General features: G+C 49.5%; 3 protein-coding genes and 1 non-coding gene across 16 annotated transcripts; 3 read left to right on the top strand and 1 right to left on the bottom strand.

Moving 5' to 3' along the window:
- Nucleotides 1-16,580: 16,580 nt before the first annotated feature.
- Nucleotides 16,581-32,550, top strand: TPD52L2 (TPD52 like 2). 13 transcript variants are annotated; one of them, XM_064729654.1, is made up of 11 exons: nucleotides 16,581-16,706; nucleotides 17,132-17,271; nucleotides 18,364-18,512; nucleotides 19,359-19,418; nucleotides 20,900-20,959; nucleotides 24,935-25,036; nucleotides 28,897-28,923; nucleotides 29,289-29,330; nucleotides 30,551-30,599; nucleotides 30,681-30,729; nucleotides 30,813-30,951. In XM_064729654.1, exons 1-10 carry the CDS (start codon nucleotides 16,688-16,690, stop codon nucleotides 30,714-30,716), a joined length of 684 nt encoding a protein of 227 aa, XP_064585724.1. In that variant the 5' UTR covers nucleotides 16,581-16,687; the 3' UTR covers nucleotides 30,717-30,729; nucleotides 30,813-30,951. The 13 variants fall into 13 exon arrangements, with proteins under 13 accessions (XP_064585724.1, XP_064585720.1, XP_064585723.1 ...); XM_064729650.1 differs by lacking the exon at nucleotides 30,681-30,729 and having other exon boundaries at nucleotides 30,813-32,550; XM_064729651.1 differs by lacking the exon at nucleotides 30,681-30,729 and having other exon boundaries at nucleotides 16,582-16,706; nucleotides 17,159-17,271; nucleotides 30,813-32,550.
- Nucleotides 32,551-34,663: 2,113 nt separating this feature from the next.
- TRNAE-CUC (transfer RNA glutamic acid (anticodon CUC)) lies at nucleotides 34,664-34,735 on the top strand. The gene has a single exon. It is a non-coding gene; the product is annotated as a tRNA-Glu (tRNA).
- Nucleotides 34,736-34,952: 217 nt separating this feature from the next.
- On the top strand, nucleotides 34,953-65,697 carry DNAJC5 (DnaJ heat shock protein family (Hsp40) member C5). Its single transcript, XM_064729608.1, has 6 exons — nucleotides 34,953-35,093; nucleotides 49,562-49,629; nucleotides 54,392-54,528; nucleotides 56,746-56,959; nucleotides 57,997-58,168; nucleotides 58,870-65,697. The coding sequence occupies exons 3-6, from the start codon at nucleotides 54,422-54,424 to the stop codon at nucleotides 58,971-58,973; spliced, it is 597 nt and encodes a 198-aa protein (XP_064585678.1). The 5' UTR covers nucleotides 34,953-35,093; nucleotides 49,562-49,629; nucleotides 54,392-54,421; the 3' UTR covers nucleotides 58,974-65,697.
- Nucleotides 65,698-67,300: 1,603 nt separating this feature from the next.
- Nucleotides 67,301-68,378, bottom strand: LOC135456034 (corticoliberin-like). Its single transcript, XM_064729609.1, has 2 exons — nucleotides 68,332-68,378; nucleotides 67,301-67,905 (listed from the first exon to the last, which is right to left on the bottom strand). Exon 2 carries the CDS (start codon nucleotides 67,879-67,881, stop codon nucleotides 67,489-67,491), a length of 393 nt encoding a protein of 130 aa, XP_064585679.1. The 5' UTR covers nucleotides 67,882-67,905; nucleotides 68,332-68,378; the 3' UTR covers nucleotides 67,301-67,488.
- Between the last annotated feature and the right edge of the window lie 418 nt (nucleotides 68,379-68,796).

Raw genomic sequence — 68,796 nt, 5'->3', positions numbered from 1 at the left:
GCCAAGCACCCCGCAGCCCCCAGCCCTCGCCCTGCTGCAGGAAACTCTGCCGGGAGCGCGGGGTGGAGTGGGGGAAAGGAGGGGAGAGGAGGAAAATGGGGAGTCACAGGGGGAGCCGCCAGATAAGGCTGGGCTGGAAACGCCGGGCGGATGCAGCTCCGGGCTGGGGCTCGGACCTGCGCCCCGGTCACTTCCCCCGTGCCGCCCAGCCAGGGCTGTCACAGGAGCCCAGGGGTGGAATTACAGCCAGGGAGATCCAGCACCTGAGCTGGCTCCAGCAGCACGTGGCCAACAGGCAGCGGAAAATCCCTGCCGGAGCCAGCTGCCCTCGGGAAGATGTTTCCTCCTCTCCGGTCAGGCGGGGCAGGGCTCAGCATCGCCCGGGGCCGGGGCCGGGGGGATCGGCCCGGAGGGTGCGGGGGTCCGGGGCAGGCAGGGCCCCCGTGCATCCCGTGTCTGGTGAGCCCTGGCAGCTGGAGCTGTTCAGAAGGTTCAGGGGTGCCCCCAGGCAGAGGCAGAGCCACCGCTGGCCCCAAAGCCCAGGAGAGCCCCTGATCTCTGGGAAGCAGCACAGGGATGTGGGCAAGGGAAAAGAAGACAGATGCTTTCTTTATTTTCTTTCCCCCTGGATTTAGTAGTTCCAACCCCCTCCAAAAATATGTCTGTGCTCTCTTCTCAGCTCTTTTCTAAACCCAACCCACTCATTTTTATTATCCCTCTAGGAGTTTGTTCCCTGTAATACATTATCTGCTCCCTCATTGTCACACCAGCCCTGAACTCCACATCCTGCTGGACCCAGCATCAGTTTGAGCAGCCCTGTTGTGCCTCCCCTCTGCCTTGCTCACATCCCACTCCATCCTTGCTTTTCCCAGAGAAGGCAGTGCTGGAGCTGCCTATGTAACCTCCCTTAGCACTTGTAGCCACATCCTAGCACCACACTGCTTCACTTCCAACCCCCAAGGGGTGAGGGGAGCAGAGCTGCCCTCAGACGTGTTCTTGGCCCCATCAGTGTCACACAAACCCCAGGTAGTGTGGTTACAGTGTGTTCCTGAAAACCCCTGACACCTCACAGACAGGGCTGAGGACTGTGGGGAGTTGGGGGACCTAAAGGAGTCCTGTCTGTGTCACACTGGAACCCCAAACCCCAATCCTGCTCTTTTCCTAGCCCAGGCTTGGCTCAGTGAGCACCAGACCAGTGTGGGTTTGGTTTAATCTGCAGGGAGATCTTCACACTTCCTTTGCTCTTTTCCTCGCCAGCCCCTCCGCCTGCCAGTGCAGCACCTTGGCGGGGGCAGTGCCCATCTGCTGGCAACTGCGGGCTTTTTGAAATGTTTTCCCTCCCTCCCTCCCCCTCCTCCATCCTCTGCTCCTCCTCTTCTCACCCTTTGCTTTCTCCATGTGTTTCTCGCTGGTGCAGCACGGATACAGCTCAGTGGGATGAGGGAGGATGGGGAGATGCTGTGCCCGGTGCCAGCTGGGAATTGACCCCTGCCGACCTGCAGTGAGTGCAGGTCACAGCAAGAGCAGGTCCCAGCCTTGAAGAGGCGTGTGCAATCCCTGCTGTGCTGCCTGGGGCTGGAGCTGTCCCTGCCAAGGACGGGGTTAGGGCAGCAGAGGCTGCCTGGGCTCTGCGGGGTTAGCGGGGGTACAGCCTGCATCCGTGCAGATGCAGCGTGTTTATTCTCACCAGATAGTTTGATGGCTTTATCTGATCACAGGTTTTCCTGAGGAAGGAAGGGTGAGTCTGAGTCACTTGAAAATGGGGGCCCTTCATCTCTGGGTATGACTGGTGGGGCCGTGGATGTCAGCAGAGCCCCAGGGCAAGATGTGCTCCCAGCGCTGGCCTCGCTCCAGGTTTGCTCTGTGGCTCTGCTGGGTGGGCAATGCCACGGTCAGTAATGGGTGTAAATCCAGTGTGAGCAGCCATGGGTGTCAGAGAAAGCACCCAGGACTCGATGACACCGAGGGAAGAGCGAGATCATTTGCTGTGTCTGTGGCGAGAGAGGAGGGAGCTGCTGACATGGTGCCCCTGGTGCAGAAAACACCATCACAAGCAAATTGAAAGCAAGAGATAAAATCTGGCAGCAATTGATAAATTCAAGGGAGAGACAGGTTCATGCCCTCCTGGAAGAAAACCCAGATAATTAAACTCCCTTGTTCTGTTAATGCCTTCTGTGAGGGGCTGGAGGAATCAGGCATGGGAGAGCTGTGGCTGATGCTGGAGAGCTGGGAGGTGCTGGGGGTGTGCTGGGAGATGGGGGAGCAGAGTGGGTGGAAACAGCTCCAGCTCCTTAAAACCAGAGAGTTGGGCTGGGGGCTGCAGCAAGCTGGAGCTGTCCTCTGCTCCCCGACCCACCCACACACCAGCATCCTTCCCAGCTGCCTCTGTGCCTGAGAAAACAAATGGATTTTCCATGAAGTGCCCTCAGAGCCGTCACACTCGGCATTCTGTGGAAACTGGGGGTTTCGAGCCTTCCTGAGCTCAGCCAGGCTCCGGAGAGGAGAGCGGAGCAGGCAGTGCTGAGCTGCTGAATGCACACAGAGCCAGGCCCCTGGGGTCCAGAATTAATAGGACAGAGCAGGGGCTGTTCCCTGCATGTTTTATTTATGGGAATCAGGCCAGTGAAGTTCCCTCAGCTCACCGAAATAGTCACATCGCCTCTGCCGTGCGCTGCCCACAGCCGTGACCTTGATAAATGGGTCAGTGCCCGGCCCCCTCTGCGTGCCTGGGGGGTGTTTGCTGCTTGAGGGGAGGTTGGGCTCCCTCCTCAGACCCCAAAACTCAGCTTTGATGTGCCCAAGGGTGCTCCTGCTATGGACAGGATGTCTGTGCTGCCTGCAGTGCTGCCTCTGCCTGCAGCAGGAGCAACCCGTGAGAAAGGACCCACGGGAACTCCACCGAAAATCCCCCGAACACCAAGTGAGCTCTGGGCACCCCCCTTCTGAGAACGGTGCATGCCCAGAGCCGTGTCCCCAGCACCGGGGTGACATCAGCCTCTTGCACCAAACTGGAGCCCCAGGGCAGTGCCTGGTAGCAGAGATGGAGACCCCAAAACAGGAAGCAAAAGTGGGGCTCTGCTTGGTTTCTGTATTTTTTCTTAACTTGAGTTTTTTAGACGTTTCCTGATGCCAGATCACAGCTGTCGCCTCACCACGTTCCCCACCACGATGACATCTCTGCCAGTCCCATTGGGCAGCCCCGAGGCCACCGGAGCATCCCTGAAGTGGTACCCGGGAGGGAGGGATGCTGATCCCGGGATCACATTGCCCGGGTGTGATGGCCAAAGGGCGTTATCGGTGTCAGTGTTTGGTAACCATGGAGCAGGGTGCCTTTCCCAGGGCTGCCGGTGAGTCAGTGGCGGAGCCGGGAGCAGCCCGGTTCCTCTCCCCACCCTCGGCCCCAGCACAGCATCTCCCTCCCCACTTCCTTCCCCTGCCGATAATTAGCCCTCAGCTCTGCGGTTCCCGGTGATTTCTCCCAGCGTGGCATTTCCCCATTTGGGTGCTGCGAGGGAGACGTGAGCCCCACACCCACTCTGGTTCCCACCACGGGAAATGACCATGGGTGGCCCCAGGAGTGGGGAACTCGGGAGGCGTTTCCCGAAAATCCCATGGCAGGAACAGTCCAGGCCAAGGGACAGCGGTGCCCTTTGCTGGCAGGAAATCCTCCCCAGTGCTTAAAGCTCGAGGGGTCCGTGGAGCATCTCAGCAGCTCCAGGCTCAGCCCAGGGCAGCAATGGTGGGTGCAGGCAGGGAATCCTATGCCACATCCTGCTCCAGCGGGATCAGCAGTCGGGGGAGGCTGCACACCCACCCCATGTTTGCTCTGAAAGGAGGGCAGCTGCCAGCACAGCCGGTCCCTGGGGAGGGCATGTGGGGACAGGGCCGTGTAGAGCCTGTCAAGGACCTTTGTGTGGCTGCCACCATCCAAGGCTGATAAAAGGCTCTGGACGTTCTTCCTGCTGCCTCCAAAGCCATGGCCCCACCCTGACCCTGACCTCTGCTGCTCCAGGTCCTTCATGACTCAAGATCCCTTGTGGCACCAGGACCCTGGGGCTCAGCTGAAGCTGGGGCAGGGTGGCAGGATGACAATTTGTTAGTGGCTGACCCAGATCACTTGCCCCAGCCCTGAAATGGGGGTTTGCCATACAACCCCTTCTCCATCCCAAGGAGAGCTTTGCTTTCCTGCTGTGTGTGTGGGGTTTGCTCTTGGAAGGGCACAAACCTGGAAGCATTTTGGAGATGTTTGCCCATAGGGGAGGGATTTCTCCTTCTCTGCATAGTCTTCCTCACTACCTCCCCAAGGATTTGAGAGGCTTCACCCAGAGGTCCGTGTCCTCCAGCAGCATCTCAGGGGCTGGCAGTGAAATCAATAATAAAAATGATGCTCAGCGCCTGTACAGAGCATTACATCTTCAAAGCCCTTTGCTGGCATAAACTCATTAACGGCGAGGAATCGAATTCCTCCTCACACAGGTCCCAGGGATGCAGATCCGGGGGGCGATGGACCGGAACATATTTGTAATAAGAAATCGCTGCTGTCGGTGGCCCCGTGCAGGAGGGCCCTGAGGAGCCGGCAGGAGCAGATGGAGAAGGGAGGGCTGAGATGGAAACAGTGCCCAGGGCGGGCTGGCAGCATCCTGGCACAGGAGCTGCTTCCCCTCCTCACGGCAGCCGGTGGGCCAGGGGCAGGGAGTTGGTCTCCTGTGCTCCCCACAGCCCCCCTGGGCCTCCCAATGCAAGGGGAAATGAGTCTGGCATCATCTCTGCTCCCTTTGGGAGGATCCCACCCCTGCTGAGCCCCTTTGTGCCATTCCCAGTGGAGCATCCCAGTCTTCTCCAGCCCTGGCTGCCTACCCTGAAAGACTCGTTTAACATAAGCCAGGATTAAAGGAAAATTGGGGATGTTCATCCTGGTTGGACTGCAGGGATGGGGTGGGGAGGGGGAAGCTGGGGAGCTGAGAGGGGGTTGCAGTGTCTGTCTGTGCTGAATGGCTCAGAGTTGCTGTACTGGCCTGGGGCACAGTGGGGGTTGGAGGGACAGAGTGACCCCCTGGAATATGTCCAAAGTGGCTTTTTTTGAGGCACTCCCAGCCTGGCCAGCATGTCCCAACTGGGACAGTACCCACATGTGTCTCACCCCACCCCCTTACGGACCCCCAGGGACCCCTGCACCCACTGCACCGCCTGCTCAGCCCATCCCATGGATGTCTGGGGACAGACTCCATCCAGGGCATCCCGTGGGACTCGGGGCGCGCTCCCACCCGCGGCCATGGCCTCTTGCCCAGGGCAGGGTGGGGAACCACAGATTCTATTTCTGGTTTTCTCCCTGGGAGGTGCTGCAGGAGGGAGGACGGGAACACCCTGACCTGGTCCCCGAGGTCCTTGAGGTCCTGTCTTTGGAACAGGTCATACACACCCATGCCCAGGGGATGGCTGTGCTGGGAACGGGGAGGGGAGGGATGTCCTGTACCTCTCCACTTCCCTATCCCTCCTCCCTGCGGTTCCCTCCCCATCCCGTCCCTGGAGGGACCAAGCCCCTGCCGCACTGAGCGGGAGACTCCTCGGTGCGGGGGATTGCGGGATGCAGGGGCTCAGAGGGATGCGGGGACATGGAGAGATGCGGAGGCCGAGCTCATCCAGGGTTACCTTGGAAACGGCGCCCGAGCCACACATCCCTGTCACCACGGAGGGACTGAGCCACTGCGGTGGCGAGGCCAAGCCCCACTCGCCGGCTCAGGGTGACAGCAGGAGTGTTGGGAAGCGCGTCCCCCATCCCGCTCGATGGCTGGAGCCAGGCAGGGGCAGAGGTGGCTGCAAAGGGGGCTGTGTCCCCTCCCGGGGCAGGGGACATCGCCCAGCCATGGGCAGGGAGAAAAGCCCCTGCAAGGGTGGCTGTTGGCCAGCGCTCCTCCTGGCAGCTGGATCCCTCCCCGGCAGCCGGATCCCTCCCTGGCAGCCGGATCCGTCCCTGGCAGCCGGATCCCTGCTGCAGGACAGGCACTCCCCGCAAAGATGGAGCTTTAAATAAATAACGAGCTGCCGACATCTCCCGGCTCCGCTGGCAGCGCCACGCTGGGAGCCCTCGCTGGCAGCCCCCGCACTCCGGAACACGGCGGGAATGGGGACAGCGCTGCTGGGAGCTCGGCCCGGCGGGGGAATGATCCAGGGAAAAGGAGCCCTGGATGCCCCAGGCGGGGTCAGCGCTGGCTGATGGCGCTGCCAACCCTCCCCTTAAAGCTCTCTGTAATAGAGCATCACAGCCTTGCGCTGGGAATGGGATTTAATCGCTGAGGGTCGGCTGGGAGAGAAGCGCTTGGCGCTTCCTGGGGGGCTGTGATGGATGCGGGGATGTGGCGATGCGGGAAGGATGCAGGAATGCGGGCAGGGTGTGGGGATGAGGGAGGGATGCGGGAGCGCAGGCAGGGCGCGGGCGGGGCAGCGGGGATGTGACCCATCGGTTTTTCCCCGCTGGAAGATGCAAACCGGTTTGCAGGGTGGAGCGTTCCAGAAGGCGCTGGCGGCCGGGGGAGGCAGGCCGGGCCGGGCAGAGCCCGCAGGCAGGGTTCAGGCAGAGGCCAGGCAGCGCAGGCAGAGCGGGGAGGGAGCGGGGCGAGCCAGGGAGCCTGGCAGGGCAGCGCAGGCTGCAATTAGCCGAGGAGCCACGGCAGGATCCTGCCTCAATTAGAGCCTCCATCCCCGGCAGGCGGGCAGGGAGCTGTGCCCGTGGGCAGCACGGCCTGGCACCCCGCGCTGCCCATGGGCACCGGGCATCGCCCGCCGGGCCCCTCGGGAGGTGGGGTGGCCGGGCTGGGGGCTGCCAGAGGGGAGAGGGGACAGAATCTGCTCCTAAAGCAGCTGAGAGGAAGGAAGAAGCAGCTAAAATAAGCAGGTGGGTGGACAGGGAGGAAATGATAGTGAGGCTGATAAGGAATGGGCTGGGGAAGGGGGACAAGAACCAAAAGGTCCCCAGGAAACGGGAACTGGTCCCTCTGGGAAGCAAAGGGAGGTCACGGCACAGGAGGGAGTTTTGAGCTCCCAGAGAGTGGGTGTGCAAGAGAGGGATGGACAGAATGCTGCAGCAAAGTGGGGAGTGCCAGTCAGGAGTGGGGGCAGCTCCATCCCCTCATCTGCTTTGGGCAGGGGGACAACGGGAGGCAGACGCACACAGAGGCACCCTGAGCATCCTCGGAGGGTGGGAGGGAACCCCTGGAGGGAGATGCCGGGAGGAGGAGAGCAGCACAGAGCTCCGTGTGGTTTGTATGCACACAGCTGCCACCTCCACTCCAGGCATGGCCATGAAGGGTCATGGAGGGGGACAGAGACCAAAGCAAGTGCCAACACTCCAGGAGAGGTTTGGGATGGACCCAAGGGGAACGGGGCAGGGAGCGGAGCAAGCAAAGTCCTCCCTCAGCGTGGCACTTCCCTGCACTCTCTGCCTGTTGGCTGCCAGCATCTCTGGGGACTTCCACAGCATCCCACCTGCCCTCTGTATGTCACAGATGGGAAGGATGGTGTCAGGAAGGGTGTGGGGACATGGGGCTGGGGTTAGGACAAACCCAGGGATTTGGGCAGGGCGACTGGGGTGCTGGGGACAATCTGGAGGGGCTGTAGCCCTGCTGTGTAATCATGGAATGGTTTGGGTTGGAATGGACCATAAAGCTCATCTCGTTCCAACCCTCTGCCATGGGCAGGGACACCTTCCACTGGGCCAGGTTGTTCCCAGCCTTGTCCGACCTTGGCCGTGGGGAGCAGCCGGAGGCAGCTGGCCAGAGCTCAGGATGCTCAGGGCCAGAGCCGTGGCTGCTGTCCTGGGAGTTTCCACATGAACCACACACTGTTCACATCTGAGCCTTCTCCCCGTCCAGGGCAGCCGCTGCCGGGGGTTATTTCCTGCCCTCCGCGCTCTCCCCCCGCCGCCCCTGCCTGCCCCAGCCCGGCTGCTTCCTCTCGGCCGCCCCGGGGGCTTCCCATGCTGCCAGAAAATAAATCTCAGGCTATTTTTAACAGAGGGGAAAACGCCAAGGTCTCCTCCAGGCTGGGCTGCTGCGGAGCCGAGCACGGACGGGCACCCCCGGAGAGATGAAGGAGGGAGAGGAATGTGCGGGAAGGATGTGGGTAGGCAGGGCAGCGTGACCCCGCTTTCATCTCCCTGCCTTCGGGCGGATTTTGGGGAAAGCAGAGAGAAGGGCTCCGGGTAGGGGGCACCAGCTGGGTGCTGTGGCACCCCCTTGCCACCCTTTGCAGCAGACAAACGGCCACCCCACCCCCAGCACCCATTAATGTCACCCATCTCTCCCCCTAAGGCAGGGACAGAGTGATAGCAGGGGTGTGCTCCCACCGCCCCAGCTGGCATGGGGGGACCGGGAGGTGTCCTGGAATGGGGAGGGTCCCCCCCCACACACACACAGTGCCCACCCCGCACTGGGTCAGTGCCAGCCCCAAGGGAGCTGGGGACTCGGAGGGTCCCCTGGGGTCAGGGCTGGGCCAGTTGCTGTTTTTAACCCCCGTAAGTGCCTTAGGGAGGCTGCGGGCGGGATCAGCTGGATAATGCTGGCGGGGGCAGAGGGGGGCTGGTGAGAACGGGGGGGCACGGACAGGCCACCCCACCCGCTGCTCCCCGAGGGGGCTGTCCCCCTGCAGCCTGGGACACTGCCGTTCCCTGCCAGCTGTCCCCACCGTCGCTCCGCACGCATCTTTCTGGCTGCAGCGACACGATCCAAGGACTCGCCCTTTCCTGGGACTCCAGGGACCGAGGATTTATTCCTTACAAGGCTCCTGCTGAAATCTCTCCACCTGAGAGACTCCCACCAGCCCCAGCACTGCCAGCGCTCCCATCGGAGTGGGAGGAGGTCTCTGCTCTCCTTCTCCTAGCGGGAGATGTTGTGCAAAGCCCACAGGCAGCGGAAATGCGGGAAGAAAAGCAGGGAGAGAAAGAGGAGCTGTTTCCAAGGGCTCGGTGGGAGGAGAGCAGAAAACAGGAGGTGGAGGTGAAAATGTCAAACCTCCCAGGACTGGCTGTGCGGGGACAGAGTGCACACTGGTGCCTTTTGGTCTTTGTTCCTCAAGGAATCACTGAGACCACATTTGCCTCTGGTCGCCAACCTCGTGGTGATACTGCAGCCAGTGCTGTGGCACCCAGGGCTCAGCCTGTGCTGGAGTTTTCAGGGAAAATCTGAGCTCCACATTCCCAGCCCAGGAACTGCTGGCCACCTTTGATGACACTTTCCTGTGACACAGGGAAAAACCCCCCGGGGCTGGCTGGAGTTTGGGGTGCCTGGCCATGCCCCAGCATCACCCCAGGCTGGGGGTTTCCAGTGCCAGGGGTGTGGGGCAGTCCCCATGTCATGGGACGCCCACAGAACTCTAAGCTGGACTTCACCTGCCCCAGCCCCATTCAAGCCACAGGGAAAACCCTGCTCTCTTCCCTGAGACAGCCTAAAACATCCCTGGGGACTTCACAGAATGGGCTGGATTAAAAAGGACATTGAAGCTCATCTTGTTCCAACCTCTTGCCACAGGGAGGGACAACTTCCACTGTCCCAGATTGCTCCAAGCCCCATCCAACCTGATCTTGGACACTCACAAGTATGGGGCAGCCCCATCACTGGGTAGCCAGGGTCAATGCCTCACCACCCTCACAGGGAAGAATTTTTTCCCAATATCTCATCTATCCCTGCCCTCTGTCAGGTTGAAGCCATTGCCCCTTGTCCTGTCACTCCAGGCACTTGTCCCAAGGCCCCAGCTCTCTTGGAGCCCCTTTAGCACTGGAAGTGGCTCTAAGGTCTCCCCATGCCTTCTCTTTTTTAGGCTGAATGCCCACAGTTCTCTCAACCTGTCTCCAGAGCAGAGGTGCTCCAGCTTTTGGAGCATCTCCATAGACTCCTTTGGGCAGCACAAGCTCCTTCTCAGCCTGTCCAGGTTTCTCTGGACACCGCCCCTCCCCTCCAGCATGTCAGCTGCACCACATGGCTTGCCTGGAAAGGGCAGGATTTGGGGACCATCCCCACCACAGGGCTCACGGGATCACCTGGAGGGGCCTGACCCAGCTGCAGGGACGGTGCCGAGGGGCTCTGCCTGTGACCAGATGGCTCCGAGCAGCCCTAAGCTCTCCATAATGCCCCTAATTGTCCCCCGGCGCGGGAGCGGGTGGCCCGGCCCAGCTGGTGCCTGTGTCCCCCCGCAGCCACGGCTCCGGGACCTCTGGCTATTTTTAATCCCAGGAAGCTATTTTTGAAGGGAGAGGCTATTTTCCCTGCCCGCGGCTAATCCTGTCTTGCCGTTCAACCTTACCCAGCTATTTGCCGGGGCCGCACAGTGGGCAGCTCCCTGCCCCTGGGCAGCCGCATCCAGAGGGATTCGGGGCAGGAGGGATGAGCTGGGAAGTGCCGGCCGGCATGGGGATGGGGTGGTCCTGCGCTCCCTGTCCTGCTCTGCCGGGCCCGGGGCTGCTGAACGGCCGGGCTTGATCTGGGCAAGGGCACCGCGGTGCCACGGAGGGGAAGCGCCCCATTTGCGGCCACCACTGATCGTCCCCCGCCCGCCCCCGGGAGCCGGGAAGGCCATCGGAGGATGGGGATGCCAAAGGTGACGGGACCGCGTGTCCCCTGGGCGTGGCGGGGTCCTGGGAGCGCCGGCGAGCTGGGGCTGAGCTGGAAGCAGGTGTTGGGCACGTCCCGGCGGGAGGAAGGCGGGGGGTGCGGCCCGGGGGGAGCGGGGTGCACATCTGGCAGCGGAGGGGTGGCAGGAAGCGCCGCGCTGGCCCGGCCCCCCCGGGCTCGGCTGCTCGGGGTCCCGGGGGGCCGCGCCGCTGCCAGATGTTGTGCAGCTGTCTCCGGCGCTTCCTCTCCCTCCGTGCCCCGCATCCTTCGGGAAGCTCTTCCCTGCGTTTCCTCGGCGGGGAGAGCGAGGGAGATCTCCCCAGCCCCCCGCTCCTGCGGCCCCGGCTTCCTGAGCCGGCTCTGTCCGCTCCGGGGTTCAGCTCCTTCACCCTCGGGCTCACCGCCCCCCACCCTCCTCCCACCTCTCCGCGGCCCCTCGCTCCTTTTCTTCTCCTGCCAGCTCCTGATCCCGAGGGATCTCTCCCCTCTCTCGCCTCCCGATGCCGGGGCTGCCTCCTGCGCTCCTGGCTCGGGGCTCGCTCCCAAGGCAAAGGAAGCAGCAGCGTCGAGCATCACTTATTGCTTTCCTTCTCTCGCCTCTCCCAGCATTTTCCATTTTCCCGCAGAGCCCGAGCAGCCCATCACGGGCAGGGAAAAGCCGGGAGAGCCGCAGGGAGCGGGGCCGGGGGCTGCGGGAGCGTGGGCTGCGGAAGCCGGGGAGATGCTGCCGGCAGCTCACACCGACTGCGGGGCGCAGATAGGATTCAGGGATTAGAGCAGCTTAGGGAACAGGGCTCTTCCAAGCGGCAGATGGTGCTGGATGGATCCCAGGGCAGGGTTAGAGGGGTGGGAAACAGGTCCCAGAGCAACCCTGGGCAGGGCAGGGGAAATCAGGCAGAAGCAGGGAGGAGGAGGAGGAGGAGGAGGAAGGTTTTTGCCCAGCTCGTTTCCGGAGCTGCAGGGACGGATCCTTGCCCCAGCTCCCAGGAATGGCAGCTGACGCCCAGAGCCGGTCACAGCCGCAGTGACAGCAGCGTGGCTCTTGTCCCTGTACCCCAGCCCGGCTGCGGGGTTCAAGGTCCTGGTTTTGGGACGTGGCTCCATCACCCACCGGGTCCTCGAGATGCACATGTCCCTTGTCCCCACGTGTGTGGGTGTGTCCCCACAGGAGTGCACGTTCCCGGGTGTGCTCATCCTTCTGGGGCTGCGTGGGAAGCCCCAAGACCGGAGGTTTCATCCCATGTCCCTCCATGTCCCCTGCATCCCCCTGAAGTGGTCTTGGCCACAGGGATGCCTTTTTGGGCTACCTAAAAACAGAGACCAGACAAAATTAAGGAATAAAAAGAGGTTATATTTATTGAAGGACCTTCATTTTGGGCAGACAAAGCCCCCCAGGGGCTACATGAAAAATGGATGACAGATTACAGGTTTTCACTCTTTTATAAGTTTGGTCCTTTTGCATATTGGAGGTTAATCTTCCAATTACCCCTTCAGGTAATGAAGTAATTTACCTCAAGTTTGCCCCTCCCAAACTCCCTTTTGTTTACATTTCTTGGGGCCTGAGACAGTGAGGTGTCCTTGATTCCCAGGCCTGGAGAGGAATTGTTTTGTCTGACCAAAATGGGAAAGCAGTAGCTAAGACTTCCTATGGAGTTTAGAGTTATACACTAAAGAATTGAAGGATTACAAATATATTAAAAATATAAAAGCTAAAATCCTAAGGCATCGAGAGGAGTACATGCTCCCAAGTGTGCATGGGAAGCCCTAGATGTCCCTCCATGTCCCCTGCATGCCCCTGAGATGTTCTTGGGCACAGGGATGGGTTTGTGGGCAGCAGGGTGCTGCTGTGGGGCTGGAATGGGACAGCCCCTCCTGCCCCACGGCGCTGGTGACTCCCTGGACTCTGCTGTGACTGCAGAGATGAGCAACTTCACCCCAAATTCTGCTGGGGGAATTCCCAGTGACGAGGGTGGAAACAAGAGATGACGAGGTGGGGCCCAGAGAGAAACCCCACAGCCAGGGCAGCACTGGTGGCTGACACGGAGTGCCCTGGTGCCCCCAGGAGCTGTTTGGGAGCTGAGAGCAGCCAAACCAGCCAGGATAACAAAGCAGAAATTAAGGGACCCATTTCCAGCAGAGGGATGTGATCATCAAAAGTGGCCTCAGAGGAGAAGGGTCTGAGTTGCTCCAGCTGAGATTGTCCCCATGGCTCCTGAGAGCATTTGTGGTGGGAACAGGCGCACTCCTGCTGACAGTGGGAAATCCCAGACACCAGTCAGGGAGTCACTGACATTTTCTGGGAAAGAGCAGGACGTGAATGGGAACCCCTGGGGCAGCCCGTGGGTGCAGCTTTCTGCTTGGGGTGGAGAGGTGGGCATGGTGAACCCTTGGGGATGGTGAGACCCCAGCCCACCCCAGACTGCCCCATGGGATGCAGCCACATGGCCCAGGTGCTCCCACCAACCCCTGACACCGGCAGGGAGGTGGCAAAGGGAGGGATGTGGGGGTGGTCCTGAGCACCCAGATGATGCTCTGGATCCATGCCTGATGTCAGCCCCAGCAGCTGCACCCACGTCCCCTCGGCTCATCCCCACTTGAGAGTCCCTGTACCTTCCCCAGCAGCCACGGTGGTGTCTCAGAAAGAGGAAGTGTCACCCCCAGCATCCCCCTGCCGTGTCCGGGGCTATTTTGGGTCTGGAGAAAAGCGGAAGGCAGCACCGGGTGGGTGATGCCCTGCAGCACGCAGGGGCCAGGGGTGGGTGGGGAAAGAGGAACCCCAACACTGCCCCACACCCCCCTCCCACCTGTGGAATGAGGAAAGAGGATCTGTCTCACCTGAAACATTAAAGGTTCTTGGGGGCTTTGGTGGCTCCCAGGGTGATTGCAGGGGATCCTCCCATGTGTCCAGCTCCCCATCCTGCCTTTGTGAACCAGGGGCAGGGTGCTGGTGCACACCCCATTTTTAAATGCTGGATTTTGCTCTTAAATGTGTGCTTTGCCATCAGTGCCCTGGTAAATGGTAAATGTTAGCCCATGTGGCTGCGTGTGTGGGTGACCCAAGGGAAGGCCAGGGATATAACCACGAGTGGGGGCTGATACTGATGGGGAGAGATGGATGGAGGGATGGAGGGATGGAGGGATGGAGGGATGGAGGGATGGAGGAAGGAAGGAAGGAAGGAAGGAAGGAAGGAAGGAAGGAAGGAAGGAAGGAAGGAAGGAAGGAAGGAAGGAAGGAAGGAAGGAAGGAAGGAAGGAAGGAAGGATAGATAAAGGGATGGATGGATGGATGAGGAAGGATGGATGGATGGATGGATGGATGGGCAGATGGATGATGGATGGATGGACAAATGGAGGGGCAGATGGACAGAGGGATGGACAGACAGGGTCCTGTTGCACCCACACTCTGCAGGAGGCCATCCAGCTGTGCTCCCTCCCCGTTGCACCCCTCGGGCTGATGCTGTCCCCAGCGTCAGCCCGAGGGGTGGGACATGCCTGGGGCGCAGTGGGAACGGGGGCACTGCCGTGGGGGGAGGACAAGAGGAGCCAAAGGCTGGCCATGGGCCATCACCGCCGCCTCTGGACGCTGATATCTCTGCCGAGCAGAGACAGCCCCACCGGCCGCCCTCCTGCTCGGGGGATGCTCCATCAGCACCTGGCGCCTGGGGATGGCTCCGGGCCGGGCGATAGCGGCTGTATCAGCCGGCACAGGCTCCCTGCTCCGCCGAGGCGAGTGCCACTGGCACAAGGAGCCGGAGCCGGCTCCGCTGGGCCCCTTCCAGCCGCGGGGAGGAGCGGCGGGAGAGCCGAGCCCGGCGGCTGTGCACGGGCAGGGAGGGAATCTAGGTCAGGGCTTGCTTTAAAAGGGGGCACGGAGCCCAGAACGCGGCGGCTTCCAGCGAAGCCACGGAGCAGCAGCGCCTGCCCGAGCCCGGCGCAGACACCGGGAGCTGGAGCTGAGCAATGTCCGTGCTCACCCACCGGAGCATCCCCATCCCGGGAACGCCCACGGGTGCCGCTCCTCGTGTGCGGGGCCGTTCACGCAATCCCTTGCTTTGCTGGGGAACGGTGGTTTGTGGCTCAGGGCTGGAAACCAGCGTGGTGCCCGGGGACGTGTGCTTTCCAGAGACATGGACACAGGGAGATGCTGCTCACCCCCAAAACGAGAGGGTCAAATGGCTCCCTCCGTCCCCTCCGCCTCCACACGGCTGGAAGGGCGTCAGCCAAGGGAACTCGCCCCATGCCTGACATTTCTGCATTCGCCAGCAAACGGCCAAAAAAAAAAAGCCCCAACCGAGCAAAAATCCCGGTGGCAGCAAAAAGGGAACCGGGGAGAGGTGGAGGGTGCAGAGCTGTGGCTGCCAGGGTGAAAAAACGCCTCCACATTTTGTCCCCCAAATAACTGCCCAGCTCTGGCAGAGCCCCAGCTAGATCTGAAAATACAAAAGGGATTTTATTTTTCTCCTCTCCCTAAATTTAGGATTGCTCTGCACTTCCCAACACCTTTCAAGGTCTTGGGATTGGGGGATGATTAAGTTGGCACCAGGATGCATTTAATTAAAAGCCAGCGCCTGAAGGTGGAGGGAAATCAGCTGCTGGAGCAGGGGATTTTTGGAGGGCAATCCCGTGAGGCACAGCCCGATCCCTGGCTGCTCAGGGAGGCTGGACTTGGCAGGGCTCTGTGCCTGGCAGAGCTGGCAGAGGCCACAGCAGTCCCTGGAGCCGCAGCCCCCCCGGCCCCTCCTGCTGCTGCCACCTCAGGGCCAAATTTTCAGGAACTCAGGCTCCGGTGAGCTTGGAAAAATCCAGATTTTTCTCATGGGCTCAGCATTCGGCCACTCCCTGGGTTTCCACTGAGCTCAGCTTGGAAATGAGGTGTGCACCAAGGCTCCAAAATTCACAATAACCCCTCAAAAATTCCCCCAATAAAAAGTTAAGCTGTTCAAGTGCTCCCTGTCCTTGCCAGGCCAAGCAGGCGGATGGGTGTCATGTGCTGTGCTCCAGGAAGGGCATTTCCAGGAGCTCTTGTGGGTGCTAACCCTCTGCTCGGGCGGCCAAGGTGCTGATGGAAAGGCTCTGACAAATTCCATTTCCCCTTCTATATTCACTTCCCTTTTCACGCCTCATCCTGGGGAACCCGAAGAGACAGGGGAAAAGGGCTCTGAAAACGAAACGAGGACCCAACCCAGTGGGATTTTCAAGGAAGGGATTGCAGAATAGTTGGGAGCAGAGCAGCCTAGGGCTTCCCTGTGCTCTGGCGCAGGTCTCAGACCCAGGTGGGAGTGCGGGCTGTGCTGCCATCCACGCCCAGCCCCTGCAAAGGGAACAGCAGATTGTCCAGAGCCGAGCTCTGCCCGCAGCAGGCACGGGCCCGGCCTCCCCGTCCTGCCGCTGCTTCCCCTCCGATGTCACTGCAGGCGGCACCGCGGCGATCCCGTTTTTGAGGCACATTTGGAGCCTGATCCCTGCAGCTGCACACCGGGAGCGGGCGGGGGTCCCTGTGACCGGGCACCCGGGGCGGGCCGGGGGTGCCGGGAAGGCTCCGGGCACCGCAGCCACGGCCGGACCCAACGGGAGCCCCGAACGAGCGGTGCGGGGACAGGCGGGGCGGCTCGTCACCGTGCTGAGTGATCAGCGCTAATTAACGAGCCCGGTGCGAGGCTGGGGCGGGGAACGGAGCTCGGGGATCGTACAGGGCACGGCAGAGAATTCCCTGGAGTCCCGTGCCGGTGCCGCCCGGTGTGTCGGGCTGTCCCAGTGCCCCGTGCCGGTATGTCAGGCCGTGCCCGCTGTCCCGGTGCCGCCCGGTGTGCCGGGCCGTGCCCGCTGTCCCGGTGCCCCGTGCCGGTGCTGCCCCCTGCCCTCCGGCCGCGCTCACGGCACCGCCCGGCCCCGCCCGGCCGCGCTGCCCCCTGCATGACGTCACGCCGGTGTCCGGTGCGGGGGGCAGTGACACGCGTGTCACCGTCACCGTGGCGACGCGGCGCTGACGCGCTGTGCCCGCGACCCTCCCCGGAACGGGCGGGCGGCGCGCGCTGAGCGCGTCACCGGGGGCGGCGGCGGCGGCTGGACGGGCCCGGGGCGCCGCCATGGAGAGCGCGAACCAGGGTACGGCCCGGGGGCTGCTCCGGCAATGGGGCGGGGGGTGCCGGGCACGGGGGGAGCCCGGGTATGGCGGGGCGGGAGCTGCCGCTGCCGTGATGGGGGAGAGGCCCCGGGGACGGGGAGCGGCCCCGTGGGTGGGGAGCGGCCCCGGGCATGGGCAGCGGCCCCGGGGGTCTCTCCGTGGCTCCGCTTCCCTCGCCGCGCCCCGTCCGCACGCACGGAGCCGGGCCCAGGGGCCGTGAGGCCGCGGAATGCCCGGCGCTGCTGCCCCCGGTTCCGATGGATGCTCGCGGAGGAAACTCCGGCCGAGGTTTCTGTTCCCGTTCCCGTCCCCTTCCCGCAGCTCCGCCGCCCCCAGCCCTGCTTTGCATAACGCGCCTCGCCCGCCGCTTGCTTATTCCGTGCCCTCTGCTCCTTGTCTGCGACAGATATCAACCTTAACTCTCCCAACAAAGGTCTGCTGGCCGATGCCATGACAGATGTTCCCGTGGATAACGCGGCCCGGGGCGCTGCGCCCGAGGGATTGACTCTGGCCGAGGAGGAGGAGCTGAGAGCCGAGCTCGCCAAGGTACGGGGGGCTCGCCTGGGCGGCCTGTGCCTGGCTTCTGTTCTGCTGGGAAGGAACAAACAGGAGCCACGGGGACAGGACTGGGTGTTTTGTTGTTGGGGTTTTTTTTTTTTTTTTTGGTTTTTAATTTTGCAGTGTTACCTTTGGGTCTCGGAGGTAATTGTTGAAATGCACAAAGCTGGCAGATACTTCAAACGCGGCGATGTGTTGTTTGCTCTTTCCCAGAGCAGCCTAATTTAGAGCTCTAAGGAAACAAGTGGCTTTTGATGCCAGGAGCTCAGTGTACGATTTTAGTTCCATGTGAAGCCAGAAAACACTACAGACAAATGCTAAGTGAAATAAAACCATTTTTCCTTAGGAAACTGAAACATTGGAGCACTTAATGGGCTTTTCTTCCTACCTTTTACTTTTAAATATTTATTACGCTTTACAGGCAACTATTTTTGCTGCCTGTGCTCTTGCAAAGAGCTGAGGGTTTACAATGTAGCATCCTAAAGTCTGAGCACCTTTGGTTATCATTTCTGTCTGAAACGTGGCTGAAGATAATTGCAGCTGTTTCTCCATGGTCCTTTCCTTCATGTGAGAATCCTGTGGTAATTATTTGACCTGCAGGTTGTGGCAGGGGAGGGCTTTGCTGCTCTGGGGGCTCATGCAGGGCTTGCTGAGCTGCAGCTAAGGTAGAAATGAACCCACTCTGCATGGAAACAGCTCCAGAGTGCTTTGAAATTGTTGTAAAAAAGATCTCTGAGAAAAAACTCTCTGCTTTAAAGACATCAGAGGAAAAGAAACATAAGATAAAATCTTAGTTAATAAGGTTTGGCGGCTGAATGGTGTTTACTGTTGAAATTACAATACAAGGAGTGAGTTCTGTTTATCTCAGTGTCACTAAGTCACAGTGACTTGTATGGAGGTGAAGTCTGAGTGGCCTCCCATCCAGTTCATGTTGAGTTGAATAATTCATCTGATGTTCTTCCCAATTTTTAAAATTAATGTTAATGAAATGTTGCTAGTTTTGAGGGAGGTAAAAATCTGTTTTAATTTACAGTTTTTAGCTAAACTGTGATTTGAGACAAACCTCTGCCCTTCTCTAAGGTTGAAGAAGAAATTGGTACTCTCAGACAAGTTCTGGCTGCCAAAGAGAGGCACTGTGGGGAGCTGAAGAGGAAGCTGGGTCTGACTCCCTTGGATGGGCTGAAGCAGAACCTGTCCAAAAGCTGGCACGATGTGCAAGTCTCCAACGCGTGAGTGTTTCTTGTGACACACCTGGGTTTAACCAGGGCTCTGTGGGACCATTCCCAGCTGGGTATTCCAGAGCTCTGTTCAGTGCCTGGAGGTTTCTCTTCGGATGGGCTTATGGAGTAAAAGACACCTTAAAAAATCCTTTTTGTTTCTGCATAAGCTGGATTTCCTTATCCATGATTGGGATAAATTGTTGCTGGCTGCTCTTTGTCATGGTGTTAAAAATCTGGATCACACTTGGTGTTAAAAATCTGGATCACATTTACTGGTTCAGTTTGCCCATTTCTGCCCATTCTTTGAGGCACAGGCAGCTGCTGCCTTATTCTGAACTCAGGCTCAAAGAGAAGTGCAAGCAGTTTCACAGCTTGTGCCAGTTCAGAAGCATTCCCTGGGTCATATAGCCTGAATTAAAAGCCTGCACTTCCTAGGAAAAAAATCTGTGATATTGGTGTGCTTTACCAGAGTCATCTTGTCCTAAATATGTGGAGTGAGACTGTTCCTGAGCAGGCATTAAGGGTATGGTCCCTGCTGTGCCTGACAGTGCCAAAAGGAGGGTCCCTGAGGTGAGTTTGTCCCTGCACTGGTTGTCAGGGACTCTGGGTGCCCATGGACATCATTCAGGCTAAAAAGTCTCTTGTAACTTAACGGGGGTTTGGAGTTAATGACAGTGATACTGCAGAGCAGATTGTTGAGCTGTTCATCTTGCTGTTTATTCTTTTCCCTTTTTCCTCATCCTCCCTCCTCTGTCCCTGCCCTATTTCTGTTTTTCCTTTGTCACTGGAATCTGTGTCATTGTCTTCTAAAAAATGAATATTACAGTTATATTCATTAACACTTTCTGTTTCTAGTTATGTGAAAACATCTGAGAAACTTGGAGAGTGGAATGACAAAGTGACACAGTCTGACTTGTGAGTGCCTCGGGCTCCTCAGCATCACCTCCTTGTTCCTTGCTGCCTTCCCTCATTTGTGCTGCTCCTTGTTCTCCCAGGCATCAGGGCTTGCATGGGAGCTGGAGGCAGGGTGAAGCAGGATTGTTACTTCCAGCATGCCTGGCTTCCAGCTAGAAACATCCCTCAGTTGCAGAGGAGATGAGTAAATGTTACTGCCATCATCTCTGTCATGGTCTTGCAATTGCAAGAGAAAAATTCCAATCAGTTACCAGACCACATTTTGAATAAAAAAACAAAAAATAGAAGGGGACAGAAGGGGACAAAAATGTAGCCACAATTTCCCTTCTGCTGGTAATTAATAGGTTAGTCTGTTGTTTCAGGTGCCTTATTAGTGAACCTCTACCTTTTCTGTGAAACTGTTTTTCTTCTCATCATGAGTGTGGTAGGAATCAGTTTGACTGCTGCCTTTCTGTATGGCCACGTGGGAGAGACGTGGCTGGAGGGGCTTCCCCATAGCTGGAATTTGGGGCTGTGCAACTGCCAGTGTGTTCATGGGCTTCTCAATCTGCTGCATTGGTGTGTGACCCTTTACCAGTGTCAGCACTAGAAATCCATGAATTTTAATCTTGGCTGTGTATCCAAGCAGGTGACAAATGCAGACAAAGAGCATCTGGCTACTTTGGCTTCTGGAATAAATTCTTTAATTATATTAGAGCTCCACTGATATTAGACATGAATCATTGATTCCTGCTGCATAGCTGAACTTAAGGAGCCCTTGAGTGCTTTCTGTGCTGAAGTTTCTTTCCCTTTGTCTTGTATTGAAGGAGATGATTTAGCTAAGAGGAAAACATGAATTGGGAGCATCACATCATTAGGCAAGGTGGCACTGATCTAACTGGGGCAAGTGAATTCTGGGTGATAAGTCCCCTCCTTTGAGCACTCTGTGTTCTGTCTGAGGTGGGAGCAGCCACCTCCTGTAGTGTGTGTGTGTTCTGTACCTCCAGAGTTAGTTGTCACAGCCCTTAAGGTACTGTTTTTGTATAGAGAAACATGATTTTTAAATATTGGAAAAACAAAAGTTTAATTGTTTTGTTCCTGCTGTATTGGTAAAATACAACTTTGGGTGTGGCAATTTGATTTTTTGGCTTTAAGATCAGTTCACTGCTCTGTGCTTTTAATACAGACCAGCAACAGAACGTGTAGGAAGGGAGCAGAAGATGCAAAGCTTTTCATTTCCTGACACCTTTTAAACTGCAGGCTTTGTTTCTTTGTGCTCAGTGTTTGAACATGCTTAAACAAAAGAAACTGGGGCTTAGGTGTCTCCCTGCCTCTCAAACAGTTCATTTCCCTCTGGCTGTACCAGAGAGGCTGAAGCTGTTGTCAGAGCAATAAAGCCTCTGATACTGTAAGTGTAAAGAGTCACTAATAATGTGGAAAGTATCAGAACAAGCATCTGTAGTGAATCTTGGAGCTGTCTCTAACCTCAGTTGTGTTTGTAGATATCTTTCAGCCAGCAGCACACTGGAGGACTGGAATGAAAAATTAACTCAATCAGAAGCGTGAGTGTCTTAACCTTCAGCCTTAACAAATGCTTTCCTCTGCCAGTCTGCTGCCACTAACTGTGCTGTGCCTCTGCTCCCAGTCCTCTGCTTTCACCAGATCTACCTGGACATTTATCTTTCCTAGCTTTTAACTTTTTTAACCCAATAAATGCCTCTGCTGGGAGAGGGAGCTTTTCCTCAGGTCAGTATCCAAGGGATACTCTATAAATGCCTGCCTGGGCTCAGGAACTGGCTGGAACCCCTGGCTAGCTGAGACCTGTGTGCCACATGTTACACCCTCAGCTGAGAAGCTGTGGAATAGCCAGGCTGCCTTTCTTGTTACCCCAACATGCTCTGCAGGGAGCAGGAGCTTTGCTTTCTGCTGTGGTACCTGATGAGAATAGAGCTGTAGTGTCCAGGGCAGCTTCCTGTCATGTTGGGGCCACAAATAGACTCAACCAGCTTAAACCTCACAACTGTTCTACTCCAGTTGTTGAATGCAAATCTCTCTTAGATGTGCCCTTACTAAATGCTTGAAATTAAATTCTCATCTGGACTAAATTATGGAGGGATATTGTGGAAGTTGGCCTTTGTCCTTCTCACTGTGCATTTCCCACAGCATGTAGGGCGATCCCTTGCAGTGCTGGAGTAGGTGCAGGTAGGTTTTGTCATTATTTTCTGAGCTGATTTAACTGGGGAGGTAGGTCTTAGATATGAGCCAGCTTTTCCTGTTCCCTGGGGTGGGTATAAAGTGCAGTCCTTGGAGCTGCCTGGTTATCAGCAGCCTGTGTGCATGCAGGGTTTTCTTCCTAACACGGGTGAAAGAGGAGCAGAGATAAAGTGTAGGAGTAGCAAAAAGAACTTTGAAGTATGCAGGTCTACTTTCAACTGTGTTTTCTAGATTAAGAGGATGTAAACTGTCACCATTTCACTTGCCAAGCAGAGTGACCTTGGTTTTTGTGCTCGCTGTCAGTGGCTGACTCCAGCAGAGTTCAGAGTCCCTCCCTGGGTGTGCCTGCAAGAGCAGAAAGCTTCTGGTTAGATCTGTTTCCTTGTACTTCATAAGCACAGAAATGTGGAGGAAATGTGCTTTTGTGGAGCACTTGGGAGCTGAAGAGCTGTGGCACCTTTGCTTTCCTGCTTGCTTTGGCACTGGACACAGTGACAATTGTGCTGGCAAGGCAGAGACTGAAACAGGGACATGAGGGGGATTGAAACAGCAACATTTCAGAAATCAATCTGAGTTTCTACTTCTTCAAAGTTTAGTGAGTGCAAAAAGTCAAGTTCAAGAAGTCCAAGGGTGAGGTTTCATTCATGTTTTGGGTTTTTTTATGCAAATAATTCATCTTTCCTGTTTCAATGTTGCTCTGCTCTGTAACTAACAAGGCTCTTGAGTGAGCTGGGAATGGACCTGACTCCTGACCTTATGGTGCTTTTGCTTGCTGTGGAATTTCCTGGTGTTTGCCATTCCTGGCCACAGACTTTCCCTCTGCAAGCAGTACATAAACAGGGGAAAACCCACCCCAGTCTGTTCCTAGAGCCAGTTTCACTGTAAGCAGAATGTGAGGTGACTTACACAGTTTGTGTCTTTAGCCAGACAGCTCAAATGGTGATTGCTGGGTGAAAGCAAGCGAGAGGAAGCTGGTGTTAATGGATAAAGGAGGATTTGAGGGTGCAGATTTCACTCCTTCCTGTCAGGGTTTATAGGGGAGGGGTGCAGTGAAATGTTTGAATACCACAGGATGAACAGCACAGGGCAGAGATCATCTCTGCAGCTTCTGCTGCAGCCAATTGCCTGTGAGTAAAGTGGGGTATTAGCCAGAGCTTGTATTTATTACTCCCAGATTTGGATTATTCCTTTGTGCTTTGTGCTGGGGCTAAGAGAAGAGAGTGCTTGTGAATTTACACCCATGGAAAACCAGGCTGTGGCACTTGCAGGAGAAGAGTTGCAGCTTCTAGGTCAGGGCTGGGTGTAGTTAAGTTGCATTAAAGCCTTGTATAAGCTGATCCCTTGCTGTCACAGCTGCAGCTGTGCATGTGTGTGGTGGCAGTTCTGGGTTACAGAGCTGCTCATCTCCCTGTGCTTCCCTGGCTCTGCCTGGCAGCACTGAGGTGTGTACGTGTGTGTGGGAGCTGTGGGTGCAGGACTAGGCTGGCCACCTGATCCAGCTGCTGCTTTTTTGTGCTTCCAAGTTTATATTTCATCCAGATTGTTGCCTTGATCTAGATTGCTGTGCCAGCACAAGCAGTTGTGCTGGAAGGAGCACACTGAGGCAGAAGCAGCAGCACCCAAGTGCTTGTTCTTTGGTTATATTAAAAATTCTGCTGTCAGGTGTGGAAAACATGATTAAAAAACTGTCTGGCCTGCTGAAGCTGGAATGGTACCTGGAATTGTACCTGGAATTTTGCAGTGTGAATGGCATGATGGTGTCTTTTAAGGCTGTAAATCATTCCTCAGTGCTGAGCTCTGAGTGCCAAGCAGAACTAGAGTCAGCACTGCATACTTTGGTGAGCACGAGGTCTTCAATACTTGTTAGGCAGCTGTAAATCAAACCCCATGACAGGGCTCAGCCAGGGAGGAGCCTGGCTGCTGAGGGCAGGGCTTGAGATCCTCCTCAAACACACTGGTTGCCATAGGAAGGCAATCCTTGTATGAGATCAAGCAGCCTTGGTGCTGATCAGTTCACTCCTGAATTGTGCTGAGGTGCAGAAAATTGTGCTGTGCAGAGGCAGTGTTGAGGCCTTGCTGTTGGGCTATGCTCAGGTTCTTCTGGAGCTCTTGACTTCAAGAAGAATTGGTCTGAAAAAGGGAATTACAGGAATTATAGGAGTTACAGGAATTCTCTCTGAGAAGCAGGAAGAAGGAAGGAAAAGTTGATGCAGTTTTGCCCTGTTCTGCCTAAGTCTCATGTGTATTCGTGATTCAGAAATACTTGGCTGTGGTATTAAAAAAAATAACAAAACCCCACATGTTGTAATTGGAATTGCTCAAATCCAGTTCTGGTGCTGTGGTGCTGTCCATGCACTTCTGCCTGGAGAGAAGGAGATGTGAGTAAGTCATCTGTCACCATGGTGTTTGTAGCCAGGGCAGCTCAGGCATGAGAGAACATTAGGCTGTTTATAAAGCCCTCCTCCTAAATGTTCTCACCAGGCAAAAAAATAATCTCAAACTGAAATATTTGGAATAAGAAAAGTGTAAAATGTTGTTTTCCAGCTTGAGTCTTTTCTTTGTAGTCTGAAGAATGACATAAATCTAGATGTTAATCATCAACTGTAGAATAGTTTAGAGAGAATGAATTAATGAAAGTGACACAGAGAATCTTTGTTCCTGAGATTAGTCTCATCTGCAGGAAACAAAGGTTCTCAAGTGTCTCCAGCTCAGGTATAAACTCAAATAATCAGCTGAAAAATAAAAGCTGTCAGACTTTTTACCTATTGTGGTTAATGGTAACTGATAGGAAACTTCTCTACTAATTTATTTCTAAACTGCTGCTGTAGAGCTAATGCTGATTCCTGCATTTCTTTTCTATACGATGATAATGGTCTTGCTTCTTGCCTCTGTCCTCCAAAACATAACTCCACATCAAGTGCTATGGCTCCCTCAAGGCTGAAAGGATAGTTTGGAATAGGTTCCTAGATTTATTTATCCAGAACATGAAAAGATGTTTGCAGAGCAATTAGGCTGCAGTGCTGAGGTGTTAGAGCTTCCATGTGGAAAATTGGTTTTGCTTTGGTTTTTAGCAAATATTTGTTAGATTTAAGAATATGTGGTCAAAAGTAAAAGGTGAGGAAAGGTTAATGAAAGGTTAATTCTACGCTTGCTGCTTTTGTAAAACTTCAAGTATTTGAATGTATGGAAGTGGCTCTTTCAGTGGAGTCAGTGCAGCTCACTAACCCAGCTTCTTTCCTTTAATATGGGGTCCTTTTACAATATGGGGGGACACTTTTGGATCCAGCTTGTTAGTTCAATTTGTGATTCTTTTTTCCATGTAGTTATAAGAAGACCCAGGAAACCCTTTCCCAGGCAGGACAGAAGACTTCAGCAGCCCTTTCCAATGTAGGTTCTGTTATCAGCAGGAAGCTTGGTGACATGAGGTAAGATTTCTGCTTTGCACTCCAGGGCTTTGATCTTGGTTTCAAACAGGAATGGGAATTCAGACAATAACTAGGCTTTCTTCCATTTTTCTGCTTAGTTGGCAGCACGTTGCTGTTGATGGACTGCCACCTTCTGTGTGGCCCTGTGCATTGTAGCTCAGGACAGATTGAACTCTTTTTGAAGACTTACTGAGGGGATAAGCCTGTTCTAAGGCATTTAAGTTTGGTAGGGTTTAGGAGAGCTGACCAAACTTTTTCAGCAGCTTTTCCCCTTTTACCATCATGTGGATTCACTGCAGCTTTTATGTCATATGTAAGAAATTAGAATTAAAATTTCCCTTTTAGATTATGGGGGTATGTTTTCTCAGTGTAGCTGCTTTGGATTAGAGAGGGGTCATCCCTCCTGTGCTCTGTTATGATTAAAAACAAAAAGGGAAAACTCTGTTTGCTGCATTCCATGTGGTTTCAAGCCCTGGGTGTTGACATTCCATGGAGAAGGGCAGCATGTCTTCCAGGCACAGTTATTTAATGTTGGTTGGAAAATATCAATTGATTCAGAAGATTATGACAACATTAACATATTTTTCTGTGGTTGGGGTTATCTCCATTCCCTAAGTAGATGACCACTGAAATAATTGCAAGTTTAAACCTCTCCAAACTGGTAAGGGGGACAAGTTCTCCTGGCTGAGGTTCTTGCCCTGAGAGATTCTCAGCTGTGCAAAGCCCAAGGTTAGAATTGGTGATTTACCTGCTCCTCAGGCAAACTTAAAGCTAAAGATTAAAGATTTAAACTAAAGATTTCTACAGAACTTTAAGCTAAAGATTTCTTCCCCACTGATGGTAACATCCACATTTTTCATGCAGAATCCCTTGACCATGTTTTTCTTGGATTTGAGAGCTAATTCTAGGTTACTGAGAGCCTGTCTGGGTTACTAAGGAAGGATTTTTAGAGCTTGTATTTAACCTGCTGTCTCAGACCTTGGATTGAATGGGTAGCTGTCATTCTTTGTAGGGAATTTCCTATTCCACTGTGGCCGGGAGTATCTGAGTGGTAAGAACGTGTTGGCCTCTGATCACATAGTCCTGATTTATTCTGGTTCTGTCCTCAGTGAGTTAGTTACTGTGTTCCTGGAGGGTGTTTTTTGGTGTTTTCAGAAGCTCACATCACAATTTGGCAGAGGACTAGCTGGCTTCCTACCCTTTCCAGCATTCAAGTTGTAACTTTTCTTTCCTGGAAACTCCCTAGTCTGATGGAAAAAGAGACTTTCATGTAATGACAGGAGATTACAGATACTGGCACAAGATGTGGTGGGAATACATTATGCCAAACTGATAAATGAACTTGAGGCCTGGTTTCTGCAGTCTGACTGGGCTATTGCAGCAAAGGAATGGGAACTGTGCTTTTTTTGGGACCACAGGGGGAACTCCTGAACTGGGGTTGCCTCAGGCAGAAGCTGTTGGGACAGGCTTGGTCCTGCCTGTTGTTTTTGAGCTGGGAGAATGCAGGTCATGCAGCTGCTGAAGTGCTTGTGCCATGCCAGGAGCAGGTGATGGAGGGAGGGGATGCTGGGGTGCTTTCCTGATGGCAGAGCTGGCCTGGCACAGTCACTGTCACAGCTGGCCCAGGCGCGTGCCAGGCCTTGGCAGCAATGGTTTTTCTCAGCTTCAACATCTGCATTCCTTTTTATAGCTAATACCTTGGGTGAGGTGTTATGAAATATAGGCAGCCTCTGTTTTTATCATTTGGGAATCCCTGCCAAAGTTATTTCAGCAGAATTTGTATATGTGGCCCTGCAGGGGAACACAGTAATAATTTTTTTCTGTAAGACTTTCAGTTTTTCTCTGCATATATAAACAGACTTCTATCTCCTGTGCTGCATCCAAGTGTTCCTTTTTCTGATACCGAAGAAGGTTTAACTCTGAGCATAAGGTTTTGCAGGAGCTGTCCCACTTTTCACCCTTGCCAGGTGAACTCTGGTGTTCTGGGATGTGATCAGAGCTGACAAGGAGTGAAGTCTGTTGTATTGCTGTGATCACTGCTCTGAACCAGTGGGATGATCTCTGTTCCCAGAGAATCTCTCTTACAGGGCTCGTAGCCTACGCTGACCTCCATTACTGTACTCTGGTTTTTTCCTTCTTACACTACAAATTCACTTGTAAAGCGAGTTTATTTTCCAGCACTGGAAGTGTTGAGATAACAGAGGGGATTTCCTTGTTTAGTCAGCCTTCACTGGCTGATAAATACAAGGAAGGCCTGATGGATGGGACAGAGCCTCCAATACACCCAGGGTGTGGGCCTAATTCCATTAAAAATGCTTGGGCCAAATTGTTTTTAAATACAAGTAATATGTTAAATCTTTAGACATGCTGTATTCTGATCAAAATAATTTTGATGTGTGGATTGTAACCTTGGGAAGTTAATGCTGTAACTGTGTGCTCACTGCATTAATGCTCGACTGGATTGCTCTGAGGAGAGGAAATGTATTTAGTGGGTGGGATTTTTTCAAATCTTGGCCTGTTCAGATGTCTCTGTTATCTCCACCTACAGTTAAAAAGTAAATTGGCTTTTAGACATTCTGTTCCTGCATTTTACTGATGCCAGTAAACTGCAAAATTGGAAGTGTTTCCTTTTTGTTGCTTTGTGGGTTTGTGTCCACCTGTGCACTTGGTGGTGTCTGGTGAAGTTTGCTGCTGTACATAATGCTACGAGCAAATTCATTGTGAAACGTTAGCCTGAACCCAAAGTGCCTGCAGATTCTGGAATTTATGTAAACTTTCAATCCTTATGGAAGGAGGAGAAGGGTTACTGCTAGGTCCAGGCCAAGATACTGAACAAGGAACCAGTGCTTGTGGTATTCTGTATGGAGCAGCATGGTGCATGGATGTGTTGTCTGTGTTGTTCTCCTTTAAGCAAGAGTAAGTAGAAGGTTAATTTATTTCACATGCAAAGGCAGCATTTCAAGGCATCTGCCCTGCCAAAAAGAGCTGACTGGGATATATGGGGAAATGAAACCACAGAGCCCAACATCTTCACTCTGGCTGTCAGGAAAAGCCCTTGTACTCATTGCCAAGTACTTCACATCCAGCTTGCCATGACTGCTTCCTACTGCAGAAGAATTATATTTAAGTGGAATAAAACACGGCTCTGGCAGGAGAAGCTCCTTTAGAGCATCTTAGTAATCTTCCTAATAGAAGTAGGAAACCTCAGTCTGTTGTTTCAGACTGCTGAGATGCTACTGCACTGCAAAGTCCCATCCTGAAAATGGGCAACCAAGTTACAGGGTAAACATGATACCTTTAATCTTCTCTTTTAATAACCTGCAGTGCATTTGTTCTCTGAACTGTAACTTTGAGATTTGCAGGCTTGGCAAGATGAAGTGCAGGTATCCATTGCAGGTTGCCCTTACTCAAGTCCTCACCAGAAGTCTGAGCAATGCTGTCTTTGTATGAGGGATCACAGGGGGAAATGGGGAAGGAGGTATCTCTACCAGTATAGCTGGTGCTTGGTAATACCTTCAGTTTAGAAAAAAATGCTTAAAAAAACATGTGAAAGCAATAGATGGGGGTAGGTAAAATGTTTTGGTTTTCTGTTGCACGTCTGCTCCTTCCCCTCCCCAGCTGGGTTCTAAGTTGATGTAGGTGCTGTTATTGCTCTTTGAGAAACATTTTAGCTTGTCTGGAGTTAATGAAAAGCATTTCTTTTGTTTGCTCTTGTGATTTATTTTGAGAGGCTTCCTCCTTGATAGTTGACTTTGCTATCCCATGATTCTGTGACCGTGTCCCTGCATTTGTTGTTTATCTCTGTGCAAGTTTCTGACCATTCCTTCCTTTTTCTCTCTGCTGCCCGTGGCCTCTCCCAGGGCTCACTCCATCTCACATTCCCTTAGGTAAGATACGCTTCAAGGCTCTAAAAGAGCATTTGTTTCTGTGCCAGGCCCTTGCAGACCTTAAAGGGGAAGCTGGTTATTTAAGCCTTGCCTAAACTTTTGACACAGATTGAGAAATCTACCACAAACCAATGCCCTGGCATTGACTTTTGTATCACAGTTGCAGTTAAATACTGGCTATCCTGTGTCTGGGGAACTAAACTCAGGGCTGCAGCTGTTAAATAAGGGGAGACAGGGCTGGCTCCTACCCCTTGGGCTGCCCACAGCAACCTGTGTGTGGACAGTGAGTGTGGGGTTCGGCTGCTTTTGCACGGTGTCACATTGTTGTTAACTTTTTCCTCCTTGTCCCAAACGCTTCCGAGCAGCGGCTACTCCATCCGCCACTCGATAAGTATGCCAGCCATGAGGTAATGTAGCACCTGCCTGTGTCTCCTGAGTGGGGCTGGGGGGAGCAGCTGCCTCCATCACTGCTGGGGAGTTTGTTCTGACTGGCACAACCAGCTCCTTCCTCGAGCAGGCCCCTCTCTGAGCATGGATTAAGCACGGCCTGCAGTTTGACTGTTTAAAGGGTTTTTTAATATATCTTGGGGTCATTAGCACCTGTCTTTTATTGGACTAAGTGAAGTGTTGCACCTGTATCAAAGTCTGGTTGAAGCTTGCAGCTTTCAGAGGCCCCTGAAGGGCAGGATTACAGTTCTGCCACAATGTATGGCACAGCCATTGCTGACACTGAGGTGAATCCTAACAGGAACCCTCTCCTCAGCCTTCCCTTAGCTGGTGATCTCCTTGCAGGAGGAATGATTGCCAGGGCTGGACAAGCCCACAGAACTGTGTTCATCCTCTTTCCAGATCAGCAGAGGTTGTTCTATGGCTGCAAATCTAAAGCAATGCCTTGGAACAAAAATAACTGAGATGAGGCGAGTCATCTCCCAGCGCTCCCGCAGCCTGGCCCGGGGGAGCAGCTCGATGAGTAATTGCCTGGTCTGGATGCTCAGTGCAGAGCACTCCCTGAAATCCTTTGCCAGCCAAGCAGCTTGTTGGGTTGTCAAACAGCTGACCTGGTTTTCTTTGCTAGAAATATGAAATGCTCTGATTAATTTATTAAGCTGTGATTTTTGTGAGCATTTCCTGATGCAAATGATCACCCCTGTAGAAATAAAACTGCTGATAGGTGCAGGTACACGGCCCCTTCCCCTTCCTCTCCATGGGATGTGATACAGGAAAATGAAGCCTTTGTTTTAAGCTTCCTCAACTTTCCCTTTCCACTATTTAAATCAAAATGTTTTTAGTTGGAAGTTTTTTAGAGCTAAGAGCTGTTTTCTTCTCTACTTAAATGGGCCTTGATTCCCCAGTAAACCAGGACTTGTTTCCCTCAACATTTTAGCTTGAGCAATTGAGTGGACTGCATGTGGTATAAATGTTTTCCTTCAGAGTTTGGATGTGGTGTTCATGCCTAATGTGCCTGAGAGATTTGTGCCAAGGGCTGTGAGGAGCTGGAAGTGCTCTGGGTGATGGTGTCACTGCAGGGGAATGGCCACAGAGCCCAGTCACACCAAGCCATTTGATATGGTTAAGACCTAACTTGTCTTGATTTGTTGTTTTTTTTCTCCCCTCTTCTTTCTTCAAGGAATTCTGCAACCTTCAAGTCCTTTGAAGATAGAGTTGGGACCATAAAGGTAACAGTCTGCTTTGTCTTGTAAACACAGAGAGTGAAGCCTTGTGCAGAAACTTTAATTTCTGCAATGTTTTTCTTGTAGACTAGTATTCGGGCAAATGGCCTCTCAGATATGTGAAGTCTTGGCTACAGTAGGTGACCTCGACAAGGGGGAATTGACTTGGTATTCCCAGTGCTGCTTTCTTGGTGTCCTCACTCTCTTCTCTCCTTCCAGTCCCGCGTGGTGGGCAGCAGGGAAAACAGCACTGACGGCCTGCACTCCCCCTCTGGAGCTGGGGACAAGCCTCCACAAGACAACGCTCCCTTCTAGGCCTGGATGTGGCTTTGCACAGCTGTGCACAACTGGAAGAGCCCCCTCCCTCCCAAACCTTCACCACAGCAACAACAACATGCCAATCCAAGAAGGGGCTGAGAGCCAGTCTGGAGAGATCCATCCTTCATTCATAGACACTGCTGCTGGATCCAAGTCAAATAAAGAGAATGCAAAGTTTTGTACACAAATAATATTTTACACTAAAGTTTGTAGATTAAATGTATCACTGCTGTCCTTTTGGGAGAGCGTGTAAGCTGGAGTTTCCTTAAAGTAGCTCAGAAATGCCACTGCTGTGGTTGAAAACAGTTTTCCTTTGTCTGACATGGCTTGGAGCAGATACATGGCCCTGAGCAGCAGAGGAGGGCAGTAACTAGAGAAGCCAAGTGCATGGGCACCTTAGCTTCAGCTTCTGGCTCTGTTCTCTGTGTGGGCTACTCTGGGAGCTCCCAGGCTTCTCCTGTTACTGTTTTCTCTGGCTCTCATTGGAGCTGTTGGGTAGATGGGGTAAACAGTTGGGGTTTTTTCTGGGCTCCTAAAAGGTAAACTTCACTTAGCAGCTGCCTCGTTGTTACACTAATGCTCTAGCTTTAACAAAACTAAGAATCTTTATTTTTAAATGCAATGAACTTTAAAGAAATAAAGCGTAAAAACAAACAAACAAAAAAAAGCTTTCGCATATTAGGGCAAAGCTCCCTTGGACTCTGAAGCTGAACTGCAAGCCTTACATCACTTATGCTTTACTTGTTTATGATTTATTTTCTGTAGAGGAAACTGCAAGGGTTCTAAAGCTGGTTGTTGAGCACTGGAGTTTTGCATCATGCAGTCATAGCAGCATGTTTATAAAGCCAGCTCTTGTGTTAAATTCAGTGGTGCACTCTGTTTCCCGAGTGTATGAAACTTGCTTCTCCCTTCTCAGCTTATCCCTTCATTCTTGGAGGAGGAATTTCTGAAGGCTGGAATATGGATACCATTGGAGGGACTCTGCTCTGCTCTCTGAGGGCTCCTCCAGCTGGTACATCTGGCTGTGACTGGATGGGTTTCTCAGTTGAAAGCCCCAGCTCTAATTTTAGTTTACAAAACTGGCAGAGAGTCATGGAGCTCACCCAGTCCCTCCAGGGGCTGGATGTTTTGCTCTTTTGATGTCCAACTTCATTGCTCAGGAGCTGACAAATTCCAAGTTTTCTCCTAGAGGCCTGATCTTATTCTAGGCAAGGTGCCTCCACGTAGAAATACCTAGAGTGAGCAATTCTGTGCCTTAGAGGCGAAGTGGGACTTACTCAGGTCTTTAAACTTATGTACATATCTGGGTAGTTTTAGTGGTTAATCACCCTGGAGGGACTGAACTTCCTCTGACCCTTTAGAGAAGCAAGTTTTGACACTGATTTGATAAATCTCCATTTCCCCCACCCCTGCTCCTCTCCCTCTGCAGATCTGGGGATGTGGGATGAGATGTTAGTGGGCAGATGTACTAGGCCATAGGTGGAGTGTAGAGTGTCGTTCACGGGCACTCCTCACTTGACTGGAACTGTGAGGAACAGAGCCAGTGAAATGGGGACTGCAGGAGTTTGGGTATGGAACTGTTTCTCTTTAAGATAAAGACTGAGGAAATGTGTCAATAAAGAATTCCTTTGGGAGAAAATGGGGTGAATGTCTTTGTCTTGTTCTAACAGCACTGAAATCCTCTCTTGAGTGGTTGTTATGAACTCATGAGGTAAATACCAACTACTGCAGCAGCCTGAGGCAAGAAGCAAGTGAAATATTCCATCATATCCCTCTGGCTTATCTGCTGGCTCTTTGGGTGCTCTCTCATGAAGGAATGTGCTAAATAATATTTACAATCTGATGTTTCCTTTCCAAGATGCTGGACACTGTTCCCAAGCTGTTTCCTCTGGGCTGGGGAGCTGCAAACTCCATGGCCAGTGCTGGAGGTGAATTCCAGACTTCCTCATGCCCTTTTCCTGAGCTGGGAGCATGGAGCTGCAGTCCCAGCAGTAACCTTGGCAGGGGGAGTTGAAGCTGGAGAAATTTCTAATATGGAAAAGCTGCAGCTGGGGTGCTGGCATGGCCTGACAGTGTGGTACCTCAGGGAATCAGTCACCTCCATGGAAGCTCTGGCACTCAAACAGCACAGCACAGGGGAGTTGTGGATGCGTGGCTGGAGCTGCTGTCTCCAAGTTTAAAAGGGAAGTTCAGAGCAAATAGGTTGTGGAGAGGCCAGCAGAGATCCTCAGTGTGCTGTTTGCACAGGAAGGATGCCCAGCTAGGCTTGGTACATCTCCTTGGTGATGAGGGTTTGGTTTTAGATTTGTGGGGTTTGGGTGTTTGTTTTGAAGGTTGGGGATGTTTTTCCTACATGACTTCATTAGGTAAAACTACATCTCTCCAAGTGGGGCTGAGGACAGACAGGTTGGTGTGAGACCTGGAGGAGAGATGCTGCTGGGAGCACCCAGGCTGAGGTGAGGGCAGATGGCTCCATCCCACAAAGCAGATAAACAGCAGAATCAAAAGGTAAGTAACTGCAAAAAGCAGGAGGGAGCCACTTTTCCCTCCTGGCACCATGTCTGAACCCTCAGCCAAAACCACAGCAAGTGTTTCTTAAGGAATTTGAGATTTATGGTCTGAGAGGGGTTGCACAACCACTCCAGCAGCCTGTGCTCATCCTGGCTGAGCGGGCAGTGTCCAGAGCCAAGCTGCCAGCCTGGGCTCACTTGCTGCACCCCCGTGGGTGCTGGGTGGGCTCAGCATCTCCTCTTGGGTGCAGACTCTGTGCAAGATCCAAGGTCAGTGCTGGGGAGCCTCACAAGTGGCTGGTGTTTTGGACAGGGAAAGCTGCAGAAGCTGGGCTGGGCATGGAGCTGAAGCAAGGAGATGGTGTGGGTGTGTGATTCATGGTGATGACTCTGTTGGCAAATAGGATCCATCATCATTCATTTCTTTAAAACGTGAGTCAGAGGCAGCAGACGGGAAAGGCCATTAGAGCCTCACGGAGAAGCCACACAGCAGCAGGAGTGATGGGAGGGATAACTGGAACCAGTGTTCCTGAGGTCACCACCCCAGCCACACCTGCTCCAGGACGCACTGGATGGGTGGAAATTGTGTTTTTACCTAACACCGGGAAATAGCCGTGTTTCCCGGGAAACAGCCAGGAAACTTGACCGACTGGGAAAAACAGGCTCATGAGCTTAAATACTTCGTTTGTCCTGATTGTAAGGACTCGTTTTCCTTAAAGGGAACCGGCTCTGCACTGAGCTCCTGAGGGCGCTGCGGGGCTGGGTGGGGTGGCAGGATGGGATGGGATGCTCGGAAGGTGCTGTCCAGGCACGCTGCGGGTCGCTGTGCGGGCACGGGCTGAGTGACAGCGCCCTGAACCCTCAGCCTGCAGCACACGGGTGATGTCCTGGCCGTGTTCCGTGCGCTGCTGCATCCCGGACCTCCGGCTCCTCCACTGTCCTGCAGCCCCGTGCCTCTGTCCCCAGCCCCGCAGATCCCCGTGTCACAGCCCCCGACCCAGCGCTCCCCTGTGCCACGGTCACCGGCTCCTGTGGGGAGCTGCAGCCCTGGCCTCGCTGATCCCTGTGCCGCAGCCGCCAGCCCCACTGCAGATCCCGATCCCTGTGCCACAGTCAGCGGCTGCCGTGATGGATGCAGCCCCCGCCCCCTGTACCGCAGTCCCCGGTCCCATCGTGTCACTGTCCCTACCCGGCCAAGGAGGCAGTAGGTGAAAGATCATGAGAAACTCACACCAGTATCGCTCCCTGGTGGTCTAGTGGTTAGGATTCGGCGCTCTCACCGCCGCGGCCCGGGTTCGATTCCCGGTCAGGGAAGTTCCGTTTTTGCCGCGTTCTCCTCCCGCTTTTCCCGCTCCCGTCCCCGCCCCCTCCGTTCCCATCGGGATCCCCGCGCGCGCTCCCGGCGCTGCGGCCGCGTGCCCCCGCGCGCGGGCACGGCGGGGGCGCTGCGTGTCGGGGACGCGCATGCGCAGTGCGCCGGCGCCGCCCCCTCCCGTGGCCGGGTCCCGGTCGGTGTCTGGCGGCGGCGGCGGCACCGGCGCTGAGGACGGAGCGCGCGCGCCGCCGCGACCGGGCCCCGCGCGAGGCCCCCGAGGAGCCGCCCTCGCCCCGCGGGGCCGCCCCCGCCCGCCCGGGGCTGTGCGGCCCCCGCCCGCCCGCCCGCGGGCCGCAGGTGAGCGCGGCGGGGCCGGGCCGCGGGCGGAGGCCAAGATGGAGCTGGTGGCGGTGGCGGGGGGGGGGCGCGGCGAGGCGAGGCGGGAGGACCGGGGGAAGGTGGGGTTGTGCCCGCCTGGATCTTCCTGCCCGCCGGTATCTCCCTGCCCGGGGGCATCGCCCGCCGAGCATCCCCGCCCCGGGAGCCCCCCCGGCCCGGGAGCCCCCGCCCCGCTCCCCGGTGCCGGTGCGGGGCCCGCCCCCCCCCGCTCCTCGGAGCAGGGGAAAGAGCCCCGAACAAAAGGCCTGGGAAGGTGAATTCCAAATGAAAGTCATCTCTGTGTGTGGGAGCCGTGAATCACTCCGGCTCGCTCCAGAAGCCGGGGTGATTTTCCTTTCCCTTTCCTTACGTTATCCTGCTTAATTTTTATCGGAATAATTAGCAGCCGCTCGGCTGATGAGGTGCTTAATGAATGACGTACCGGCGGCGGGAAGCAAATCCAGCCTTTATAACGTGAAACTTGCAAAGGCAGCATATTTCTGTTTATTCGTGCAGTGTCTTCTGGCTCTCAAATTAAGAATTCCGGTCAGGTAATTCTGGAGATACGGAATGGACCGAACGAGACAGCGGATTCCCTGATAGCGCCTCGCTGCCGCTTTTGTGCTGTATCAATACCTGCCTGCTCCACACCGGTGACACAAAGCCTTGAGGTTATTAGTGGAGTGTGGGCACTGATGGAGCCCGTGCTCCCTGGGGAGCAAGGTGACGGCCATCCTGTCTGACATAAGAAGGAAATCCAAAGGGTTTTATCTTTTCTAGGTTTGTTTTCATCGGGGTGTTGATTTTTGTGCACTGTGAGACATTGCTGCTGAGCTGTCTGTGCTGCTGTAAGGCTTAAAAAAAAAAAAAGGCCATAAATCTTCTGCATCATCTCAGACCGGTGTGAAATAATCGAATTCTCCTTGCTGATGTTTGCCTCGTGCCAGCTTATCACCAGGAAAAGGAAATGCTGTGTGTGTGTGCTTAAATACTGTGTTTGTCTGCTGCTTTTGAAGCAAAAACTTGCAGGCCGCAGTCACCCAGTGGCTGAGCAGTGGTGGTTCACCCATTTCTCTGGGTAAATTAAGCTCTCCAAAGTATGCAGAGCTGCAAGGATTTCCTTTGGAAATGCGTCAGGATTGGACCTATTTAAATTCTTGAATTGTAGCAGCCTCCTTGAAGTGGAATTTATTCTTTTGACTGCAATTTCATTAGAGGCGTTTTCAGCTTCTCAGGCATCTGTTGGTTTCAGGTTGCCTAGGATCAGTGTTTGCATTTTTGTTTGCTTTTGGTAGAATATGATAGAATCCTAATCTGACTAAGGGATCCTGAGAAATAGATGCCAAATTAATTTGCTTTAATGAATTAGTTCTAATAAATCAAGTATGCTGTGTGCTGGGAGGGAGACAAGAAGGGAAACAGAAGCTGGAGTGGAAGAGAAATTGACATTAATATATAGAGTGTGAGATGAAAAGAAGTTTATTTTTATTGAGCAGCTTCCTGTGGTTTTCTCGCCATGCTCTAAGGGCTTTGGAGAAATTCGTCATGTTGCTGGCAGTGCAGAATCTGCTTTGTGGAGAACTCAGGCTTTGGAGATGGGATTTTCAGCCAAACAGCTTTTTGGAAGCATAGATAAAATACTTCTCTCCCTCCCTCATTTATTTTGTCTTAGAGATTGTCCACAGTGTTTAAATGAAAGGGGAGATGCTGCAACATGGTCGTGTTCCTGCTAAATTTTGGATGTGTTGCATTGATAAATTGCAGGCTGGAGGCTCAAGTGGAAGATTCCCCTCCTTCCCAGAGTGGCTTTGTGCTATATTTAACCATCTTTTATTAGTGAGCGCCTGAAAAAAGTAATGTTTTGTAGCGTATGTTGGCTCCTGGTGTAGACCATAGTTGGTGTTGATTATTCCCAGGATATATAAACACTGTTTCAGTGTTTCCCAGTGCCCAGGGACCCTGTTTGCAGTGGGTTGTAGGCAGCTGGTGTGCTTTGTGGCTGAGGTGGCACCATCACTGCCCTGGCTGCAGCGGGGAAGTTGCCCAGGATGGCTGGAGCCTGCCAGAGGTTTGTTGAGCTGCAGGTGATGGGAGCAGGGCTTGGAATGCAGCTGGGCATGGACAAGCTTCTCACAGCCTGGGGAGGCAGCGAGGGAGGCTGGATCCTCATACTTTGGAAACATGGAGCAGTACCAGAGTGTGGCTTAAGAACTTTGATGCTGGAGGGAATCCAGAGGAGGCCATGAAGGTGCTCCCAGGGCTGGAGCAGCTCTGCTGTGGAGAGAGTTGGGGTCTTCTCTGGAGAAGAGAAGGCTCCAGTACTGAAGTGACTCCAGCCCATGGAGTGACAGGACAAGGAGGAATGGCTTCACCGACAGGGGACAGGGTTAGATTGGATATTGGGAAGAATTCTTCCCTGTGAGGATGGTGAGGCTCTGGCACAGGTTGCCCAGAGAAGCTGTGGCTGCTCCATCCCTGAAGTGTTCAAGGCCAGACTGGATTGGAGCAGCCTGGCTTTGTGGAAGGTGTCCTGGCCCATGGCAGGGGAGTGGAACTAAATCATCTGCAAGGTCCCTTCCAAACCAAAGCAGTCTGGGATTCCAACAGCACAAGAGTTGATGTTGAGATCCCTGCCCTCCCAGGTTCTGTGTTTGGCAGGTGGTGATTGTCAGCACTGATGCTGTTATTCAGTGTAGTTCTGTCATGGTGAGCTTCAAGAAGGATTTTTGTCTGTTGAGCAGTGTGATAGGGAGTATGAAATGGGAACCTAACTGGATTACTTAAGAAATCATGGTCTAGGTTAAATATAAAACTGCTGTTCAAACTTTATGTTTTGAATTTATGAACTCAGTTGCCAGAATATCCTCCCTGGGAAAGCAGGCACAACTGAAGGGCCTTCAGCAAATCCTCTCTATCCACTGAACAACTTGACTTAGAACAACAGTGCTGTAACTGCCTCTGATATTTGCCGTATTTCCCTCTTTTATCAGTTTGCCAGTTTGCAATATTTTTATAAGTATTGTTAATTTTAATAACCAGATCAAAATATTTTTCAGTATGTCTGGAAATAGGTTGCCAGAACTTTTCTGCAGAGCTTATGCCCAGACTGAGCACTCCAGTACCTCCCCAGAGCATGCAAACTGGCATCTGCTGGCACCTTCACTGCTCTCCTGTCAAACCACAAACAGGGATTCATTTAAGGTAGTTTTACTACATTGGCTGATTTCCCTCACAGTTTGCTCTTGAGCTGTGCAAGTCCTCTTTGTTTGGCTTTGCCTCTGCCTGGGAAGATGAGGATCTTCTGTTGCTCTCCACTGGCCTGAGGAGAAGTATGTTTTCCAGGAGCAGGAGTGTGCAGCTTGGGGTTCTGTGAGGTGCCCCCACCTTCTCAGCAGATGGCACAGAGTCCTGCAATGAGCCTGTCCCCTGTCTCAGGTGTGCCCACCTGGGCCTTGGGACAGCTGGGCCATGGCAGAATCCAGAGGGAGGGATGAGGAGCATCACAACATCACCAGTGTGAAGGATTGCACTGTTTCCTTTCACCTGAAGAAGTTGTTTTCCAGGTGCTCTGATAATTGAAGTAGTTTGAATTAAGCAGTACTGGTGCTCTGTGGTGATGGTGGTTGATTAACCAGTGGCTGCTTTCAATCTTGAAAGAAAGGAGTTTGAATGTTGTGATATCTTAGGATTTCCTTAGAGGCTCAGTTGAAATATTGTCTTAATCAATAAAAACATACAAAGCACAGTGGTTGGAAAGTGCATGTTTTACCTTCAGAGGCACTTTGCTTCCTACTTCAGGCCATGCAAACTGATAGAAAGACCTGTGTTCCAGAAGGTGCATCAAGATTGCTTAAATGTTTTTTATAAAGTGATGCTAGCCAATAAAAAGGCTTACAATTTTTTTTCTGCATAGAATAGTTAATTCTAATTAGTGGCATTAATTGTAGGGTTTAATGCATTGTTGATACATTTTTTTTTAATTGGGAGAACACGAATAAGATTGTTTTATCATACATTAAAATTTCTTATGTCCTGGCAACTGCTTCTAATTCCTCTTACTTTGTATCTGCATTGCACTGAAATGTGCCTTTTTAAAGCCTTTTTCTGCCTCTTTCATTAATGGTGAAATGTTTTCAGTGCCAGTGTGTTGTAGGGCCAAATTCAGTAAAATCCAAGTGCTTTTTTCCTCTGGGTGCAAGTTTCTCATCTTCTTGTGCAAGTATTGGAAGGAGAAAATGGAAGGTTTGTGGTGCACAGAGGTGCAAACAGAATGAGTCCTCTAGGCCCAAGTTAAATTAGCAGCTGCCATCTCCTCTTTCATAATCTGCTCAAGGGTTTTGTAAATGAGAATAGAGTTTCTCAGTGAAAGATTGGGGCTCTTTATTTGTTTTATTTTTAATATACTTCAATGCCATCATCTAAAATTTGTTGGGCAAGTGGTTGAAGAAACAAAAATGTGGCGGTGTTTGGTTACCTGTTACCCAAGCATCACTAAGGAACCTTTTTTTCTGTTTTGTGACATAAGTCTGCATTCATTAACTGGTATTTCTGTGGTGGTGGCTTCTGACCAGTGGATGATGCAAGTAAACAGTTCAGTGGATCTGGTTGCAATGACAGGCAGTATCTAATACCAGTGAGAGAAAAGCACAAACCAGGGATTCACCAGCACCCCACATTTTCCCCTCCTGCTTTTGGGGCTTCCTCTTCCCTCTGAGAATATTTATTTATTTATTTATGTGTCTGAGCACTTACACCATCCTGCTTCTGCTTTGGTCACAGGGAACTTCACTTCCTTGGTTTCATCTGGGTCTTACTAAAGTTGTGTTCAGTGTCAGGAATTCTGAACCTTTGTGACTTTTAAGGAACAATCTATAGAAAAAGTGAATGTACAGATTGCTCACATTTTGTAGGGGCACAGGAGAAGCCCAGAGTTCTCTGATGTCATTACAGTGACCTATGATGCAGTGCCAAAAAGCAGAAACTCACAGAGGTCTTCTCTTTGCATTTCCCCTTTTATGTCTTTAATTTTTTGGCTGTACTTCAAATGAAAATATTCTTTTCCATTCCATCTGCCATTACTTATTTTATATCTTAGCAGGTTTTACTGTTGCTGTGCAGTTTTATTTATGTAGGCCTTTGCCTGGGTCAGTTGTCAGAGAATTTTCTTTACATATCTGCTTCTCATGTCTTGAGGATTTAGGGACATTTACTGGAATGTCCCTGAATGGACATTTACATGATTAGGTTTAAAGCTGCTTGTGGAGAGGAGGGGAATTTGGGATCCAAACTCCAGATGTTGTGGGCAGTTTCTAGTGGTAATATCTGCCATAATCTTGAATGTGCCAGGTGCAGGAAATTCCTTCCACCAAGGCTAGGCCCCACCAAATGAGATATTTGTAATTTCAGGTTGCTTCCAGAGTTTCCTGAGGGTAAGCAATTAAGAATCTATTGTTAAAAATATTTTAAGTAATGTCCTAATTTTTCTTCTCTGTAGTTCAAAGGTCATTATGAAAGCTGGTGCTCTTGCTTCTGATAGAAGTACAGGAAGGGAATGAGCAGGCAAAATGGGATGTGTGAGATCCTGTTCAGAGCCTGGACTGCAGTCTGCCTTTGGGAGACATGTGACACTGTGATAAAAGCAGGTGGAAGGGGAATAAAATTAATAAGTGTTCATGTGCTTTCACATATGGGATCCCTGTGAAATCATTTGGACTGGGAATTGAAGCAGTGCTGGGTTTGGTTTTTTAAAGGTCTGCTCTAGTCCACATCCACAGGGACTGGGGCTATCCCTTTGCAGTCCCAGGTCAGACTGGTGACAGCTTTGAGGTGACACACTGCACCCATCTGACACACCTCACCTGGCATTTTGGGCAGGGGCCCTTGGTGGGTGTGGTGAGCTGGGGAAGAGCTTTGGGGTGGTTGGTGGGACCTTGGCTGGAGGTCCTGGATCCTACACTGCCCCCAGCACTCCCTGGCATCTCCTCACCCGCTGTTCTTGAGGAGGAGGGGAGGGACCATGAAATCCTGAAATCTGAGGTGACCTGTTTCTGGGAGGCTATAACCAGAAATATTCCTGTTTTAAATTGAATTTAAAAGCCAGATTCAGTTACTGTTCAGAGCAGTGAGTAGATTTAAATTCCAGGTCCATTCTGAATTTTTGTTCTTTGAGAACTTGAGGAATATTTTCCATGTGATGCCTAACAAGCTCTGTTGCACAGGGACCCTGCTCTCTCCATGTGTACAATTCTGAGGTGTGTCTTGGAGTTCTTCTGGTCTGAGTAGTGAAGGAAAAATAGGGTCTGAAGCATGTCTTTTCTTTAGAAAACTTATTTTATCATTTTGGTGTTTGGTTTGGCACGTCACTGGTCAGTCAGTCCTTCTGAAGGCACTCATGGTAATGCTGGGAAATAACATTCTTGCTTGGAGTACACCATTTTTATCACAGAGCAAACTAAATGCATGTTCCATAGAAGTATTTTTGTCTGGACAGTAACTAGTGAAAATATTTATTTTCCTCAATGAAGTCTCACTTCTTCTTTTCCTACAAAGTTCCTGATTTCCATACTAGCTCACTTCATTCTTGTTGCACTTTTAAATTGGCACAGCATTGAATCTTCACAATTGATTTGGGGAAACCAGGCAGTCAGAATTAATCAGAAGGTGTTTGGAAGGTGCACAGGGTAATTTCCCAAGCCTACCTTACTGTTTGGGTAACAGGGCCAGCAGCCAGCATGGCTTTGTTCTGGGGCCTGGCATGGAATATACCTTGTGTGCAACATCCTGGATGATGAAAACCCTGCAGCTCCTGTGCTTCTCCTGTAATGCACAGCTCCTTACCCTGGTTTCCTGCAGCATATCTAAAAACCACATTTCTTCCTGTGACTTGGTTTTTTGATGTTTTCCATATAAAGGCCAGGGAGTCCTTCTTGCTGTTAAAAAGGATCTGTGATGACTTTCACTCTTCTTGCTGTTTTGAGGCTGTTTAAATGTGTAGATATATGAAATATTATTTTTAACTAATACTAAATGAGGAAAGGTGCTATTTTACAACTAATTTTGTTCCTGTTAAGGATCTCCAGGAGGACATACCCTTGGTTTGGGGAATACATGTAGGAATGACCCTGGTTTAACATTGTACTGATGGCATCACATCAGGGGGACAGGCAGAGTGAAGAGACATCTGTCACGCTCCAGTGTTAGTGAAAATCAGAGGCAGGAATAAAAACATCAGTCAAAAACTGCATAGGGGTTTCTGACTTTATTACCAGTTATTTACATGGAAAAAAGACTAAATGTGGTCATTCCATACTTTGTGCTGAAACTGAAAGGCCTTGGCAATGGCCTTTGATAAAGTGATTAAATTATGCCCCAGTATAGCCAAAAGTGGCCTTTTGGTTCTAAGCCCTCTGAAATATGACTCCTGTCTGAAAACCTAGTGTATACAATCTACATGTGTTCTAATTCTTGCCCAATTACAGTGTTAGAAAACTCAATTGCAAATAAAGTCTGAACATGGTTTTTCCTGACGTGTCAGGATTTCAACCTAAGTCTGTGGTCTGCAATTCCAGCTGTGTCTTTGCTTATTAAATCACCAGTGAGTTAGTGGGAAAATCAGTAGGACAGATACATTCTTTGTTACCCTGTTATTTCTAAATTATGGACTGGCTTTTCTTTTTTTTTCTTTTCAAGCAGCCATGAAATACTGTTGCTAGACTGAGTGGTGGAACTGAGGACATCCTTCATCAGGCAGTCTGCAGATTAAATGTATGCAGAGTGAGAGAACAGGGGAAATAAATATCATTATGGTTTGTGGGGGAGCAGTATAAAATAAATCTTTTTGTTGGTGAAACCACACTGTATGGATAGAAAATACCAAAGAGTTTGTCTTCTGTGAGAGAATGCCAGTTTAAATTAAAGCTGGTTTTAGTCCAGCCCTGTGATTTGTTTGGGTATTTGTAGCTGAAAGAGCTGACTCCAACATGCAGGGGTGTACTGGGCATCATTCTGGGGATATTATAAGAATATTGTGACATTAGCATTGTGTTCATAAGTATGAATTTGGGATCAGTAGGGAATAAATGTGTTCTGTATCCCAAGGTGCTTCTCTCATTTACTGTGTGTTTGCCCCTTGGCATATGCTCTGGTTTAATTCACCTGAATAAACTGAAATATTTGCAGTGAAAGCATCACCTCTGGCATCACCCAGCCTTCAAAAGGAACTTGGTTGAATTTCCTGCAAAACAACAAGTAGAAGTTTTGACTAATACAAGTTGTGCTGGTCAGTTCAGATTTTAGTGTGGAATTCTGTGGTTTTAAGTCCTTTCATGCTTCTGAATATCCATGTGCTGTGGATTTGAATGGGGCAGATATGAAGCTCATTGTGGCTTTTAGACCATTCTCTGTAACACCTGACACACCCAGAGGGGAGAAATCTGTGGCATGAAGTGAAGAATGTCTTCCATGACATATATATCTATATATATATAAATATCTATTTCCTGGAGATAGTCTCTGGGGCTATTGGTTTGTTTGGGTTTTGCTCACCCCTCCCAGTGTTCAGAGGGGTTTTACCTACACCTGTGCCCCACTTCTAATCAGAGCACCCCTTGCTCCTGCTGATGCTTTATTGGTTTTGTTTTTATTTAGGTTTTATGGTTGTTTTTTCAAACCTAAAATATCTTTTACAACACCAGTTTCTGTGAGGAAGTGAAATAATCAAATAGTCTCCTCCCCACCCTCCCCAAAAACTGGGGAAATCCAGTTGAGCAATTAGGAGAAGTGAGGATCTTTAGATATGCTTAATTTTTTAACTTTGCAGAGGAAATAATCTCTGGAACTAAAGCCTATGGACCTTAACTGGGTGGATACATGTGCTGCTTGAATAATTATGCTTCACCTTAGGCTGGAGGACCTGATTGGATACAAGAGGTAAAAGTAAATGGGGGAGAGAGAAAGTTTATTTTCTGCCTGTATTATTAAATAAATAAGCTTAATTTTTAGAATAAAACCTAATATCCTGTGAAATAGAAAGGCTCTGACAGAGGCAGTGACGTTGGGTTCCTGGTAATCACATAAAGACATTTTGGCTTTTCTGCTTCTGAGCTTTCTGTGTGATTGTTTCTGGAAAATATAAAATCTTTATAAGTTCTGCTGCTCAGTTCTGCTTATTTTGCCTTTTTATTCATAACTTTTAAAGTGGAAGATTTGTTTGCTTGGTGGGAGAGAGCCATTAAAGAGCAGAGATTAATAATCTGAAAATAGGTGAAGTTTCTCAAAAGGGAAGCACCAGAGTGGATCATTTTAGATCAGGGTGAGATACAAATATTGCCTTCAGTTGTTTTCCTTTTTTTACTTATTAAAATAAAGTCTTCATTTCAAAGTCTTTAACAAAAACTGCTCATGATTGAAACTGCCAAGAGTGTTTATTTGATGCCAAAGTAATTCTAACACCAAATTAGGTGTAAAATAATTTTTATATATAGTTTTGCAGTTGGTAAGGCCATGCTTTCACATTATTTAAATTGTGTGTATGGGGAAACCCTCATTTACCTTTTAATCTGCCTCACAGTTGATAGGAAAAGAAGATAGGAATGAACTTTTTTCCCCTCCATCTCTCACTGCTGTCCATGAGCACAGAGGAACCACCTTCCCCTGCCCTTCCAAGTTAATTTTGGATAAATCTTTTTCTTGCCCTTTGCCAACCAAGTTGCAATTTGAAAGATGTGTTCCTTTCTGTTCCTTTTGTGTCTCAAAGTGCTTATTTGGCTTTTTTGCTGTTCTTTGTAACCTCACTTTGTTCCTTCTTTTTGACCAGGCAAAAGCCTCCTGTGCTGTAAGAAGGAGCTGCTTGGATCAACGTTATCTCCTTAAATTCTCTTTTTGAAACAGTCTGCCAAGGGATTCATGTTTTGACAACTGATGTGATTTTCTCAACCTTTTCTTACACAAGACTATAGACTTCTTTTTTTCTTTCTATTTAAAAACCTTTAGTTGTCTTACCTACAGGTGTGACGTAATAATGTAAATCTCATTTTTATGTGAGTAGACCCATCTGTTCCAAGAGTTCTTTTATATTTTAAAGGTTAGGCTATATTGATATAGTCATTAACAATATGAGGGGTTTTTATTGATGTAGTTTATACAACCCACTTAGCAGAAGTGGGGCTTTATGTCTATGCAGAAGTTGAAGATATTTCTTCAGAAAAGTGGCATCAGCATCACTCATCCCAGCAGGGAATCTTGTGGGTTGGCTGATTTGTTCTAGTGAACTTGCAGTGAGTAGTCACAGTGATTCAAAAACTATTTATAGAGAGGAAAAATTAAAAGTAATAATGAACAAAGCAAACACAGCTGCTGATTTTCCAGAGATTTTTAACTAACTGAGTAAGCAGATGTGGGGTTTTTTATTGCCATGTGCAGTTTGTGATGTTGCACTCTGCACATAAACTGCTGTGATGTCATAAACAATAATTCATTATTACTGAAAGATTAAATAGGAGCAATGAAATCCTAAGTAGGGAATCCACTGACCCCATCCCCCCAGGTTTTTAGAGTAATTATTTTAATTGAGGAGAGAGGACAGAAAATGCAAATCCATTACTTCATATTTTCTCCCCTAATATGGAAAGCCTTCTTTGGTAGGTTTGAATCTTACTCTTGTGTAGGGTAAAAGGTCACAAGTCTTTATAACAGGTTGGTCAATCAGACTTAAATGGTTACATTTTAATCTGCTAAGCTCATTAGAGAAACAACTCTGTGTCACTGTAGTTAAGTTTGTCACAAGTTTCAGTGGAACCTCCCCTGCAGTCAGCAGTGGTGGATGTTAGTAATTTCAAACTTGAATTTAGCAGAAAAATGGTATTGCTCCAGATTTCAATTATTTAAAAGCTGTGTGTTTCTATTTTTTTAAAGAATTCAAGAGAATTTAATGAAGTTTTTAGTGTCACAGTCTTTCAGTATAAGACACCTGTCCTCTGTTCCCAAGGCAGATGGATTTGGACACAGTAAAGTTCTTTTTTTTCAGGAGATGTATGCATTTACATCAATTCCTTGGACACTCAGCTTTCCATCAGGGCTTATATGTTAAAACAGAATGTTTTTATGGATATGAGATCTCTCACATGATCTTTATCAAAAGGTCACAAACTGAATAGCAAAATTCAGCTGAAAGGCTTTTGTGCTGTGATATAAAAAATATAAGCAATGCCAAAACACACTCTTGGATGCTTTAATGGAATATAAAATGTTAGTGCTCTGATTAATAGTTTAAAAATCTTTATTTCAAGACAACTAAGGGCAAAGAAAAGTGCTTTAGAATAGTAGTGGTCTTCTGCTTGCCCTTGTTAGCCAGAGTGCTTTCCCTTCAGCTGTTTCACATTGTTCTTCCAGTAATCATTCATTTTGCAAGTCATGTAAGCAAGGAGGGATGTGAAAATAAAGACTTTGGAGTTTCTATTTTGTATATTAATTTACTTTATTTTATTTACCTTAATTGCAGCCTTATTTCTTTAAATACTTGCTAACCATGATACAGCTCCTGTACATGGTGGAGTTGGATTATGAAGCCATGTATGCTGAGGAGAATTTCCCCTTTCTGGTAACAACATATGGAGCAGGATGGGGACAATTCTATCAGTAGAATTATTCAGTAAAAAGAGTTATCCTGCATCACTCAGAGGAGATTTGGGTTCTCATGAAACACATATGCTTTTTGTCCAGCAGAGCTGAGAACATGTCTGATTTCTGCAAGGAGAAGGCAGTATCTGTCTCTTGGGTAGAGGAGGAAAGGGTGCTGAGCAGATTTATGGTTCCAGTATATGGGGAAGATAAATTGGATTCAAATTTGCAGGAGAAATAAGGCTGGAAGAGCTGGTTTGCTATGAGCAAAATGGTTGCAAGAGCATCCAACCTCCCCAAGCAAATTTCTTCCTCTGTGTTACAAAATTTACCACAGTTTTGTTGCTGAATTCAGTTTGCATTTGTGTAGCTTTGCTTGTTTTTATCTTCGTCATTCTTTAATCTTTTTTCTTCTAATTTTCATACTCATTTCTGTATTTTCTGATTCTTCAACAGTTATATATTCCTGTCCCCAGACTTCCTCCTTTCTCATGTGTGTTGTTGAGCTGGGTGTCATGCACTGATGTAGATTTGAATGCTCCCATTCCTTTTCCAGCATCTGTCCTTTCATCTTCTCTGCTTTTGTTTGGATTGTGAATATCATGTAATAAGGAGGGGAGATATTTACAAGTAATTACAAGCAGGGTATTATGTAGAGCTCTGGGTCAGTGGATCTGGCCTGCTGAATAATGAGATTGGATGGGGAGATCAAAACATTCCTGAGTCACTAAATTGGAATTGCCAGTTGCAACAGAAACTGAGGGAGTGAACCCCTGGGAGGTGCTGGGCTGGCTCAGTGCTGGCAGGGAGGATGAGAAGTACCTGGCATGGGTTTCTCATGTACTTTGATTTTTACAAGAAGCAGTTTCCTTGGGAATTTATTTTTGTCTTGTTTGGTTATTTTCAGCTGTAAATCAGGCTGCCTGCTCTTAATGAAACTTGGTATTGGCATAGCTGTGAGACTGAAGGAAATATCGCTGCTTGCATCCAGATTAAGACAACACTTGACTGTGTATTTTGAGTCTCTGGTTATTATATATAAGTGCTGTAAAAAATACTAACTTTTCTGCTGATGGAGTTTTGATGAGGCCTGGGCCAGGATCTTATATTTGAACCTTCTATCCACACATCATAGTCTGATATTTACATCATTATGTGCCCAGTTCTGACCTCAGCAGGATAGCTCATTTTTTCAAACTACATTTGCTTCCAAATTACATTTGGACTTTGGTTTTTTTTTTTCCCTTTCCTTTTATGTTCTACTCATATTATTTCCATAAATTGAACATAGTTTGACTGTCAACATACTTGGATCTGGGCTTGCTGTCTGAAACAGAATGAGTGGCACAATTAGAGGTGGTCTTCATCTGGGTAGGGAGCCATAATTCTGATTGCCAACACCATTAACAATCTGCAGCTTTCTATAAATGCATAAATAATGTTCTTGTGGATTATTTTTAATAAAGAAAGCTGTTGGCAGAGAACCTGGGAGCTTCTATAGCTTCACAAAATAGCACATTTTTCCTTGGGGAGTTAGTCCACCCCCTAGAATTGCACAGGCTCTGAGTGGGAAAGTTTAACTCCCTGCCTTTCATTATTCAGGAAAAGTCCTTTGCTGCTTCCTATCAAAGGAACTAAACAGATCCATTAACAATAAGCTGATTATTGAGTTGTTGCTTGGTTCATTCATACCCACTTAGGGATGTGTTGCTGGATCAAGCAGCTTCTTACAGATGGCACCAAGCAACTGCTGTGGGCAGCAATGCCAGCAGCTCCCTGGGTGTATTCCCAACATCTCTGTTTGCCATGCTGGAACCTTCCAGCCCATGAAAGGCATAATTATTAATTCAATGAGGAGTTTATTTCTCAAGTGCATTCAGAGCTGGTTCTCTGAAAGCTGTTGAAAGGGTTTGTATGGCAATTAAGCGATGACTTGCCAGGTAAAAGCTGCTCTGAAGTTCGCTCACGAGGTTTAAATTGTTCATCTAATGCATAAGTGACTTTGTGATTGGTGATGTGGGTTAGATGTGTCCTGCACCTGCTTAATCAGAAAGGTATTTTAATCTGTTGCTGTGAGTTTCCCTGATTTTTCCTATAGCATCATGCAGCATTTCCTGGGCTGTTCTTGCCCCTTTGCTCTGTTATTTCCATGCTGGAGCTTGACTGCTGAAAGCTCGAGTGTGCTGCTGGGTCACCTCAGGTTCTCTCCCTCCTTGTACACCAAAATGAGACTGGTTTTCATCTGCATCAGGATGAGGGAATCCAAATTGGATGACAGCATGGTTTTCTTGATGGAAATGTGTCCTGGCAGGAGGAGCTGGTGCTGCTGCCCAGAGCAGGCTGTGCCTGCTGCTCCAGTGCCGGAGCTTGGGGTCTGCCCTGTTGGCTAAGCTGCTTTACAGTCCCTCTCTAACAGCACAACAGATTAGCAAGACTTGAAAAACATGCTTCTCATGCTCTCAGTGTATATATTCACAAAGGCCTAAGTTGAAAAAGTCCAAAGTCTTAAACAGATAATGGTTATTAGAGTTCCCATGCAACTGGGTAGGTGTGTGTCTTTCCCGTGATAAAAGTTAGGGAGAAGAGACTGAAGCTCTGGTTCAAACCATAGAGGCCTTGACTCGGTGTTTTTAAATATTTGTCATTTATTTCGACAGTTTATCACTTCTAAAGACAAATATTTATATTGTGGGGAGTTATTTGGTACTTGTGGTACAAATATTTATAAAACACCTCTGTGTTTTTACTGCCAGTAATGTGATGATAATTTATCAATGACTCCTCAACTTCAGAATTGGTGAACAACTAATTTGCTTTTGTTTTGTCTTTAGGAGAATCAGTTTTAGAAGTGTGTGAAGATTGCTATCACTTACCCTAGAATATTCAAAATAGACACCAGGTGAGTTCTGGATTTTTTTATTTCTTATTTCGCATTTAAATGCAAAATATTGCTGAGGAAACAAAGTTTCCTACAAAAATCTCTTACTACCTCAGGAAACCAAGGCTAAAACACCTCATATTTTTGTGGTAACACAGTCTTGTGTATGCTTCTCTCATCACCCTTTTAATTTTTTTTCCTCCCTTGAAAAATACCAGATTGTGAGGACAACTCTAAGTGACTCTGAGACAGATGGACAGGATGTGGAGGCCAGTGGTGCTTTTTCCTTTCTGTGACAAATCAATATTTACTGAAGTGCTTTCAGGCTTGGTGTTTTTATTTAGGCTTTTACTGATAAATGCTGGTTGGTATAGAATAATTCAGTTTTAGATTAACACCTAAAGTTAGATGGTAGTATTAACTAATTTTCTGCACTGGAAGTCTTTGCAAAGCTGGAATCTTAGCTTTACCAACATTTTATTTTACCACTTAGCAGCAATGCTTTGTGGAATCCAAATCTATGCTAAAATACTTGAGTGCTTCCTAAAGTTGTGTAATAAAATATCAACTAGACATTATTTTTATAAGAGCTGGCAAAACATCATTTCCAAGCTGGACTCTTTAATCATCTTATAATATGCTCTTAAAACTGTAATTGTAGAGGGCTTGACAGCATTCCTGATAGTTTGTGTTACAGACATGTGCAGGGTTGGGCTGAGCTGGGACAGCAGCAATTCTTCCTGTCCAGCACTTGCCTGAGTCTGTCTGTCATTCCTTCTGGTTCTTGTCTTCCCTTTTGGGGATTCCTCTGTTCTCTGTGTTACTGGGGATTTTTTGGAAGACTGGGAGGATGTTATGTGCTGGTTTTAACCAAACTCTTTTGCAAACAATACCCATTAAGGTTAATAACCTCCCATTGTCCTGTGTCCAGTGGGTATCATTCACTGTGTCAGCAGGAGGTGGATTTTCTCCTTCACAGAGGGATTTCACTTTCTAGAGCAGCTGTTTCCAGCCAGGCTCCCCACACTGTGTGCAGACAGTTCACTGTAATGCAGTTTTTACCTGTGTACAGGTCTGGATGTTGGCACATCCATTCATGGAGTGATTTCATTATTTTATTTAATTTTTAGGAACTTAAACTGAGGAGTATACAGGCATGGAGAAAATTAGAATTCTGGAGATTGTGCTCCAGCTGGAGATCTTTAAAGCTAACCTTGTTTGGTGTCCTGTGCCCCTTTTGATTTTGCTCAGTGCAGCTGAACAGCCACAGCTCCTTCCTGGAGCAGCCTTTCCTCCAGCAAGGAAATTCAGGGGACAGCAGTGCCTGTGTCACTCACACAGGGGGAGATGGGGAAAGGGAGAGTTGAGGTTACAGTTTCCAGAGGTTTGTTCTGGAATAAATACTCAGTGCTTCAGTCTGGAGGGAGATGAGAAGAGCTCAGAGGCTGATGACACCCCCATACTGTGGCTGTTGTCCATGGAATGAGCCTTCCATCCCTTTATTTCAAGGTAGCCCTCCCTAAATCCAGCAGAGGTGGTTCAGTGTTGTCCCAGGCACTGCTGTCTGTGTGAGCAGGGTCAGTACCTCCACCCTCCATTCTGCCTCACAGCCCAGCATGTTTTCCTGCAAAAATGTGTCCCCCTCACTGCCAGCTTCCACTGAAATCCTTTGCAGCATCCTGCAGTGGATCAGATGGAGTTTAATTCCTCCTTCCCTGCTTCTGGCCACCAGATCTGCTGTCACCCTTTTCAGTGCAGGCATTATTTGGGATGTTCTGTGAGTATTTAATTCCCTAAACTGGCAGAGAACTATTGATTTTTTTCCCTTAGCTGTAATAACTCTTTGCCATTTTAATGAGTTAAATACAACTTCCAAAAGGGTCAGCAGACATTGCAGAAACTAAGGTATCACCAGTTTCATGAAACTTGATGGGTTCTTTTGGGAAGCTGAAAAGCAAATTAGTGTTTCTAAGGTTAAATTTTCCAAAGAGCTATTTAGAACATTAGGGCTGACTTCCATAAATAACCTGCCAGGTTTAATCTGAGTATTTTCAGTGAGGTGGTGCTGAATGCAGCTGCCTGTTGTGGTAGAGCTGACTGGGGTAGGATATTGTGGTGCTCAGATGGTTAAACACTCTGCTGGTTAATCCAGGAGATTACCTTTCTCCAGAGCCTTCCCAGAGAAACCTCTTCAGGGCATCCTGCTTGGATAGAAAAGGGAGCAGATGGTTTGTTGCTGCTGAACACAACAGTTTTTAAAAATGCAGGGCAGCTTTCAGGATTGTGAATTAGAGCCACATGTGAAAACAGCAGAAATGATACCTGAGTTTAGGAAAATTGGAACTTTAATAACTTGCACCTTTACTGTCTGTCTTATATTTAAAAAGCCAAAGGTTGCATTCCTAGTGATAATACTCCTCTGTTCCCTTCAGTAAAAAGCTTCCCAGATGAATTCCCATCCCTGCCTTGTCCTCCACTCTCCTGCCAAGGCCAATGTGTCCATTTCATACCAGTTTGGAGAAATAACTGTTAACATCCCATTAGACCAAGCTGTGGATCCCCAGCACTGTTCAGATGGAAGCAATTAAGGATGCAGCAGTGTGGAATTGTATCCCTGTGCCTGCAGACTGACTGCCTGGGTCAAACTGAATTCATTTTTATTAAACAAATTGGCCCTAATTGAGCAGTGCAGATTTTGTTAAGCAGAACATGGTGTATGGCTGTGATCTGCAGCATCTGTCACCAAGGCCACACTGGATTGATGTTACAGGAAGCTTGTTATGCTTAAATAGAGCTGCAGCTTATAGCAAAAATGTCCATAATGCCCTGGAAGCTCCTGTTTGAAGCAGTGCCTTCTCCAGAAGGGCTAAATCAACCTGTAAAATTCCAATCAGGGTGCTTTTTTTTCCCCTCCTGACTTCTCAGGTCCCTGTCCCAGAGCAGTGGTGACAGACCCTCCTTGGCAGGAGCTGCTGGCAGGGACTGTGTGCTGGAGCTGCAGGGAGGGTCTGGGAGGTGGGAGGAGGTGCTGATGGGCACGGGGCAGGAGGAGCTGAGCAGGGAGCAGGGGAAGGCTGCTGTGATTAGGTAGATTAGCAGAGACACGTCAGGATCATCAGTGTTTGACCTCAGCTCCGGGCCAGAGGGGGCTGGGAGCTGCCTGTGGGAAAGGCTGGCCCTGAGGGTTTCTCTCCTGAAATATGGTTTTCCTTTCCCTGAATCACATTATGCCCCAATAAGTGAGTTGTTTGTGTTATGTCTTGCAGCACTCAGTAATTTTCTTCCCATACAGAAAGCTTTTGGTACTGAACAGTGTTCTTGAAAAGAAAATACTTCTTCTCCCTACCCACACATTCACCTTCCAGATTTGGGGTGTAGGTTGAATTTTTAGCCAGAGAGTTAGAGCTTAGACAAATAATTATTAATAGTAATCATTTATAGCATCCTATAGGAAGCTTTAAATTAAACTGGGTAGAATTGCCAAAGGCTTCTTGAAGGAGATTAGATGAGAGTTTGGTTGGGCCAGTGTATTCCAGTTAAAACAACTGGGCCTGCTGAGCAGTGTTAAATGGGTGTAAAGTCAGAATCAACAGCAGGCTCTGAGCTGAACAAGACAGCTGGTGGTGATGTGTCTGTCCACATCCTTGTCACTTGGTCCCCCTTGTGTGGGTGTGACAATTCCCATGTGCTGGGAGGAGCAGAGGTGTGGTCACAGCTCCTCCCAGGCAGTGCAGGGGGTCAGGGCTGACGGTGTTGCTTTCAGCCAGCCTTGTGAAAGCTGAGGTTATTAATTTGTTATATAAGACATAGGGTTAAATTAGAAAAGTCTGCTGCTTTAAATATCTTTTTCAAAGGCTGCATAATCTGGTGTGGGCTAATTGTAATGACATAATCCAAAAATAGCCAATAGTCTTTTCTTGGATGCTCATCCTGGCTGCAGTTCTGCAGCTCAAGAACAGCAAAGCTGATCTCCTCAGGGTGGGAGAGGGCAGAACCAGATCTGCTCCTGGCATGGCACAGGGGACACCTCTGGGGTCTGTCACATTTGGATCTGGAGCAGGAGGTTAATCCACGTTCAAGTAACATGGTTTTAATTAGAATGCATGTTAAATGTTGGATCCACAACTTTAAATTGTGAGACAGGGGATCTCCTCTCTGGGCAGACATTCCCTCTTTCCTTGTGGAATGCACAGCCTTGGTCACACTGGATTTGTCTAAGAATTCTGTTTGACCTGGTGCTGGTGATAAGATGGGAGACTGGGATTTGGGAATTATGGGGAAGGTTGGTTTTTTGGGGTTTTTTAATGTAATTTCTGAAATAGAAAATACAAATAAAGTCAGTTACTCCCATGCTAGTGTGGTGCAAAAAGGCAGCCTCAACAGTAGCTTCTCTGTTGCCATGTGGTTTTTATAGGCATTATCACAAATAAGTTATCTTAATATTAAGACTAAGAAAGGAGTTTAATTGACTTGAGAGGTGTGTTATGTGGGATATAGCTATAGCTGCACCTCAGCTCTTAATCTGGGATTTTTGGAAAGAAGAGTTGAGTCTATACAGCGGGGATTCAGGGTGGCTGCTGTTGTGCCAACAATGTCACAGTTGTTTTCACTGATAATTCACCACATTTTAGAACTTTTTACCTTCCACGCGTGTAAAGAACCTTTTCAAAGCACATTTTATAAAAGCTGAATCTTGACATGTAGACTCTGTTTTTGAGAGTTTGCTTAAAGAGGTCTGATTTTTCCTTGGTTTAAGCATTTCTTAATCTTTCTATTTTTGCAGGGGCCGGTTCTCTCCTCAGGTTAGCTCAAGATGGCAGACCAGAGGCAACGCTCGCTCTCTACCTCTGGGGAGTCCTTGTACCACGTGCTGGGGCTGGACAAAAATGCCACTTCAGATGATATCAAAAAGTCTTACAGGTAAAGCTTTGAGTGTTACACCTGTCCCAGTAGCACAAATGGCTTTAATTTAGTGTTCAGCAAATTTATGTAGGAGCCTCAGTTGGTTTATTTAGACCTTTTGCAAGAAAGATATGTGGGAAATATAGGTGATAACGTGGTTGCTTCTTGCAAAACAGGGTGTGAAAACATGCCTAGGCTTTAAATTTTTCCATCTTCTGTCTAGTAAGTTAAATTCTAAAATGCACAGTGTCATTCTGAAAGGTCCTTGCCTAAGTTTGAGCAGAATTTTAAGACTGTGATCAGAGTTAAACTTATCCTGTTGTGTAGCCTTGTATCTGTCTTAGGGTACCACAGATGTGCAGAACTGCCCTGCTGTCCATCATTTCCACTTCTGGCACAGAGAGATGGAGATTAAAAATACAAATAAGGATGAAAACAGAGCATGAATGATTACTTTTTCCTGGAATTCTCTTTAAAAGTTCTTATTTTTTGTGGAGATATTAGTTTTAAAATATTATTTTTTTTCTGTGTCCCTTTCCTTAAGAGTTGGACACATGAAATGGCTTCATACTTACCAAATAACAACTACAAAAAAGGAGTCTTGTAACATCTTCCTTTCCCATAAATCTGCTTAAAGGCAATTGCTGCTGTGCCCAGTGGCAATGTGTTTGGTTTACACTAGGGGTCAGCATCATCTTTCCATGAGGATACTCATTGTCAAAATGGTTTTCCTTTAGTCTCTAACTTTTACCGAGGTTTTTCCCTTCCAAAGTTACATGATGGCAACTACATGGTGAAGTCTAGGAATAAGCCAGGTCCACAGATTCTCAAAAATTAACTTTATCTTCCTAAAAGCTTTAAGTGGAGATTTGAATAGGTTATCTTCGAGCAACTGGAAAATAATTTTACTTTCCTGGGGAAAATACTGTGAGTTTTTCCTTTGGAGGAACAACCCCACAAGATCCTGGGGTGAAATGTAGCTGCTTCACACTTCCCTGAGCCTTCAGCTCATCTTATTTCCTCTGCTGCTCCTTTATCATGTTCAGTCTGAACATCCTTTGCTGGCCTGGGGCTGTGTGGTTTGTGTACGTGTAGGAAATAGGAAATAAAAATATTTAATTATTGCAGCCTGACTAAGCCCTTTCCAGGTTTATAAAACTTGCTGTGATTATTTCAGCCCTCAGTGAGGCTGGGGCACAAGTGGCAGCTGTGGACATGATTTACTGGAGCAGCATCAGGCACTGTGGAGTGTCCCAAGGGCACACTCAGGCTGGTTTCTAAATGCTGTGAGATACTTGCAGGCACATCCAAGTGCTTGCACACATCTTTGTTTTATGTTTGTCTAAACATTTCCCCACTGCAAAGCTGACATGTAATTGTCTGCAGACTCCTCCTGTCTTTCTCAGATACGTGACTTTGTGGTCATTTTCTGTAGGAGGACAAGTACCTTTTGTGGTGCAGGAGAGCTGCCAGCATGTGGCTCCGTGTCATTTTTCTACTTGGGAGCACGTATTTTCCCTTCCTAAGGAGGTGTTTAGTCAGTTATTTCTACTGGTGTCTGTAAATAGCCTGGGCCATGTGAGAACTAGCACATTTATCAATGCTTTATCTGATTTTTTTATTATTTGTAAGAGATCTGGCCTGATTAGGGGAGCTACATTGTGATTTCCTGATGTCTCGAAACTCAGAAGTGTTTTCTATTCTAGCAAAGCTTGAACTGAAAAGTACTTTGTTCCTGCACAGGAATTGGTGAATTAACCACAAGTGATCGTGTGTTCTATTTTTGTATTCAGACACTGCAGAAGCAGCAGTTCAGACACTTTTCAAGCAGCTGTAGCAACTTGCTTTTATTTACTCTTTGGTGCTATACCTTAGACTTGTGGTGTGTCTTTCCTGTAGCAGGAGCAAAACTTACTGATGGAAATTGCTGGAGCTGAGGATAAAAAAAAACCCCAAACCTATTTTTATTCAATGTCTCTTATTTTCTTCCATTGGATTTCTGAGGGTCAAATCCAACAGTCTGAAGTCAGTCCTGTGAACTAAGCTAGACACTGCTGTAGCCTTTTATTATCATCTGAGGAAGAATCATCAGGGAAGTTGAATCACAGATGAAGGAAAACAGTTGCAACTTAAAAGTCTCCCTTGAGTGGCAGGCTACGGAATTAGAAAAAAAAAAACAAATCAAAAAAACAGGAACCCAAACCCCAGGTTTCATTCTCTTTTTTCTTTCTGCAGGAAACTGGCATTGAAATATCATCCTGATAAAAACCCTGATAATCCAGAGGCAGCAGAAAAATTTAAAGAGATCAATAATGCCCACGCAATATTGACGGATGCCACAAAGCGGAACATTTACGATAAGTATGGGTCTCTGGGGCTCTATGTAGCAGAGCAGTTTGGTGAAGAAAATGTGAACACATACTTCGTGCTGTCCAGCTGGTGGGCAAAGGTAAATAAAAGGGCACAGGAGTTATTCTGGATTGGTATTGGAAACTCTTAGAGAGCTCCAGTTGATAACTGTTCTTGGTTTTACCTTTGAAAATTGATGAGTTTATGACACTGGGTTAATTAACCTTCTCTTACTGTGTTGTGATCTTGAGTTCAGGAGTATTTTTCTAGGAGCTTCTAGTGAGACAGGTCTAATAAGCAAGACCTGGGTTACTAATTGAAGTTTGAACTCTTCTAATGGATTTAGAAGAGATAAGAATTTGGGGTGTATTCTCTGGTAATATCTGGTCAATATTTTTGCAGAGTGAGTCCTGACTTAACTTTGGCTTACAGAAAATCTCTTTGCATTTCATTGCATGGGTCCATTTTTTTATTTTTTGCCATCATTGCCTCCATCTCTTGATCCCCTAAGGAAGACACTAATTATATCACCATGCTGGTTTGCTATCTGTAAAATTATTTTTTCAAACAATTGCACAGTGACCTATAGGAAGAATTTAATTTAGCCCATTGTCACTGTGATAAGCACCTGGCAGGCCTGGCTAGTATGGAGCTGCCGTGCTCACATGCTGGGAGCATCAATCCTCAGCCATGCCCACAGCCTTGGGCTGCTCCAGGTCCCTGCTGCAGGTACATCATGGCCTGTGCATCAGCTGGTACAGCTCAGTCATTTCCAGGGTTATTTATGTGAGTTACAGCCTGTCCTAAACCCCTGAATTTTAGTACAGATGTGCTTATTAGACCTGTACCTTCTTCCAGATGCAGCAAAATAGTCCACTTAACTTAAATGGTAGAAATTACTGAAGCAAACCAGGCTGGCAGTATTCACCTCAGTGTAAAATGTGGACAACCATAGCCACTTTTGCACATAATTTGAAGTATTTCTCAGTGATAAAGTACAAAGCTGTAGCTACTAAGTTCTGTCTCTGGACTGCTGTGGTTTTGCTCTCCGATTCTGTATCCAAGTCTCACAAACTCTGTGGTCATGGCACAGTAGACACAGGTTATGACTATTTCTGTGTTTTCTGTCCTCTGCAGGCCTTGTTTGTGTTCTGTGGGCTCATCACAGGCTGCTACTGCTGCTGCTGTCTGTGCTGCTGCTGTAATTGTTGCTGTGGGAAGTGTAAACCGAAACCTCCCGAAGGCGAAGAGCAGGAATTCTACGTCTCTCCAGAGGACTTGGAGGCACAGTTGCAGTCAGATGAAAGGGGTAGGTGAAAATGCTGTGAGCTCTCTAGGATGAACATCAGTCCCTGCTGGAGTGCTCAGTGAGCTGGTTGAGGAAAAATCACATCCTGGGTTGTGGATGATGAGCAGGGAATGTTTATGCCACGAGTTACATGGGTGGTGCTGATACCAGAGATAAAGTTGCTAAAAACACCTGGAGGGTCTTCACTGAAACTAGCTGGGATCAGCTTCAGAGCATCACTGTGTTCCTTCCACATCCTGGGGTAACACATGGACCAGCCATGTGGGATTGCAGCACAGGGCTCTTGTACCCAAAGGTTGGGGTGTCAAGGCAGCTTTCATTGTGTCAGGTGTAGAGGAAGTGGCACTGCTACCCTTGTAGCTCTAATACTGTTTGTGAAGCTATTTCTGCAGGATTGAACCAATAATTTAAAATATTGTAGAGCCTTGTGTATGCTCTGATGACAATTTTTAATGGGCACTGCTGGAATGGTGGGTGAGGATCAGCAGCTTTTACAGGAAAAAGGAAATGGTAATAAACGTTCCACATGTAGAGTTGAGGTGAACACTGTTGTGTGCACACTGAAAATCAGGGAATTAATTAATGCTGCTAAAGGAGTGTAAAATGGTGTTATCAGAGGGTTGTAGGGAGATGTGCTTACCAAAACGTGCAGTGCTGTGTTTGTTCCTTGGTGTGCTAAGCCTTTTGTCTTCACTTTTCAGAGGCCTCAGACGCACCTATTGTGATACAGCCAGCATCAGCCACAGAGACAACCCAGCTCACAGCTGACTCTCACCCCAGCTACCACACTGATGGATTTAATTAAGTTAAGGAAACACTGTCATTAGAATGGATAAAAAAAAAAAATACATGGCCAACTCAACACTAGAATCATGAACATTAGAAGTAGAGAATGGGGAGGGGGAATAATTCTGCCACAGTAAGAGGGCAGCTTTCCAACCTGCCGAAAATATTTTGTAATCCCTTCAGCCTTTTGTCACCTTTCAGTGTCGTATCTCGACGATACGTGAAGTGCTGTAGCATGCAGTATTTAAAGCAGTTTAGCTACGGTCTTATTTGTTTCCTTTCTTTTGGTTTTTGTTTTTTTTTTTTTTCTCCTGTTTTGTTTTGTTTTTTGTTTTTTTTTATAGCATGTATGGAGTTATGTTAAATGTCTGTGGTGTAATGTATTGAGTTGTCACAATATCAGTGCGGTGGAGACATTCTGCATTTTAAGCAGCAGTACTGGCCTAAAAATGAGTTTTAAAAAGTGTCACAGAAGCCACTGTTCTTCTGTACAGCTGAGCTGTCGAAGACCTTTAGAAGTTGAGGATTTTCATTTGAGTGCAACAAACCAATTCTTTCATTCCTCCTTCTATTCCTGCATTATTATCTAAGCAAGTTTACAAAGCCAAGAACCAAAAAAAATGCCAGTCCTGCAGAGCTAGAGTCCTCTCTAATGCTGGTTTTCAGCTTAAATAAATCTACCTTGAAAAATAAAAAGGGAGAGTTGCCAATCTTTGAACAGCAAATTGAACAGCTCGTTGTGTATGAGGCGATCTCCAGTGACAATGGAACCAAAACCAACTGGGAATGGGCTCCTGTGGTGGTGGCAGTGGGATTTTAACTCCAAGCACAATTCTGTTTTGATTTGAGTTCAGTTGTTTTCCTGTAATGCTAAAGACCAAATAGTGCAGCTTTGTTTCTGAATGCATGAGAATCTTAAAGTGAAACTGGTTAACTGGCTCTCACTGAGCAAATGGTAAAATGCAGACAGTAGGCAACAGCAGGAATGTTTGAAAACAATTGGTGTTTAAAAATTTGTTCTAATAATTTGAGACTTTAATAGGCAAATGGAGTATTACATATCTTTTTTAAAAGCTTTTATAATACACTAACCCTTTAATTTAATGAACATCTTTGTGGAGTACTTAAATGGGTTTTAAAGAACAAACCACCATTCTTTGTGTTTATATTGTATAATTTGCACATTGTCTTGCATTTAGATTTGTTTACACCATTGTTTCTCTTTTCTTTGGAACAACTATGTGGAAACCACTGAAAGGTTTCCTGTACTATTTTGAAACCAAATCAAGTCCGAATTCTGTTCTAGAAACTGTGGTTTACTGAGGTTTAACTGTTAAAAAGGCATTTTAGGCAGCTGCTGAATTACTGGTGTATATTGTTGTCAATAGTCCTGCTTTAGGTGATCCAGAGTCAAATCTAGAACAGCTCCAGAGAACCCACACTTGGCACTGTCAGTGGGTAATTACGGCCCCGTTAATTTTAATCATTATGGTTTTATGTCACAATGCCTCTACTGTCTCTTGTACCCCTGATGTGTTTCCCCTCTTTCTGTGGAGGGGCTGTTGGCACCTTCCCCCCGTGTCTGCTGCTCCCTCACCAGCTCCAGGTGGGGCTTTGAAGCAGGGTAAAGATCCACTGGTCTGCACAAAGGCTGCCAGGAAAGGGCAGGGACCCAGAGAACTATTCTGAATATATTTTCCTGCTGTCTTTGCATGAGCAATGGGAAATCTGCCATGAAACCATGTTAAACGTGCTGGGTAGGAGAACATGTTCTCCCCAAGGTCTCAGTGCTCAGTGAGGAGTGTTTGCACACCCAGACTTTGCTGTGGCTGTTGGTACAAGCACATATTTGCCTGCATGGGAGCTTGCTGCAGATCAGCATGATTTTAGTATCATATCCAGCCCCCAGAATTCCCCAAAAAATCTGTTCCTTTTAATTAATGGCTCAATTTCAGCAGCACACTCCTTAAGTCATTTCTTCTTTGCCCATAGTCCTTACAGACCTGAAATGTGGTGGTTTAGTGCAAGATACTTTTATCTTTTCCTGACTTGGATGGCCTTGAGGACATTTGTGTATGATTTGGCTTGAGGTCCTTATTTAGTTAATGTCTTTCTTTGACCCCTTGAACAAAAAGCCATTTTTAGGCTTAAACCCAATATAATTTTGTCTGTCCCTGTAGATTTTACCTGAAACCTGTTCTTGGTGTAAAATTGCACTCTGGAATATGGTGGGGCATGTGCAGGCTTTGTCCTCTCCACATTCACTGGTTAAAATTGCCTGTATCTGCAAATTGTGTTCTTAGTAAAAAAAAAAATGGTATTGAGGCTTTTTGGCTTTGTAAATGAGTGTGGCTCATCAGAGCAAGTCAGTGAATGAGGGAGGGGCTCTTCCCTGGGAGCTGTTCCATTCCCTGTCCCTGTGTTCATCTCAGTGGATAATATTGAGATGGTTGTTGGGTGTTGCTCTGCTGCAGAGCAGCTCTGCCCCCAGTGCTGGGGGCTGGTTGTCACTGTTCATTTGGAATAATGCTCTTATTTCTTACCCTCTCTGGGCTGTTCCCAGAGAAGTAGAGAGGCTGGTGGGAAGTTGTGGCTCCAGGGAGGTGTGTGGCACACCTGGAGTCACTCTGCAGGCTCCTGACAAGGGAACTGAAGTGTGGCAGCACATGAGGACCAGAGGCAGAACAGTTATCTGTGGGGAAAGATGACATCCAGGATAAGTTTGCAGTTTTAGATCTTTGCTTAGCAAGGGATGAGTTTGGAGAGAGACTGCTTTCCTGTTGGTTCTGTCTGTGGGTGGTGTGTGAACAGGAAATTACTCTGTTACATGCCAGAGTGATGTTAGATGCTCCAAGGGAAACCGTTCTGAGATCTCACAGGGAATGATGGAAAAACATAATTCTAGAGGAATACTCATGTTTTTAGAAGCTCTTTCAAGCTTGCCCATGTTAGTGCTTAATCTCTGAGTTTGGGATCGTTGTGTATTAGTGAAGTTCTTCTTGAACTATGTAAGGAAGTGATTGAAACATTCCTTCTTTGAAGCCAAAACCGTGTCATGGCACATAAGGACATTAATGCCCACTTTTCCCCTCTTGGAGGGAAGGTGCAAGAGTACCCTGGGCTCTAACACGAGTTGCACTTCATAGTGGCCAAGTAGAATCCTAGTAAATGCAAAGTTGGGAATAATGGTTTAAATCTGGCAGAGAAGCTCAGACAGGAATTCTGAGCTTGGGCAAGTGGAGTTGCAGCGTCCCAGTGCTGCAGCCTGACCTGCTTAGTGCAGAATGTTTCCCTCCAAAATCAAACCTGACCACTGTCCATCTCAGTCCAGTGTTTTGCCAGAATTAAAGCTTGAGCTTGGATTTTATTTATTTATTTGTTTCTTTAAAGTTGTATCATTTGTACAAGTTGCCTGAGTCCTCCATTCCAGTTGTTTGGCCGCCTCCATCCAGCTCCTCCAACCTCTCCAGCACTGATTTCCTTAGCACTTGCAGCTAAGGGTGAATCCCAGCTGGAGAGTTTGGTGTTCAGGACACTGATTTATCCCTGTGTTGCATGGAGAGCCATTCCTAGCTTAGGTGAGGAGGGAAAGCTGCTGCTGAGAGCGCTCAGGTGCCAGCTGTCCCTCCTGGCACATGGAGCTGCTGGAAAAGGAGGTGCTGGATCTGTCCTGCCCATCCTCCCTAGGGATGGGAACATCCCAAACGCACTGTACTGAAGGGGCATTGCACCCCTTAAATGCCAGTCTCATTTTGTTAGTGATATTTGTAGGAAATTCTTAAATATTTATCTGTATATAAATTTATGTAAGACCTCAGTGGCATCCCATAGGGTGTCAGTTTTTGCTGGTCCCATGCAGTGATGTTTTAGAGCCATGTTCCCTTTTTAGTCTTTTTAGATTTGTAGTCTTTTAAAACTGCTTTAGATATTAGCACTCCTAGTGTTCTTAAAGTGGGATCCTCTTGGAGGTTTGGAGGGGCAGAGCAGAGGAGGAGGGCTTGGGCATGGCACAGAAACACCCAGTCCTGAGGCAGGGCTGTGGTCGGGGGAGTGCAGCTCTCCAAACCCTTCCTGTCAGCCTGTAAACACCTCACACAGGTGTAACCAGGGCAGGAGCCTGGCAGAAAAACTATTCCTGTCCCATCTGTGAGGCAGTTTAGTGGTGTGGGAGGGACACCTGTGCACTCTGAGGGGCTGTTCCAGAGCATTTGTACCACGCACGCTCCTTGAGGGAGGCACCTGCTTCTCTCAGCTACTTTGTGCCCTTCCTCTGGTGCCCCTTGATCTTTTTGCCAAGTTCTGGATAACATAGGAAATTTATGCTGCAGGTTTTTTTGTACCCAGTGCACCTGTATCTTGGCATCATGTTGAACAGGTCACTCTGGCAGGGTGGTCTGGGCAGTTTGCAGTCCCCACCTCGTGTCAGTAATTCCGAATGGTGTTTAAATGCATTAATCTTGGAGCACTGAACCCCCAGTTATAGTTTATAGTGTCAGGTCGATATAAACTTCACATGCTTCAGCATCTGGTGCTGCTTCTCTGTATTCTAGTGGAGATCATCTAGTTTGTAGTGTCTCATTGCACCAACAGCTGCTTAAAATCTCTCGAAAGAATCGTAGCCAGTAGCTCACCAGGTGGCAGGAAATTTGTCAGTGTTCAGCTCCCACAAGATCCATGGTCCCCTCCACGAGCTGCCTTTGGAGGCTTTCTGGGACTGTCTGGGACTCAGCAAGACTGCAATTCCTGTGTTCTTCCAAGAAGACACTTCCTTTACGAGGAGAAGCCGCGGGAGGGAAGCTGGCTGTCTGATGTTTGCACAAGCCAAATGCCAGAAATCTGGAAGATGAACTTTCATTATGCCAATGTTACATGCACAGTTCATTTTGGTGTTAAAAGGATAGATGCTGGGAATTTCTGGTGGTTATATATATATATATGTATGTATATGTATAGAGGAAGCTCTTATATAAACTGGCTGTTCATTCCCGAGTGCCGTTGTCTTCTCTGCTCCCTCTCCCAGCCCTGTGGGTGTTCTCTTGCAGTCTGTGAGCGGTTGCTTGTCAAACCATTCCAAAAATTTAACAATCTACTTGAATTCCATGAGCTGCCCCTTGTCCCAGCTCCTCTAGATGGAACAGAGCTCTGCCTGCTCCAGCTTTCCTTAGGAGGAGAGAAGAGAGAGCTGGCAGAGGGCACAGAGGCAGCTCTGGAGTGACTGGAATTTGTGCAGCTGGCACGTGGGGTGTTTAGATGTGGTTAATGTGCTCATCACTGAAGCTGTGATAGAACACATGGATTTGGGGTTTTTCCCTAGTTTTCACCACATTGGACTCCCCAGAATGGGGCTGGGTGAGCTCACAGAGCAAGGTCCACCCCGTGCTGAGGGCGTGGGCTGCAGCATCACGTGTGTGTATGTATGTATATATGCACATATGTATATATTTATACAACAGGTGTGCACCTTGGGTTTTTCTTTGGTGGTAAAAAACGTGAGATTTGGCTCCAAGTAGTGCTCTGAACTCAGCCAGACAGGGGGAAGGTGTGAGTTTTGTGTGGCCACAAATTTGTGCTTCTCTGCTCTCAGCTGCAGGAAAACCCAAACCCGACCTGTGGGGTTGAGGGACTGGTGAGGACATGGTGAAGGAGCCTGTTGTATAAATAAATGGGTCCTAGGAGCAGGAGAAGATGCTTCTCCTGCTCCCCACACCCTGCTCGGGGAGTTCCCACATGAGCAGCATGGGGTTTGCACGGCCAGGTGCTGTCCCTCCTCTTGCAGGTGGGTTCCATAAGGACTTGGAGTTACTGAAATTCCTACACCTGAGGCTGGCAGTGATCCATGTGAAGGCACAATGGTTGTGGCTGATGCACGTGTGAGTCCCACCATGTCCCCTCTAGCTATGCTGGATAGAGTCACCACCGCCCTCCTCCTCCTCAGGCTGTTCCTGCCAGGGGCTGTTCCTGACACGCAGCACACCAGGGGTTCCTTCATGGCAGAAATGGGGAAATATTTGGGAGATTTTTACTGCTGGCACCTCTGAAGTTCTGTTTGTGACCATCACAGCTGATGAACTGCAAGTTTGCCAATTCCAAGCGTGCTATTTCCATGCTGGATGCTGAGCTGATGGCTGTCATTCCTTCCTCCCTCTCATCCCACCGTTGCTGCCTTGCTGGGGCAGGGTGTGGATGGGTCGGTTGGTGTCACTGCTGACATCCCAGGCAGTTTATGTTCATTTTGCATGTGAGCAAGGCCCTGAACTGTGTAATTCCTCGTGGGGTTTGGTTTCCTGGCCCCTTTATGGAGCCAGAGGGAGCTGAGGATGCCAGGAGAGACTCGCCTGCATTTGCACTGCACTTCAACTCGGGCAGGGGTGGGGGATAGAGGGAGCCCATCTTTAAAAAAAGAAAAAAAATAGTTAAAAAAAACCCCAAACCAAACCCACCACAATCGAAGTATAAATGCATCTGAGAAGCAATTATAATATAGACATATATCTATTTTGTTATGTTACTAAAGGACCATACTTTGAGTTGTCTGTAAGTAGACGTGGCTGTCTGAACTTCGTGGATTGTAACACTCGATACTACTGAGCTCCTGTACATACCCGCGGCGACGGCAGAAGGAATTATTTTCTGTTTTAGCATGGTAATTTGTGTCTTGTATGTCCGAATATAAACTAAAATAAAGATTGCTAAGTTATCGGAAACCACTGTTGTAAAATAAATGTTTTCAATGCAGAAATGCCCATCCGGTTTTTCTTTCTTTATTTGCACAGGAGGGAGGGGCGGTGGGGCTGGCTTGGGATGTGGGAGAGGTCACCCATCCCTGGGATGGGCACTGGGTGCAGGGTATCTGGGGCAGGAGCTGTAGCCACTCCCCTGTATCCCTCCTGCACCCACCGTGGGGTCTGGGCTGCTTTTGAGCCTGAAAGTCCAAAGATCTTCATGTGATGCTGGACCCTGGCAGGTATTTGGGGTGCAAATGCAGGTTAGAGTTATTGGTGGGGTGGGAATTGTGTGCAGGGAGGAAACAGGATCTGTCTCTGCAGTAAAAATACCCTTTTCTGGAGAAACTCAGGTTATTGACACTGGGTTTGCTCCTGCTGTTGCTGATGGAGAGAACAAAGATGAGTGAAAGGTGTACTGAAGGAGCTCCGAGACTGATCCAAGCCAAGGTGGGGACCAAGGCAGCACAAATCTGTCTTACTCCCAAGCCTGTGGTGACTGTGGGGCTGTCCCTGCTGCAGGTGCCACCAGCAGCTGTTCTGACCCCGGGATTGTTCATTTTGGAAAGGCGAGTTCCGCATTTGGTGGACACGAGCATAAAATTGGGTTTTAACTTGAGGTTGTCAGGTTGGACAGGGCTTTAAGCAGCCTGATCTAGAGGGAGTTGTCCCTGCCCATGGCCCATGTTGCCCTGGCAACACCAAAAGATGCTGGGACCGAGGAGCCCCTCCAGAGAGGCAGGAGTGGGGTTCAGGGTCAGGCCAGGTTAAGTTCAAAGCTGAGACCAAGCTGTTTAACTCGGGCACATGCTCCTCACCCCTTCCCTGCACTCCTGTCTTGGCAGAGTCTGATCTTTACCGTGATTTCTGTCCCAACCCCACGAGTCTGCTCCCTCACTGTCCCCTCTGTGATGTCCCCAGGGTGCCGGAGGTCCTGTCCAGCCCTGTGCCCACCTCAGTCAATCACCCAAGGCTGGGATGGCCGAGCTGGCCTGGGGGAAGGACACTGACCCCTTCCCTGCTCTGCAGAGTGCAGGGCCCTGGGACAATTTTCCTCCTTCCACCACAACTGTCAGTGCCTGGGAGCCTTCCCAAACCCAGCTCAGCCCCGTCAAGCCTGGCAGAGGACTGTGCCCAGTTTGGCGTGGGAATGGCTGCTCCGAGCTCAGGGCTGTGCTTGCAGGAGAGGGATTGAGCTGAGGGGGGCTCCATGCCCCAGAGAGGGCACAGCTTGGGGAGGGAAGGAGGGGGCTCTGGGTGGGGCTGCAATGCCCTTGCTGCCAATGTCTTACACAGATGCTCACCTTCCTCCAAGAACCGCCAAGCTCAGGTGCCACTAAACCTTGTCCCAAACCCCCAGCTGTGACAAAAAAAGGTGCAGACTTGCTATGAAGTTGGGAAGCAGCAGCTTTTGGAGCCATTCTCCAGGGACACTGTAGAAGCCCTGGCTGGGTCTCAGGGTGCAGCTTCCAGCCGGGGTTGCACTACCTGCAGCATTCAGAGCTCTTTATGGAGATGTTTTTTTCACCCAAGGAAGCATCTGGGATTGCTCTGATGTTTTTGGGTAGACCTGGTTCGGGTCCACAGGTTTATGACAGCAGGAAAGCATAAGCACAGCAGCAGGGCAGGTACGACTGTGACTTTAATGCACAACAGTGACACGCGGGACGCAGTGACAGCAACACTGCCAGGCAAGGTGGGGACTCGCGGGGCGCGGCTGCAGCCCACAGCATCCCCCCCGTTCTCCGCTCCGCCGTGGTGTCTTGTTACGGGGTCGGTCTCCTTCATTCCCCCACCTCCAGCGACCCTCCCTCATTTCCCTATACTCTGCAGCAAGAGCTTATTGCTGAGCGCCTTCTGGGCCAGTCTCTCCTCCCGGGACATTTCCAGGAACTCGCGCAGGAGGTGGAAGGTGAGATCCAGCGAGTTGGGTTTTCCGTCTCGCCTCTTGCCGGTTTGCAGCGCCCGCCGGGCTCGGGGGGCCGGGGCGAGCTCTGCCCCGTGGAACAGGCACAGTCTTTGGGGCAGAACATCGGTGCCGGGGACCGGGGCTCTCGGGGCTCCCATCCAGGGCTCCCAGGTGAGTTGGGGGGCCAGGGTCAGCCTGCGGGACGGAGCCCGGGGCCACTGCAGCGGGGAGCAGGTCTCCGAGGGCAGGAAGAGCAGGACGAGGACGGAGGCAGCCGAGATCATCCTGACCCGCATCGCAGCCACTCCGGGGCCAGAAGCCTGCAAGAGCAGCCCCCCCCACCCCGGACCCCCACATCCCCCCCGCTGCGGTCAGGGGTCATTCGAGGGGCTTCACCCCGCTGGGGACCCCCTCCCCAGGGATGAAATCCCCTGGGGATGAAACCCCCCCGGATGGTATCCCCACCCCCGCCGATGGGAATCCTACCCCCGTCTCTGGGACAGGACCCTTCTGGGGACGGGAACCCCCACCCGAGGACGCGACACCCTTTCCCCCGCGATGGGGCTCCCCCAAGCATGAGACCCCCTCGGCAGCCGGGACGGGACCCTCCAGGACCTGGGACCCCTCGAGAGGGGACACCCCCCTACCCCGGGACAGGACCGTCCTCCCCCCGGGACCAGAGGCCCCCAGGCTCGGGATCCCCCTCTTTGTGCCTGTGGCCGTCCCGGTCCCCGTGCGCGTCTCACCGCTCTCGGGCACTCCGCCGGCTCCGCGCCTCCCGCAGGACGCGCCGCTCCGGCCCCGCGCTTTATAGGGGCGGGGAGCCACGTGATGGGAGCGGGGCCGGGATCTGTCCGCGGTGCTGAACGGGGGGAGCGCGGGGGGACACGGCCGGGAGGGGACGGGCCGGGGGGGACAGGCTGGGGGGACATGGGAGGGGGAGAGTCTGGCTGGGGGGGTTCATGCGCATGTGGGTCCGGGGGGTACGTGGGGTGAGGAGGGGGAGTGCTTTGGGGGCTGTGGGGATGTGGGGTGTGCAGGGGTGTGCGTGCAAGCGGGTATAAATGTGTTCAGGGGCGTTTCTCGGTGTGTTGGAGAGGTGAGGGGGAGCTGGGGGTACGGCAGGGGTGTGAGGTGATTGTGAGTTCGTGAGTGTGCACGACAGACCCGCTGTGTGTGACCGGGTGCCTGCGGGTGCAGCAGGACCCGCC

This window comes from Zonotrichia leucophrys, chromosome 20 (genome assembly GCF_028769735.1).
Source record: "Zonotrichia leucophrys gambelii isolate GWCS_2022_RI chromosome 20, RI_Zleu_2.0, whole genome shotgun sequence".
Classification (NCBI taxonomy): Eukaryota; Metazoa; Chordata; class Aves; order Passeriformes; family Passerellidae; genus Zonotrichia; species Zonotrichia leucophrys.
Note: the sequence above shows the minus strand (reverse complement) of the source record. Positions and strands in the feature narration are given on the sequence as shown.

Excerpts from the sequence above, each read along its gene's own strand:
- TPD52L2 (XM_064729650.1), top strand. Across the intron at positions 18,513-19,358 it reads GATGTGCAAGTCTCCAACGC|TTATGTGAAAACATCTGAGA; the intron begins GTGAGTGTTTCT and ends TTCTGTTTCTAG. Across the intron at positions 30,600-30,812 it reads ATAGAGTTGGGACCATAAAG|TCCCGCGTGGTGGGCAGCAG; the intron begins GTAACAGTCTGC and ends CTCTCCTTCCAG.
- DNAJC5 (XM_064729608.1), top strand. The coding sequence starts at position 54,422 with ATGGCAGACCAGAGGCAACGCTCGCTCTCTACCTCTGGGGAGTCCTTG. Across the intron at positions 54,529-56,745 it reads GATATCAAAAAGTCTTACAG|GAAACTGGCATTGAAATATC; the intron begins GTAAAGCTTTGA and ends TTCTTTCTGCAG. Across the intron at positions 56,960-57,996 it reads TGTCCAGCTGGTGGGCAAAG|GCCTTGTTTGTGTTCTGTGG; the intron begins GTAAATAAAAGG and ends TGTCCTCTGCAG.
- LOC135456034 (XM_064729609.1), bottom strand. The coding sequence starts at position 67,881 with ATGCGGGTCAGGATGATCTCGGCTGCCTCCGTCCTCGTCCTGCTCTTC.